This window comes from Oreochromis niloticus, linkage group LG11, assembly GCF_001858045.2.
Source record: "Oreochromis niloticus isolate F11D_XX linkage group LG11, O_niloticus_UMD_NMBU, whole genome shotgun sequence".
NCBI classification, from domain to species: Eukaryota; Metazoa; Chordata; class Actinopteri; order Cichliformes; family Cichlidae; genus Oreochromis; species Oreochromis niloticus.
The window spans coordinates 21,136,072-21,197,019 of record NC_031976.2 but is presented as its reverse complement, the minus strand read 5'-3'; the positions used below and the strand labels follow the sequence as shown (position 1 = coordinate 21,197,019).

Below are 60,948 nucleotides of genomic sequence, written 5' to 3'. Positions count from 1 at the left end.
GCAGTTGGTCACAAAAGACAGAGTATAGGGCTATAAATGTACTCTTACAAAAAAATGAGAGAAAATACGCGCATCTCTAAACATCTACAGCTTAGAAAATGACACAGTTAATTCTGGCATATCGCTGAATGCAATGAGCTAATCTACAGATCAAAACTCTGCAAGTCACAAATCATATCTACCCAGAAATCTGTCTTGCATCCACCATGAATATCAGGTCACCCATGGCTGGTTTCATGTAGGCTTTCCCTGATGCATGCATTCAAAAACAGACCCGCAGGCTTAAGGTGTGCACACGTTTCCATCTGCTGATCCTTTGGAGCACTGCAATAGGCTTTGCAGCTATCAGAAGGCAGATTGGATCAAAACACCACCCTGAGGGAAGGAGTCCCTGCTGTAGAAATTACCATCTTCCTCACACTTGAAATTCTCTTCTCCACTCATTGTTTCTGCATAGGTGTAATCCACAGCTTAGTCACAGATGAAGAGTGAGCAACAAGGGCATTGCAAGTCATTTTTTAGCACTCATAAAACACCTCAACAGCAGCTCTGAGCTGCAAATTTTAAATGCCCTTGTATCATTCAGACACTTCAAACCCCAGGCCTTTCAAGGCCTCCCACAAAGAAATAAGATGAAAAATATGAAAATATGACAGACTGCTACTTTTATTATTTTTAACTTTTTCAAAAGTCATTGTTAAAAAAAAGGAATAAATTTCACTGTCAGTTAATTAAAATATCAGGAAAAATATAGAAAAGAAACTGAGAATGATTTATATACATTAATCCTGCACATATACATACACAGACAGACACACTGTCTATACACCGTTAAACCAAAAAGCCCATTTTATCATAGTGAGGGCCCATGAGTCTGAGTTTCTGAGCTAAGTGATTCACATACATGTAGAGCTCAGTGCAGCGAATATAGATGAGAATTTACCAAGAGTTTAAAAAAAAAAGTACACACGGCTGCATAACTCACTGCTGAAGACAAGAATTCACTGGAGGTGCTGCTCTTGTTTTTACAGAGACAACTTCAAAACCAATGACAAAAAAAGAGAGATTTATTTTCCAGTAAAACAATGGCTCTATACATGCATCAAAGCTACCCCAAACCGTTTGAAGGATCAGAGAGCTGACTTGCATAGCTTTACCTCTGCAGTTATCAGACATTAAGCACAAACATCTGAGAGAGACATCCTGCGTCACATTACATCTCTGACATGCGGCAACGCGTTCAAACTCTTTCCAAAACTCCGAGGTCTGTTTAATGGAAACAGCAGCTCGTTCAAATCTTAAAACTGCTCATCTTTCTATAACTGTATTTCAAATTTTCAAAAAAAACATAAAGACCCAAAACAAAACAGCCACACATTAAAATAAAAGCTTCTGTAACCAGGCTTAAACTTTTGGAACCCACTGTACATCTGTATGTTCATGTATTTGTATATACCATATATATAATATATATCTGTATATATTTATATATTGCATCATTCACCCAAATCAAAGACAAAACTGAAGCCGCAGTTTAGCCAGTTTACCAGAGCTTGAAACCTTTGTGTATTTAGATTTAGATTTTGAAAAATATAAGGTGGCTTTCCCCACAGGCAGGACACGCGAGGCTTCCCAGGACTTAAAAAAAACACCCAGCTACTGATGAACACTTTGACAGAAGAGGGTCGGGGGTTCAGGAGGAAGAGAAATACTCAAAACACAAGGAAAAAAGACAAAAAGCTGCAACAACAGCCAGCAGACGTACGATCAGCATGTTTAACTAAAAAGAAGCCTGACTGAAGACTTTAAAGCATGTACGGGAATTAAAGACTGAAATGTTGAACAATGAACATTAATTAATGATCTTCTTATGTACATTCTTGTAATTTTCCTTTTGACATCAAAATGAAATCAATGCAGTTTCAAACATCCAACCCGAAAGTTCCCGCTGAGAGTGTCCCATTATTTCTCTTCGTCCTAAAAAGCACATTAACGCAATATAAGCATAATGAGTACTTGATGATAGAAGACTTCCACTGCAAAGTAAATTTATCACAATTACAAACACTGCTACATGGCACTGGTCACACCAGGCTGAATTCCAATACGCAGTTTCTCTCCTCTGCAAAGAGAACAAGTGATTTGGGTGCAGACATTTGCAACGGGAACCTGCACATATAAGTGTGCACATCAAGTAGTACAATAGGAAAGCAAGAACCACAAATGCCAAACGGTGACAAAGAAAAACTGAAACTGAGCTTCTGAGCAGTGCCTGCCATGTTGGTTTACTGACTTCAGACTAATTCTTTTGCATGTAGTGTCTACAATATTCTGTACACCCCGCGGAGCTCTGTCTTGTCAGCTGTGGACTCGCTCATCCTTTAGGGTTTGCCCTCCTTGACCTATTCCACTCACTTCTTATGTCCCTTTCTTTCACTCTCTCTTTAGTCTTTCCACAGTTTTGGGCACTAGCGTCGTCGCATTGTTTGATTATCCTTTTGTCTTTAACCCTGTTTGCACTTTGTGCTTTTCTCCCTGCACGCAGTGGTATTATTTTATAAAGCACTCGACCCAACAGTTCTACGCCTCCACTGCTCCTACATTGTTGCTGTTTCCCACAGGTGCCCCATTGTTCCAGTTTCCCTCCCCAGCCTCGAAGCTCTTTTCTTCCAGGGGTTTTCCGATCCAGGCTCCGTAGCCGTGGGCGCTGAGAGCTTGGAAAAACTGTTGCTTGGCTTGCTGGAAGGACACAGCAGACATCTTTGCCTGAGCGTAGGAGGGCAGGGAGAGGAGGTCAGTGTGACCGCTTCGCTGGCACAGGGAGCGGAAAAGATGGAATAGATTGGACTTGGACACACGGGACACAGCCAGTTTGGTCCTGGACAAAAAAGACATTAGCAAAGTATTTAAAAAAAATGCAAAACAAGTGTGACAGGAAAAACATTATGGTTTGTCTGGCAGGCTGGCATGACAAAGTGTTTCCTCAGATCATGCAGTGTTTCTTATTTAGCTTACTTCGCTCCCTGCTGATCTGTTTTGACTCACTTAATTAAAATTAAATGAAGCAAAAAATCTGCAAACAGCTTTCAGTTTATGGTGTTTTGTAAAGAGTTTTTATTACTAATGTGGTATAGGAGGGTGTGAGAAGACGTTATAAAGATAAATAAGGGGAAAAAACTCCACAAACTGAAACTGAATTATCACAACCTGGTTCAGTGTTTCCCCCAGAGTGGGTGTCAGCATCCATTCAAATCCCCTAAAGTTAATTCAGTTCATCTGGATGCAACGTTTTCAGTGGGAGAAACGTTTCATCGCTCATCCAAGTGACAGGAAGTCACTTGGATGAGCGATGTCACAAATGTCCAGTGAGGCTGAAGAAGTCTCACCAGACATTTCCTGAGACTGTAGTGGTTACCTGGATGAGTGATGAAACATTTCTGCCACTGAAAATGTTGGTCCACATGAACCGAATTGACTTTGTTGGATTTTTTTATCTGAATTATTGTGCATGCATCAAGACATGTCTTTTCAAAGCTTTATGTGGCTCACACTGAACAACAACTCAACAAAACATTTTGGGAGCTATGAAGTGATCGAATTTAAAATCAGAATTCCTGACTTCTTTTTCCTGGTTATGCAAAAGTCACACTAGGAAAAGCAGTAGCTGTACACCTCAGTGTTACTGCAAGCATGTGCAACAAAGTTGGAGTCCTTTTGCATTTAAAACTGTTTCTTTACACTCTGATAAATCAGCAAAAACTGCAAATCTTTTGTTTCTATGTACTCAGAAATTGACATTAACTATACTCAGAGTGCAAATCTCACACATATGGAACAGAAATCCAGAAATTCCTCCACAAATAGTGACGTACTGTAGTTGCTGTAGGACGACCATTTAACTGTAAAATGACACAGGTGCTCTGATTGCTTTTATACTGGAATGTAACCTGAACAGTTGCAAAGTGATGCTTTGCAGACAAGTTGACTCAACGCAGTCTGACTCCAATTGATGCGGTGTGTTGGATCAGTTAGACAGCAATAATTTGCATGCTTTCACTAGTCTGTCTGAGACTGACTGCAGTCAGTCCAAGACTGTGACATGCTTCCTCCCATCATACAACCTGTACAAACACCTTGTGAGCAAACTGATCGCCCAGAGGTTGAGTATGCAAAATCCTAAACCACTAGGCATTGAGTTGGTTGGTGCAACTACTTGCATTTTGCCTCCAACAGCATACAAATTTAGTGCAACCACTGAATTTACTAGTTGCAAAGAGGTTGCTGTTCTATCTTTACTCTCGTGAGTCTGCGCTATGTACAAACATAATCTATACTAAATCAAATAAAGATCGAAAAGGATAATACAATAAGTCTTGAAGCTGTTGAATGTAATGTCAACTGTAGATTTAGAATCAACTCACAATCCTTACTATTAATAATAATAATAAAAAAAAATCAGTAAAGATAATACATGTCAGTCCCTACATGCTACATACCCATCTACTTTTCCTTTGGTCCCATCAAGCACTTCAACACTGTGCTGGTCTGGAAAGCTCCAGTTCACACTGGACTCCTTGGTCTTGCCTGTGTGACGTGTGGAGTCATACACACTCACCCTGCCGACCTACAAGTCCACCCAGGTGGTGTGGGAGAAGGGAATTTTGTAAATTAGCAGTTCTTTAATTAGATGAGTAACACGTGCATCACTGATGTGTCAGAGGCGTCATACTGTGTTGATTAGTGTCAAACTAAATGACAAACCAAGAAAATGTTAAGAAAAAAAAAAGGCTAAAAAAAAAAGAAAAAAAAGAAGAAGAAACTGAAAGTGTGCCAGCTGCTATATTTCTTCCTTTTCTCTTGGTGTTACAACAGCGACCTGCTGGCTTTTTGTTAATTGATGGATGAGCTAAATTTAAAATAATATGAGCAATAAAAAAAAAAAAAGCTGTGCAGGCACAAATAGGATTGTTGGCAGCTTGATGGATTTAGTGAGAATAAACTTAATGTTCATGATAAATGTTCCAAGTGTGACCTTGCCAAAAACCTGTGCGGTTACCTCAGGGTGGTTCAGCTTGAAGGGAGCGGGGAGACTCTGCGTGAAAGCCTCGCCGTCTCTGGCCAACCGACAGCAAACGGCGCGTGTCAGGTGACCGTGGCTGTACAAATAGCCTGTTGGATAAGAGACGCAAAGACATGCTGTAAAACTGGTATCCAAGTCCAGAACCAATGCAATGGGAGTCCACCATTTTTCACCGACTCGTATCTGGACAAAGAAATCTTTATATTTTACCAAGTGTGATGGACTTCAGGTAGATGGGATCCAAGAAATGGGTAAGCAGTGCCCCCTGTAGGCCTATCACATTCCAGCGCAGGATCTTATCACTGCAGCTCATTGTCCTCAGCCTTTCACCGTGCTGGATGCCATCCCAGGTGGGTACAATGGCACTTGACTCCACAGGGATGGTGCCCTCACCTGGCAAAGACCAACGGCACACTCTTGCTTACAAACCAGGATGTGGTATCATTTGCTTTCATCTACATTTCACGACAGATCATGTACATAAAACACAATTTCTCTTTTAGTATCGCGCCTCACCATTCTCCACTTTAGTGCGAAGCTTGCCCTGCTTAACATTCTCAAACAGAGGCTGGTGGCCTTGAGCTTCATCCCCCGCCTCACTGCATGACTTATCAAACAGAGCACCATCCCCACACGGTGCCGTACTAAGGATGAGAGAAAAAGGAGAGAGATAAGGTATTGCTATGATGCACAGCAAAGCAACCTGCAGTTTAGGAGATGAGACCTCACAGAGCTAAACAGGAAACACTGATGTGTGAAAGTGAAGGCTTGGGGGGTAGTGAAGAAAGAGAAAGAAAACATCTCATACTCCCACCTAATGTAGAGGTGAAAGGTGATGTCAGATTTGATCCGTAGTTTGTTATTCTCTGCCGGTTCAAATATACTATCGTCTGCACCTTCATAGTGCTTGAACAGCTCACTGTACAGAAACCTGAGAGGAAAGGAGAAGGTGAGCTAGACTTATAATGTCCCACAGATGCCGTTTCAGGGAGAGGGGGGTATTTTTAGAAGTGTAGGAGAAACACTGATAAAGAAGCAAGATATCAATTTCTACCGAATAAATCCTCTCCTGGAGATGATTTCTGCATGGCAGTCATTAACAGTCTCTCCTTTAAGGCTCAGCTCCTCCCCTTTAACACAGCGATTTCCTGACAACAAGAATGAGAGAGAGAGAGAGAGAAAAAAGACAAATTCAATGTCAAAAAACACGACAATGCAGCGCCTCTCGGTTCAGCGGTGACCTAGTTGCTTCAGCTTTGTGACAGTACATACCTCTAAGCGCAGAAATCCACAAAACTAAACATCATGGAAAAATGCAGGGGCAATCCCCCCCCATCCACCCCCACAGTGCTCCACAATTCCTTACATTTTTACCACTTTGGTCATTTCATATGTTATATGCTAAAGGTAATGGACGTACCAGTTCCAAGGCTGACAACAGTCCCCAGGCCCTCCCCCCTCCTCATGATGATCGTGGCCAGAATCTTGCGTCCCAGAAGGCAGTGCTGGATCCGTGTGGTCAGAGCGTTGAAGCGCTGGTGACTCAACATTGCTATCTGATCATGCAGTGTGCTGCCGCTCACTGGTAACTAGGAGAGGGGAGTATAAAAACACGCAAAGGAAAGAAAGACAGGAAGCATTATTTAAAACATTATTATTCAATATTCTGGATTCTCTGAATATGAATTGGACAAAAATGTGAAACTAGAACAGGAGACTATAACAAACTGCATGTTTTAGTATGCTGTCTATACAGACGTGTCACTTCTTACACCCTTGTATGAAGCAGTTTACCTTAGACTGCTTTTGTCTTGAACAATTTCAAATGTACATAAAGACATTTTCTGATATTATTTTCTCAGCAGAGCAAGTGAAGTGGTTAGTTGATTATCCTTCAAGCATTTACTGTAGATTACTTTAAGCTTAATCTTTCAGCACAAGTAATCAAGCTAAGCAGAACCTGTTGCTATGCTCGACTGTTTCATTCCATTATGTTCAGCTGTAATCCCACGCTGAGCCACAGAAAGCTCTTTTAAAGCTGGTGCACTTTTAACTTTTAAGATGAAATGCCTGAATTCATTGAATAGTCAGTACCTCGGCTGGTGTAAGCTCCCCAGTGCGGGCTGCTCTCTCAGCTTCTCCAATCAGAACCCGCAGTGCAGCATCAGCTGCTTCCTGCTTTCCCTGCTTCTTGTTGGACGCACAGACGGGAGGGAACCAGCGTCCGCCGAGCTTGGCCTGGTAGGTGAACCTGAGAAGACGGGGCAGAAAGTAAGATAAGCAGAGGATTTTGGTTGGTTTTCCCCCCTCACATGACTGCATGGAAACCCCAGCTGTTTTTAACAAAGAGATAAAACACAAATATCTATTCTAATAATTCCCTCATAGCATGAGTTACTATTGCAACACACCAAAGATCCTGGAAAGCAAGGCAAAAAGAAAATCTTTAAATTATTCGAAAATCTACATAAAATATTCCTTTTACAAGTACGTGGCAGCCCAGACAGTAATAGAACTCCTTCTGGTCTGTGGGTTTGGTTGCATCATGGTCTAACATACTTAGGGTCATGTGGCGGTCCAGACTGGCCCACAAGGCGGATCTCGGCAGCAAAGCCCCGGGCTCTGGCATACTCCAGAAGACCCGACACTGCATTGTTGTTCAGGTGGTTGATGAGGTCCCCGACCCCTGCCTCGTGGGCTGCTCGCAACTCATCTGCAGTAAGTGGAGGTAAACTGGGGCACGTTGCCCCAGAAAAACTCTCGTCACTGCCACTGGAAGGACCCAAGGGCAACTGAGGCTGGAGAAGACAGACGGGTGAGGCGGTGGTGCAAAAGAAAGATGTGAACATTAAAGAAAAGAGCTTTGTGACAGATGTGACAAAAATAATTTCTTTATGCCCAAGAAATCAATTATTCCTTTAATTTTAGGAATATGCAATTCCCATCTATTCTTGGTTTCTCATTAAACACCTTGTTGAGCTGCAGTTTCCCATCAGCCATTAATTCTTTGACAGCCTCCTCTGCTGCCAGCTGGCGAGCTGCCTTCTTGTTTGGAGCTGAGGCCTCTGCAAACAAGCTCTCTCCCACCTTCACCCTGTACATGAACCTGAGCCCAGAACAGAGAAAGGGAAACAGAAGGGACAGGATTTTATTGGATTGTAACTGAGATCAGATTCATAACTTTACAAAGCCTGAGCAGATGCGCCATGATCACAATGAAACTGGAGCCTATGGGATACTAAGATCATGATCAAGACTAGTGATAACGTTTTCTAGAAAGTGATGGCAAGAAAACACAAGTTTATACTGTTTGTCTGACTCGACCATCGACTGAACAAAGACGTTTTTGTGCCTTTGTCAGATGACTACAGTACTGAAGAGATATTGAACAGCTGCTGCTCTGAGGCAGAAAAGTATGACCACAGAGAGAAACTCAACCTATGAGCACGCAGTGTGGAGAAGAACATCCAAAGGGACAGATTCAAAGGGAGGTGAATGAGTCAGTACCTTGGATCATGCGGTGGACCCGCCTGCCCAGTGTTGATGAACTCGATGGGCTTCCCACTGCGCTGGCTGTACTCCATAAGGACAGACACAGGATTCTTGCCACCAGGCAGAGAGCGGGACAGGGGTTGGCGAGGTCCCTCTGCCGTCCCTTCCACACCGCCAGACCCAAAAATCCCCCCTGTGCTTTCACCAGGCCCCTTGTGGAGAGAGTAAACAAAAATGCCAACTATAATTTACGGCATTTCTCAGACACAGTTTTTAATTGGTCTCCAACATTAGATAACTGCTACGGACACAGTTTTAGCCAGCACAGGTAATTAGACTTCTGTTTACCGTTCATGCACTCTCAATTGACGAAAGTCTGACCAGTCACAGGCAATTAGTTAAAGCGTGCTGTGACTAAATGTGATTTCATTTCTTAAAACGCATAAGGGGTCGTATTTTCACAGATTAGAAAAGAACTTACACTGGTGTCTGGAAGTAGCTCCATCACCTGCTCCACATTGCCAGTATTTTCCTCATCGGCGGTGCACGTCCCCCCCTGCATCTCTTTGACAAGGATTCGCAGTGTGGCTGCAGCAGCATCCTTCTTTGCAACTTTCTTACTAGAAGCTTCCGCGACAGGAAACAGCCTCCCGTTGAGCATCACCTGCATACGAAATCTAACAGAAGCAAAAAAGAAAATATAGATGAGACACAACTATCTGCAAAAATGATTAATTCAAGAAAAATTTACCAAGATTCCTATGCTGACTAACAAGCAAAGTAATTTACATTTTTAGTTTGATTTCACTTCGGCAGATTTATCTCTTATAGACTCTGAATACACAGATCTGTCAACAGGTGTCTTCGCAAGATACGAAACGTGTAGGTGTAAAAACAAAACTATCACATAATGAAAAAAAGGACAGGATTTACCCTCTACATCGGTTAAGTTTTATCCATCTAGAACAATTTCCGTACAAAAGAAAACGAAAGAGAGAGAGCATATTTCTTGTTTCATTTCCTTTTTGATAAAGCATATAGTTTGGGCTGGAGCAGGTGACCTTGAATCCTCCCTTAGTTGCACTGCAATAGGCCTAGGCTTCTTGGGGTTTCCCATGATGCACCGAGTGTTTTTTTGTTCACTCTTCTTTTTTACTCACTAGGTGTTTATACACCTCCCTGCATTTAATCACTAGTTCTTATTAATTAATTATTATTAATTTCTGGCTCTCTTCCACAGCATGTCTTTTGTTCTGTCTTCCTCCCATCACCCCCATGGGGTGTCAGCCAATGACTCCTGGTGGTTGTGCTCTTGAGGTTTCCTCCTGTTAAAAGGGAGTTTATCCTTCCCACTGTCGCCAAGTGCTTGCTCAAAAGGGACGTTTTATTGTTGGGGTTTTCTCTGTATTACTGAAGAGTCTCTAACTTACAATATAAAGTGCCTTGTTGTGACTGTTGTTGTGATTTGGTGCCATATAAACAAAACTGAACCTAACTGAACTCATGAGCTCGTGAAAATGTTGGATAAATCAGGTCGTAACACAGCAGCACTGTCACTATTAACTGTGATATTTTATGAGTTAACCATGATGAAGTAATTATTGTGGTACTAAAACCTGAATCAGTGATTAGCTGTGACGAACCAGCAAGTGCCATAATAGCATTCACAAAGCCTGGTGTATGTGGATCATATCACTAACCTAGGATCGTGGGAGGGTCCCGACTGGTCCAGCAGCAGGAACTCGCAGTTCTGGCCCAGATACTGGGCATACTCCATGAGACCGCTCACAGGGTTCTTCAACCTTACCTCCTGTAATTTAGCCCACAGATTCTGGGGAGGCGGGGCAGCCACTGACACAGCTACAGTCCCCATGGCATTGGCTTTCTCGGCTGCCTTTTTTTCAGCATCTGTCTCTCTGCGAATAGCGTTGAGGAATTCAGGGATGTCATCAGTGGACCACTGTCCTTCATTGGCGTTTTCGCTTTTACCTGAGGCAGAGGAAAGGGGCTGAAACGAGGAACGAGATGGAAAGGGAAAAATTGAGGTAAAAGGGTTAATATAGGCAGGGTAGATCTTCAAGTCTTATCTAAATGCGATTAATAAAAAGTTCACATTTTCAGCAAAGTGTCTCTCAGAGCAATAGTTCAACATTTGGAAGAGAATTAGAAAGAAAGATTGACACTGCTTTTATGTTTGTTGGATAAATCCACAGATGGTTGATTTGGCTTAGCATAAAGGCTGGAAACGGGGAAATGAGCGAATAAGCTTATGTCTCAAAATGTCAAGCTACTATTTTAATCTTTTCAGAATGCATGCTGTGTTATACTGGGGAAATATCTTTAATACCTAGAATTTGTTATCCATTGAGCTTGACCTATTTAGGTGAAAGAGTTTCCAATTTATTATTTTTAAGTTATGGTTTGATTTTCATTTAGCCGCCACATTTCAAGGAATTTTTGCCGCTGTAATAAGGTGCACGAATTGTTATGTTTAGGGTATTGTTCTATATGTAGCAGAGACCTACACTACAGATGGATTCACCTGAGTGCAGGCAAAGCCAGGGACCATGCTGAGCAGCAAACAGACTTTTATTGTCACTTTGCACGGACACATGCAGAATAAATCAAAACTCTGTGCACTCAGGTGGAGCCTGCCCAGCAGGTTGAATCACACTCAACTCCAAACAATAACTCTGGGAAAAAGTCTGGCTCAGTCCACAACCCAGCTGTGGAGTCCTAAGGCTTTTCTGATTTCACTAATTTGTTCCTCCTCGTCTTCTCTGTCCTCTCGACGGTGACCTGGAAATCAATCTATGCTGAAGGGTGTCACAATTCCCAAAATCCAGTTGGAGGACAGAGGAAAGAAGAGGCTTGCCAGAAGAGCTCTAATCGAGGATGCACAGGTTTGGATCAACTGTTTTTACCTTCAGTGTATAAAAGAGGCATAGCTGGAAAACACGAGCAACGTTAGAAGGAGGACTCTTTACACAACTTGTCCTTTTTCTTCACAATTTGTTCCAGTTAGATGATCAAACTTTGTGCTCTTCACTGTTTCTTTGTGTGTGATTAGAAAAGAGTATGGCTTGTCACAGTGCGCCATGCTGTGAATTGAATTAAACGTGGCCCTAAATCTGAGATCATAAAACACAGCAGAGACTCGGGTAGAATAAAACCACTAGTCGAGTCCAACATCAAATTTAACTGATCTTGTTTTGGAAAGAGGCTCTGAGGCAAAGATTTCAAATCTGATTAAACGCCTGTTGCCTTGCCTCCTCCACTCAAATCTCTGGTGTGACAGAGATGCACAAAATAAATAAATAAATAAAATTTTAGGGGAAATAAGAAGGGTGGCTGGTTTGTGCCATCTGGTCACAGCTGGCTGACTGGCAAAATCAAGGCAGGTGTGCTGGTCACTCCACCTCACACTGCCCCCTGAACTACTCTGCCTCACTTCTTCTCCTGTAGCTGAGTGAAAACCCAAAGCCATTTATAATTAAACAAATCAAAATGTATAAAGCAAAAACTCTAACTATACCTACCGCTTCACTAAGAATTTGGTCTGGTATCCAACCCCCCGTAAGTACCTCAAGGCCTGGTAATGGTGGTAGCGGTGATGGGGAAAAGATGGCACTCACTTCCTCCTCTTCTACTTCCATTTTAACCAGGACAGCTGGGTTGCTCTGTGCAGCTTTGAGACTCCTCTCCATTCTCTCTCGGCGGTGGGTGGAGAGCTCCCACGTAGGAGGGTTGACTTCAACATTCCTAACGACTTCACCTTGCTTTTCTAGGGCGTACAGAGTAGAATTGACCTGCTTAGCAGTCTTGAGTCCAATATTTTTCGCTATGTTAAGAGCTGTTGCCTCCCTTGATTGAAGAAGGTATTTAAAAATTTGTTCCTTCTGTTCTGCCATCAGAGCACCTTTAATGTCCTGATCAGGAGAGCTGGAAGTGCTGGGATGTTGCTTCTCGTGGTGTTGACCTTGTGCTGATGACTGGGAATCTTCAGAGTCAGAAAACTCTAAAGAGGAGGAATATGAAGAACTCGATTCTGTGTCAGAGTCCTCTTCTTTGGCCTGGACTTCCTCTTCGGTTTCTGTTTCAACCTTTTCTTCAGGTTTTTGTGGGGGTTCTGAACTGGCTGATGTACAAGGAGGTCGATTTTGTACGTGATACTTTGTGCTTTGGTCTTCCTCGACTCTGAGAGGTTCTCTGTATAGTGTCCACTCAGGAGGGGTTAATCCTTGCTTGGAAGCTTTCTGTAAGTGTTCCAAAGAGTACAGAGCCTTGTTGACTACCTTTTTGGGAAGATGCAGTTTTCTGGCTAACACTTTAGCAGAAATACTTTCACTTGGCTTCAACGCACCCAAAGCCTCATGTACCTCGCCCTGTATTTCAGTTGTGAGAGTGATGTTAGGTTTACAAAAACTTAAATTTCCTGAGCTGCTGGATGAAGGATGTCTGTCAAACCTTTCTCCTTCTCTGTTGGGCCTGTCTTTGAGCAACAAACTCTGAAATTTGTCACAAAGTGAATCTGTTTGGGTGCGCCATTGTCTGCTGGAGTGTTGGTTATAGTTTTTACCTTGGAACTGGTTTTGATTCAAGTGTCGAGGTGCTAGGTTACCTCTTGAAGATCCTGCACCAGGTCGGTATGGTCTCCGGTCTTGGCTATAGCCCCCTCTACCCCTAGGGCTGCTGTTGCTGGGGTTTGGATATCTACAGTATCCTGACTGAGGCTGGTATATAGTACTATGTGACCTGTTGGGTACAAATCCTCCTCCCCCTCCTCCTCTACTCACAGTGGCTCTAAATTGTGGAGCCTCAGAGATCTGTCCTGTCAGGAACTCTCTTTGTTTATCATGAAAGGAATTAGGGCTTGAACCTGCACCGTGATTCTGGCTGTACAAGCTATTATGAGTGACAGAGTTTGGGACCACTTTAATGTGGCTTGGTGTAGGGGGGGTAGAAGGGATGAGAGGAGATGAGGGCTGTATGTGTGCTTCAGGGTGGGCAGGACCGTCGTAGTAACTTGGATGTGGGATCTGCTGTGGCCCAGCTCTGGGATAGAATACACCTGTGCCAGGTCTATGGAAGTTATCCCTTGCCTGCACGTGGGGTGGTGGATGCCTGTAGTAATGTTCTTTGGAAGGCCCTCCTCTACCTCTGCTCATAGCGCAGGGGTTGAGCGTGAAGGGGGCCGATGCTGCCGGCTGTGCAGCTTCTGTATTAGTGTATGTCCTCTAGCGCAAACAGAATACCCTGATCAGGAGTCAGGGCAGGCCAGTTGCATGCTGAGAGACCCTGAAATAAAAACAAAGGGCAAAGTTAGGAGAATACCAATAAATTGAGACAAATAACAGCAAGATAACTCTATTGTAAAAAAAAAAAAAAAAAAAAAAACTTAAAAAAATTAAGGAGCAGTCGGGAGGTTAAGAAAAAACTGTCATTCCAGCCAATACCACAAGTTCAGACTGTGCTGGCAACCCTCCAACCTGCTCAAGTGTCCTTGGATAAGTCAGTAATCTATAACAACTCCAAGGACAAGGTTTTAAGCAACTGTCTATGCCACTGCTTTCTCAAAATACAGCAGCATACAACACAGAGGATCATCAAAAATGTGGTCAATGTAGAAGTTTGGAGGAAATGTGGAGACGACAAGCTGGGAGTGCTGCATATATCATCAGATTATCATAACTATTCAGTCTACAAGGATACTGCAGGGTGACATACTATCTCTTCCAGTCACACTGAAACCAAATCCCAGTTAAAAAGGAAGCTGATAAATAATTCAGACCTTGTTGCAACTATTCTGTATTATTTCTGGCCTTAGAAATTATCGCTGGATCTGAAGCTGAAGCAGAGAGGGAAAGTGAGACTGATGCAGACAAGGAGAACAGACAAGGGCGCAGAGGGACATGGGCTAAAAAGTCATCAGTGACAAACTGCAGACAGGGGAAAAGCCTGCAGCGGTTAGCTAGCAATTCTGGTTATAATGTTATTTTTCACAGAGCTAGCTAGAGAAATTCTTGTAGCATGCATGAAAATAAAACATAAAAAAAAAAATCAGCAATCTGAAACAGAAATTTTGACCTACACTGTCCCAGAACTTTAAAATCCTTCTATGGGAGAAACAAACATTGATTCCTCCTCAAGTGTCATATCTGACAACACTCAATAATGTCTATATCAGGGAGACTGACAACAAGGAGACACCCACTGAGTCAGGTTTCATCACCTCTGGCACAGTCAGCATCAACGGCATGTCGCTGAGAGCTGAGCAGGCCCGAACATACCACATTAACAGAGAACACCATAGTGTTGGTTCATCACAGTAATAAGGGCCGACAGGGCCGGCAGCAGAGGGGCCAAACAGTACTGAAGCTGACTCATCTTGACCCTGATGCAAGGCAACATTTGACAGCCAAAATAACAACTGTGTTTTTCAGAATCTGCTTTCACTACACTCTCCTCTGTTGTTAGCCTAGACAGAGATGAAGACAAGACTGTGCATCTGACAACTGATTGCGAACACTATTTAATACAAAAAACAAACAAACACACACAAAAAAACATTAAAGACAAAACACCTCCAGCGCACAGCCTGACTTTGAGAGTCACCCTCTTCTATCATCACTAACCTTTGTGGCCTCTGTTTCCTGAATATGTCAGAAATGAAGTCTCTAGATTTAGTGCACACGCCTCCACATGTGCACGCAATATGCTATATTTACAAGCAGAAAAGGGCCCGTGGAGTCTTACAGCATCATCAGAGGCATTATAACATACTGATTTTAACAGTTCTCACCTACAGTAGTTCAAATGAAAGTGGCAGCGCTGAAAAAGTAAGTGGAAGTAGTAAAAAGCGCCCTTACTGTTGCAGATTCATAAATGCGAGACTCGACACCATGTAAATAAGGTAATAATAATTATAATAACAAAATAAACGTTACAGATTAATGTAAAAATAAAGACGGAACCCGTGGTAGAATAAGAAAAAAAAAAATCACAAATCTATGTAGTGCTGAAGGTGTTATCCAAAATGCAGGGTCTTCCGGTTTTGGATGATCAGGTCCTGTCCGCAGCACAAAGATAAACACCGGAGAGGTTTGCGCGCTTATAAAGCCTGCTGCGAGATGCGTTGCTACACTGTTACACGGCGATGATGAAGGGAAAATCCACGAGGTTGTTAATGTAATAGAAAGGAAACTGACCTCCACAAAAGGGTTAAGTTTCGATTTCTTTTCTGAAGAAAACTTAGGTTTCTGTCGCGAGTCACGTGACCACGCGGCACACCGGAACTGTTTAAAAGTTAAGCTTCCTCATCTCTGTTCGAAGAGGTCAGATTCAAAAAAAAAAAAGGCATAGCGACGTCCTTGCGGCTCCACAACAAACCAGGGCATAGTCTCATCGGTGCTCGCTGTAGGAGACAACACTCACTCGGATCAATTTCTCGCTTTAAAAATAAAACAAGGAAAACGAAAGAAGCGGCTGAAAGGAATGTAATACATTTTGGGAGACTCAAATATTGTACCAAAGCGTCAACATTTTGCTATGAATTTAGATGACATACTAAATCAAAACTCTGGGCTCCACCTAATTTCAAATTGCCTGAAATATTTTTTAAATAATAAATTATATTGGCAATGTGCTGTTGTGGCTTTTTTTTTTACAAAGAGTTAATGTGGAAAACAGCTGCACAGCATCAAAGGGGGGTTTATAAAAATAAAACAGAAACTTAGAAGGTTACTTAAGGCTTTTTTTGTTATTCAGAGCAAACGAATATTATCTGTCTCTCTTATCACTTTCATGAAGGTTAGCATTAAATTCAGTTACTTTAAAACTGGAGGTTAATAATTAGAGAAACATAAGGCTTAAACGTTAGGAGCTACAGGTTAGACGAACTTGATTTTCATATTTTTGTTCCAGACACAACAGCTCTCACTATTATTAATTAATAAGTCGGTGAAAAGACAGTATCAGGGGATTAAATGACCAGTTGACAGCAGCTAACTGAGCATCGTTCCTCCTCCGGCTAACTGAGGTTAGCCTGCTAGCTCCGCACTGGCACTGCACCATTTCTAACTGTCGCCTGCATCGCAGCAGGCTCGTTGTCTGCTACAGTCAAACAGCGATAAACGCCTCACACGAAGCCTACAAAATGACTTCAGGATAAGCCATAGCCTTTAGCAGTTACCTCACTTCGCCGTGTTTCCGAGTAATGCGTGGTTGCTGGTGTGTGATGTTTTAATGCGGTGAAAGAAACAATCAGAGAACTGATGCGGGGAATAGTGACGCAGACGCTGCGACTGACGATTATACGTCGCAAGCAAATGACGTAGAACCTTGCTAAAGTTTCAATATTGTTCAAAGGAGTCATACATTATATATATTAGCAAGAACCAAAAACAATATAACTGAAAGTAGGTATAACCTAGAACTTAGTTGTACTTTTCATTCATCATTCCATAAAACAGTGGTTCCCAAACTTTTTTTGCCAGGCCCCCCTTTTTTACAAGAAAAATGTCCCCCTCCCCACACACACACACCTAACACCTCCCCCCCCCTCGCACAAACACATCCTCCAAACACACACACCCATATTTTGCTCCATTGCGGTTTATTTCACACCTCAAACATTTAGTAAACAATTAAGCAAATACAAGTAAACGGCTTTAAATTACAGGTAGTAATAAAATATACTACTAACTCTTTTACGCTACGTCCACACCTACACGGGTATTTTTGAAAACGCAGCTGTTTCTATGCGTTTGGGCTTTTCGTCAACACGTAAACGGCGTTGCGATTCACCGAAAACGGAGATTATTTAAAACTCCTTTTTTGCGTTTACGTGTGGACGAGGATTACAGAGTTCGTCACGCAACTTCAAAGGGTTGTGCCTCTTTTCACGTCACGCTGTGCGCCACGTTATTGTTTACATGAGATGAATTGCAGAATGGCAGATAGAAACAAAATACTGTTACTGTTAATCTGACTATCTTCAGGTTTTACATATACACACGCAGTTACTGTCCCTCCATTTAGAAAGGCAGAGGCTTCGTGGTGTATACACCAAGACGCCTCTGCCTACACATAAAATAATTATAATTATTTTATAATTATATTATTTATAATTATAATTATAAAATATAATTATTTATAATTTATAATTATAATTATAAATTATAAATAATTTATAATTATAAAATAATTATAATTATTTTATGTGTAGTTGTTTTTTTTTCCTGTGTAATAATATTCAACATTGCTGTCAATACATTTTTCAAAAAAATGCCTCTCTGTGCAAAATGGGTTTAAACACATAAACAGCTGTGGGATACTATTAGGCAAGGCAAGGCAAATTTATTTATATAGCACAATTCAACAACAAGGTGATTCAAAGTGCTTTACAGAGACATTAAAAACAAAATAGATAAAAAGCATGATTTAAAATTGATTAAGACAAGCAAACAAACAAACAAACAAACAAACAAAACAGTAGATAAAATCAGTAGTTAAAATGTAAGTTTTGGAATTTAAGCTTAAAAGTGTGGATTTGGTGCTTTATTCAAAAGCAGCAGAGAACAGGTGAGTCTTCAACCTGGATTTAAATAAACTGAGTGTTTCAGCTGATCTGAGGCTTTCTGGGAGTTTGTTCCAGATATATGGAGCATAAAAGCTGAATGCAGCTTCTCCGTGTCTGGTTCTGACTCTGGGAACTGATAAAAGACCGGATCCAGATGACCTGAGAGATCTGGAAGGTTCATACTGGGTCAGGAGGTCACTGATGTATTTTGGTCCTAAACCATTCAGAGCTTTATAGACTAGCATCAGAACTTTAAAGTCTATCCTCTGACAGACAGGCAGCCAGTGTAAAGACCTCAGAGCTGGACTGATGTGGTCCACTTTTTTGGTCTTAGTGAGAACTCGAGCAGCAGAGTTCTGAATGAGCTGTAGTTGTCTGACTGATTTTTTAGGTAGACCTGTAAAGATGCTGTTACAGTAATCAAGCCTACTGAAGATGAATGCATGGACTAGTTTTTCCAGGTCCTGTTGAGACATCAGATCTTTTATCCTTGAAATATTCTTGAGGTGATAGTAAGCTGATTTTGTTATTGTCTTAATGTGTTTTTCTAAGTTTAGGTCTGCATCCATCACTACACCCAAATTTCTCGCCTGGTTTGTGGTTTTTAGGTGTATAGATTGAAGTTCTCTGGTGACCTGTAATCGTTTTTCTTTGGCACCAAAGACTATTACTTCAGTTTTGTTTTTGTTTAGCTGGAGAAAATTGTGGCACAGCCAGTCATTAATTTCCTCAATGCATTTACCAAGAGCCTGTACAGGGCCTCGGTCTCCTGGTGACATTGTGATATATATCTGTGTGTCATCTGCATAGCTGTGATAGTTTATTTTGTTGTTCTTTATAATCTGTGCCAGTGGGAGCATGTAAATGTTAAACAGAAGGGGTCCCAGGATGGAACCTTGGGGAACTCCGCATGTGATACTTGTCTGCTCAGATGTGAAGTTACCTATTGATACAAAGTATTTCCTGTTTTCTAAGTATGTTTTGAACCAGTTTAGTGGTTTATTAGTCCGTGATTTGAATAGGGGGAACAAATTACGGCAGGATCAGCCTGATATTATTTGTATCCCACTGTAACTTTACTGCATAAAGAGCTAACATGTCCAAAATGTCAGGAGTAGTTAGTTATTACAAGCAGTGTTTGTGAACTAAAAATCAAGAATGTGGGATCCTGTTTGTCCGTGATTTGGAGAGCCCAGCGCGTGCTCCCGACGCAGGGAAACTAATTTTGCAGGGGAGCCCTACCTTGGCACTTGTGCAGGTGAAGCCAAAGAGAAGATATGCTTCACCATATTTTCCTGTCTTTGGCTTGGAAGGAAGTTGGTTTAGAAACATATTTGGCGATGCTTCATCTCCTGCTTTGCGTTTGTGTGGGAGCCCCGTCAAAAACCTGTCCACAGTGTCCAAGCGCTCTTTTTTTTTCTTTTCATACCGCGCCCCCCCTGCAATGGCCCCCCACACTTTGGGAACCTCTGCCATAAAAGGTGTATGTGAACATAGGTCTTCATCACAAAAACGTATCACAGGACCTTAGAAGAAGCATTGTAGGCCTACAATAAACTGGAAAAGGCAATTCATTCTTTCTCTGATCAGAACAGATAATATCCATAGTAGATTATCTCAAAGCTGAGTCTACAAGTGTGAGTCTTGTGTGAGCATTGTTAAATATATGTTAGAATACAATCATAGTACATAAAACCTAGGTGCAACATAGTTCAATTTATTTGCTTTTAGAGTATTCATCAGTAAAGAGAGTATAGAGAAGGTGAGACAGCGCTTAACTGTGTCTTTGTGGATTTAGACAAAGAATATGATAGGGGGCCAAGAGAGGAACTATAGCACTGTATAAATAAGTGAGGAGTGGCAGAAAAGTATGTGACAGTGGTGCAGGGCATGTATGAAGACATGGGGCAGTGATGAGGAGTGCGGTAGGAGTGCCAGATGGGGGTGGGATTACATCAGGTATCTGCTCCAAGCCCCTTCTTGTTTGCAGTGGTGATGGACAGACTGACAGATGAGGTCATGCAGGAGTCTCTGTGGACTGTGATGTTTACAGATGACATTGTGATCCATGATGAGATTAGGGAGTGGCTGGAAGAGAACCTGCAGAGGTGAAGGTATGCTCTGAGGAGAAGAAGAATGAAAATCTGTGGAAACAAGAAAGAATACATGCATGTGAATGAGAGGGGGGTGCTAGGAGGTGAATGAGTTAAATATGTAGCACTGTCAAAGCTACAGGCTGTGCACAAAAGAAGCAAAGGAGAGACAGGAGTGGATGGAGACAACTGTCTGGGATAATTTGTGAATGAAGGATAGCAGCATGACTGAAAGGAAGGTTTACAAGTTAGTAGTGAGACCTGCTATGATGTACGGTTTGGACACAATAGTACTGACAAAAAGACAGGAGGAAGACTTGAAGATGCTCAGTTTTCACTGGGAGTGACCAGGATGATATAGGCCTGTTCTACAAAGCAGGTTTTCATCTTATTCAGGTAACTGTAAGGTTAAGCCTGTTTTTTCTTTATTAGAAAGGTTGGGTATATCACCATGGTAACTTACTGCAAAATTCCAGAGTAGAGATCAGCAAGTATGAAATCACCATCTACTGACCAATCAATTTTCTGGAAAACATTGTCAGCACTCCTGGAAGATCCAGACAGAAAGAGGATCTAAAGTTTTTAATAGCGTCTGATGTCTTTGTGTTTCCCTGTTGATGATATATTCTTAGACACAATGTTATTCCTTTTTTTTTTCTACTGGCAGCAAACAATTTTTCAGTTTTATTGTTTTGTAAGCTTGAGTATGTGATTTGAAAACAGAGCACCTACTTGCTATATCGAATTTGCATGTAGGCAACGCCTATGTTTGAGTTTTTACATTTATTATTTACTTTCAAAGCATTATTTAACTGAGGCTGCAGCTGAAAGAATAAAAACTAAGACTGTATTTTATATATTAATGAATCAAAAGTGTGGCTATAACCCATGAGATTCTCCCTTCTTTTAATAACAGAGATGTGATATTGATAAATCTGTTCTTTCCTGGCTTGAAATAGGCTCAATATTTTAATTTATTTGCTCATTTCCAGTCTTACTAACCAAAGCGTTTAAAGTGTACATGCCTTTAATACTAAACTATTGTACAGTGCTTTTTCTCTGAGTTTGTCTGCAGCAGCTGCTTAATCTTGTCATATTTTTCCCATAGCATAGTTCCAGCTTCCTTTTCAAAATCAGGCACCCTGCTGCCACTGGATGTATACATAATCAGTCAAATGCTGCCAACACCATTCCTTTCTTGAGAACATAAAAAGGAAAACCTGGGTTAACTCAGCGGCTTGATAGCCAGCTTTGTGTTAGACCAGAAAACAGAAAGATATTTTGGTTATTTTTAGTTGGCTCTTTGGACAGGGCTCATATCTCTTCAGGCAGGCTATTACAAAGCTGAGGGCCCCTGATGGAAAACCTGTGAGCAGGCATAGAGCTACAGTGAGGAGCCCGACTCAGACAAGCTTTAAAAAGTGATGAGTAAAATCTTAAAATCTATTGTAAAATGTTCAGGAAGCCAGTGGAGACAAGCCAAGAGAGGGGTGATGTGATTCTGTCTGCTAAACCCAGTAAGAAGCTGAGCTGCTGAATTCACAACCAGTTGGAAGCAAGACAGTAGTTTTCCATTAGAGAGCAGCCAGAGAGGACGGAGTTACAATAGTCCAGTTGTTTTAATGTGAAGGGTAAAGCTAAGGGCTGGATAGAAATTGATACCTGAATACCAATGGGTTTTTGGCAACAGGCTCAGTGATGTTTAGTGAATAATAGGAATTCTGATTTTGTGGTATTGAGTCACAGAACATTTTTCAATGTTTAACATCACTGAGACTATCCCAAGGTATTTATCATGAGGCATATATCTGTGTGCCACAGGTATCTTGGTGAGTTTTCAAAATATTATCAAGTAGAAGCAAAATCAGACTGAAATTCAAACCTTGCCACACACCACAGATAATGCGATCTGTAAATAAAGAGAAATCACTTGGTGAAAGAAAAGACTCTTTCTAAGGATTAGATTAGAGGACAGACAAGAGGAAGATGCAAAACCGTGCATATATGGATGCTGCATAGGTGATGGTTCTCCACCTGTCACACTGCAAAACACTTTTGGAGGGAAGATGATGATGGACGCACTTCTAAAGTCCACTGCTGTTCTGACAAAGCAACAAAATGTTTTGACCACCTTTGTTTAACAAGGTGGAATTTTTTTAATTTTTTTTTTTGCCATTTTGGTGGAAGCGATTTATTAATTGACACAGAAGGTTTAGACTTTTTTGCAGGCTAACAACAGTGTGTGGCTGCATTTATAAACAGTTTTGGAAAATGCCTCTTTAGAGCTGAAAAATGTGCCAAAAGCAAATGAGATGCACAGAGAGAATAAAGTGGGCCAGAAAGTCTATGTATTTCCCCCTTTGTTTTCACTGTTACAGTAGTAGTGTCTTTTACAGCTAATATTGATCTCTGCCTTATTATTGTCTATTTGCTTTCGAACATTATTTTAAATTGTTTACAATGTCCTTAACAAAGCCGTAAAGAAATCAGGCAGATGCTTTTTAACAGCATTTGCATTTGATAAGAAAAATGTGAGTTTGAATAAACAATCTAAATTTGCTCAGTGTGTTAGTGTGCATATTGCATTTTACTGATATAGCCATTGGGTGTCACCACTACTCTGTGAATACGCTAGTGTCAGATCAGACTAGTTCAAAAGCAAGACAGATTTTAAATATTGCTTCCTGGTATAAATTAGAAAGTGAAAAAAAAAAAAACCAAATACATACATATATATATAAAATATTTCCTGTGATTTTAACTGATTTAATAACTGTTAAAGACAGCTGGATAATAGCTACTAAAAATCCCATCACCCAGACAGCTCTGCGTATTATATCTCCTCCAAAAATAAAGCTGCTCTTTCTGTCCACCAATCCAGAAAAACTGAATGAATCCATCATAAAATGATGGAGGATGACTGACATGTAGTCACAGATAACCGCATATCATAAAGTCTGCAGGGTATATTGAGCAGGGAGGCGTGGATGATGAGTTTTAGCACAGGTCAGGGCATCCCCATGTCTCCAAACCTGACCGACTCCAACAAACAGCTTCTCCGTCTTTAGAGGAGTAGTCATTTCGCTGCATTTCTCACCCACTCTCTCAGTCTCTCTCTTCCTCCCCCTTTCTCCTCCTTTCCCTGCTCTGCCGCTGCTGGTGTTGAGCTCTCTCCACTTGTTTTCTACAGCCTCTCTTTCTCTTCACATCCCCATTTTCCTCACTTTACTTGTTTAATCTTCCTTCATCTTCACCTTCTCCCTCTATTTCTCCTTTTACCACTCTTTCTCTGCCGATACAGAGGAATGCAGAATGAAGCAAACTGTGGCTCTGTGGCTGGTGATACTTGCGACTCTGCTCCGGGGTGAGTGACTTTCACTGCGCTTTGAGCGAGACTGTGCTCGAACAAGTGTGTGTTTCCTGTTCTGTATGTGCTGTTGCATGTAAAGGTAGCGGATCATAGTAACTGGGGACAAAGCAGCTGATTTAGACAAAGAGAGTGGCCACTTGTGCACAGCCGTACAGAAAAATGGATTTATTTTTATGATGAGCCTGCAACACCACGGTGTAATCATCTCCACTGCAGATCCCATAGGTTTGGCTGAGGTTTAGATTTTTTAGATGCTGAGAAAGATAGATAGATAGATAGATAGATAGATAGATAGATAGATAGATAGATAGATAGATAGATAGATAGATAGATAGATAGATAGATAGATAGATAGATAGATAGATAGATGATAGTATGTTTTAGTTGGTGTAAATTTGAGTGCATTAATCTCACACCAATTACTGTAGCACTTTTCATGTGCTTTTCCATTTTAAGCATATAGTAACTGTTTATAAGTTACTCTGTGTGCCTCCTGTATCCACCAGTGATCCAAATCAGGAGTGATTTGAAGCCGTCTCGGAGTTATAGGGTGAACAGACAAAGTTGCTGTGTGTGTCTGTCCAGGGTGTCTCAGTGTTTAATGGCCTCAGTATTTTCCGCATGGAATAAAGCTGACATTTTTACAGCAGTAGAAAACTCTGACAGTATGCTGGCGATCAATCAGCGATGTAAGTGATTAGAAAGAGTAGGCTTCCTTCTCTCTGCTCTTCCACCCGTTTCTCTTTGTCGCCTATGTTATCGTCTTACATCCTCTCTCGTATAGCTTTGTGCTCCATTTCACCTCAATTTGAGCTTGTCATCTGCCCCTCTGTTAGTGCCTCTACTTCGCTTCTGGCCACCTATATAATTTCTACAGCACTCTACTCTAAACTCTATCATTGTAATCGCACCGTTTTTCTAAAGTGCTTGCTCCCTGCCTTCTTTGACACAGCTTTCTTTTTGTCTCTGACTTTTACCTTGTGCTCTTATGTCTTTATTTATCTCTCTTTCAATTTTCTTTCCGCCCTTCTCCCCCCCCCTTACACTCCCTCCCCTCCCATGTTCAGTATCAATGCAGGGTCCTTACCAACGCTTTCTGCTCAAAGAGCTGCTGCGGGACTACAACCCCATGGAGAGACCGGTGGCCAACGACTCCCACAGTCTCACTGTTCAGTTCTCTTTTACACTAATGCAGGTCATGGATGTGGTACGTTTGGCATGAAACATGCATGCATGACATTCAGACAAGAAAAAGTCCCATTTTCCTCATTTTCCATAATGCATTTTCGCTTTTATAATCAAAAGTTTCATTCCTTTTGAGATAGGGGCACAAATCCTCAGTCTTTCATTTATGTAAATTTAATTTCAGACACTTTTATTCTGTTTCTCCTGACAGCATGTTCTTGATTAATTTCAGTGCAGGGACAGTCACAAAAGAGCAAAGTTACTAATGACTTGCATAGTATAAAAATCTCTACTTTGGTAGATATCCACATGATTTTCTATCCCATATGAAAGATTTTAAAAGTACATTTTTACCCTTAAAGAGGATTGTGGACATTTTATGTCACATATATTAGAAAAGCATAAGAAAGCATGGACGTGTGAATTAAAAAAACAGTAATCATTTAAATGTAAAGTCAGTGTACATTGTTTTAAGACCATTTCGACACATGTGAGCTCATTCTTTCAAACACGAAATCATTTATTCTCTCATTTTCTTTCTGCCATGCAAGGATGAAAAGAACCAGCTGCTCACCACAAACGCCTGGCTGCAGATGGTGAGTATAATGGATAACATTAATGTAATATTGATCTGTGTCTACCCAAGCCCATTGCAGATGCACAGTATCAACCTAGATGCAGGTTGGGTTTCAGTTTATATGCTGCTCAGCAGGGGGAACAGCTTCTTCCTTCAACCCCAAACATGACCTTATTATGAGTATCTTGAGAATTGGCTGAATCTGGGACAAATGACTAAGCTGTTTGTCTCATGTCAGCGTTATTTTTTATAACCCATATCAAAATTTTGCCTCAGACGACTTTACCATCTTCTGCTGAAATAAGGAATTCCCTCTTCACCAGGGAGGAACTTTTCAGAACTGTAACTGTAAAACATAAGGCCAGTGGGCCAGAATTGGCCAGGCATGATTTCAATCCGACCCACAGGGTGGCTTTAGAAAATGTAAAAGAAGGTGTAAATTCAGGATTTATAAGAAAGGCAGTCTATACTACATGAAAATAAAGTACCACATAAAGGTCCTCTTCTTTTTTTAATATCTGCTATAAAACAAAATTTCGCTTTTTAAACTGGGTCCACTGTGAAATAAATAAATAAATGAGCTATGAGAACATTTTCATTACACATTTTCTCAAAAGCCCCCAAAAATCTTGCTGGCAGTTTCCTTTCATTTACTACAGCAGCATTTTTTCATGCAGAAAATCACACTTCTTTTTCCTGTATTAAGATGTTTCAAGGACTCGTTCCACTGACAGAAAGGAGAGTTTCACTCACCCGGCCCACTTAAGATCAATGCGAGCTGTATGTGGCCTATGATCTAAAATGAGTTTGACATTACTGCTGTAAAGGATAAGCTGCTTGTATATCTATTACAATATAGAAATCATAATGTGTCTTCCTTCTGTGTTTTATGTATTTGTGGATTTTCCATTCATGCAGTTGTAATTGTGTCTCCCAGCAGTGGTACGATCACTACCTTCAGTGGAACCAGTCAGAATATCCTGGAGTTAAGAACCTTCGTTTTACCCCCGACCAGGTCTGGACGCCTGACATATTGCTGTATAACAGGTATGTGACATACAAATACAGGTGTGTGCAACCAGTGCTGCTGGTTATTGCTGACTGGTCACTGTGCTATTGTCCTTCAGTGCTCATGATAAGTTTGATGCGACTTTTAAGACCTATGTGCTGGTCAACTCCAGTGGTTTCTGTGAGTATTTGCCTCCAGGTAAGTTTTAGCAGAGGTTTATATTTTCCTTCAAACCATTTAGACCTTTACGGTCTTTAATCATTCTGCATAATTGCACTATTATTAATGCTGCAGCATTTCAATTCAAAAAAATGTTTACTGCAATTAAATAACTTCATCTTCCTTTAATTCCACATGGCTGCACCACCGATCAACATTCATTTTATTATCCAGTATTTATTTGCTTTTTCTTGTTATTTATGCATTTCAAGGAATTTTTATCAGCACTTGTAATGTCGATGTGAGATGGTTTCCATTTGACATCCAGCGCTGTGAGCTGAAGTTTGGCTCATGGACATTTGATGGTTGGCTGCTGGACATCCAGATGAAGGAGGCAGATGTATCAGGATACATGCCCAATGGCGAGTGGGACCTACTGGGTAGGATCAGCTGTCAAAAGCATGGATGACAGACTGTGTTGCTTAGTAACTGTGCTTACATTAACACCACACAGTATTGCAATTGTAAAGACTCACATAATGAATACATATTATATATGAGTACATGTCTGATTTGTTGCCATAGAACCTGAAGAACATGAATGCTTTTTGCTATGATGTTTTATATTTCCATACACGTTTACATCGTGATGAAATATCCCATGCAACATGGAATCTTAATTTTATAGCATCAGTCCTTGATTTCTACAGTCTCTTAAGGGCTCTGTTTTTATAATGCTGGTCCTGTGCCAGATTTTTCTTACATTTCTGATTTACAGTATTGTGCAAAAGTCTTGTATTACTCTTTATTTTTTAAATACTTTGATACCATAATATTAATTATATGTGCAGTAATTTACTAAAACCTATGTAAAAAAAACCAAACACCCAGAATATAGTATATATGGCAAAAACCACAGCTTGTGCAATTCTAATGAGCTTCAAAGTCAACCCTTATTCATCAGCATGGCCTGAACTCTTTCTTAGGCAGCTTTCTTTTCATTTCTTTAAGTGTCTCCAGGAGTAATTCTCAAAGCTTCTTGAAGGACATTCAAAGCTCTTCTTTGGATGATGACTGCCTTTTGTTTGCTTTTCTGTCAACGTGATCACACACTGCTTCAATAATGTTGAGGTCCAAGCTCTGGGGAGGCCAATCCATGACTGATAGTGTTCATGTGTGTTTTTCTATCCAGGTATCCTTTTACTGCATTGGCAGTGTGTTTTGAATCATTTTGATGCTGAAAACTGAGGCTGCTGCCTATCAGATGCTTTTTAGATGTGTTGCATTGTGGATCAAAATCTGATAGTACTTTTCTGCATTCATATTTCATTTAGTTTTAACACCACCACTGGCTGAAATGCAGACACAAGCGATGACAGGGCCTCGGCTGTGTTTAACAGATGGCTGTAGAAACTTACTGTTGTACCTCTCTCCTGACCTTGATGATGATTTGAACCAAAAACTTCAAATTTGAAGTCATCCTTCCATCCTGTTGCCACTGATTTTCAGTCCAGTTCTTGTGCAGTTTGGCACACCTCAGCCTTTTTCTCCTTGTCTTGACAGCCTCCCTTCCACTGAGGCTTTCTGATGACAGTAGATGCATCAATGGAATGGCCAGATACAGCTCTCGGGCACTGTGTCAGGTCTTTGCTGGATTTTTTTTTTTTTTACTGTTTTTTAAGGACACGACTTTTAGATACCGTTCATCTTTGGTAGATTGTTTTTTAGACCTCCCACTTGTCCAGTTTCCTCAAATTTATTAAGGACACATTGCCCACCTTGCCCAGATATGCAAAGTTTTCAGCTAATAGTACTTTGGGAATCACCGTGTGGGTGTAAAAACACTATTTTATGCCTGTCAAACTGTGTTATCTTTGGCATGTTTCCTAGATTGAAATAAAGAAATGAGAACAAATTCAATATTTTTGCAATAGGCCGCTAGTGTCTAATAAAGTAATACAATTTAAAATAGTTCTTAGCTAACTTGTCTGCTGTTAAGTGTAGACACAACACTGGTTCATCCCTTGAGATAGGCGCCTTTTTTACATTTGAATGATTCACAGTTCAGTGTTAAGTGGCTTAACAAACAAAAAAATGTGAAAGACCTTCAGAGAGAGGAGAGAACTATTGCTCATGCCGATTTTTTAAAAAGAATTCAAGAAAGTCTGACTTCTCGGAAGCAAAATATAAAGAAATGACTCAAGACTGTTGCACAGTATTATATATACATGCAGCTTTCCCCACACACAGTTACAAATATTCAGTGGATGCACCAAAATACATTTCATTAGTTATATTGATTTTCTGATATTCTTTATTTTTTGCTTCCCTGCTTTCTCATCGCTCACGCAGTTACTATATCTCTATGCTTCCTAATTTTTCTCAGAGGTCCCAGGAGGTCGTAATGAGGTTTTCTATGAATGCTGTGTAGAGCCTTACCCCGACGTTACTTTTGTGGTGACGTTACGTAGAAGAACCCTGTTCTACGCTCTCAACCTCCTCATCCCCTGTGTGCTCCTCTCGTCCATGACCCTGCTGGTCTTCCTGCTGCCTGCCAACTCTGGGGAGAAAATCAGTCTGGGTGAGGAATAATAAGTGACCAGGGGAGCAGGGACAAGGCACAGTCTGACAATAAGCAAGGGAGATAATGAAAAACAAGAGGTGAATCTGCTTCTAAGATAAAAATATGTTCTCTAGCTGCATATTATTCCTCACTCCTCTTGAGAAGGCAATGGCTTATTTCACTCCAGTGTTTTTCCAGCAGTTTTTCTCTGTTAACAATATTGGAAAACCTTCAGTCAGAGCCTTTGTACAGTGTCGGGAGGGATGTCGTGGAAGGGAGGAGAGACAAAGGCAGAAAAGATGAGAGGGAAGATGAAAAACAGTAAAATCGAATAAGTTTTCCTGGGAGTGTCAGTAAGCCAGATGATTATGGCGAGAAGTCAAGTACAGCATACCAAATATACAGTTCTACTAAGTGTACTCATGTATTTTCTTCTCTTAAGGGCTTTTTCTTTTTTCTTTTCTTTTTTTTGCAACCCACGACTCCCCGGTGTCTTGTGTTGGCCTCCAGGCATCACAGTTCTGCTTTCTCTGACTGTCTTCATGCTGATGGTTGCAGAGATTATGCCCGCCACTTCAGATTCTGTACCACTGATAGGTCAGTTTTTGTTTTTTTCGACTGTGTGTGCAATTGCATGTCGGTGTGGGTGATTTTGGAGGGTGATAATCCTGTTTATAGCCAACAGATTAGTAGCAAAGTCTCACATGTGTTTCAGGTCAGTATTTCGCCAGTACCATGGTGATAGTTGGGATGTCAGTGGTAGCCACAGTCATCGTCCTCCAGTTCCATCACCATAACCCCGACAGTGGACACATGCCACGCTGGGTAAGTTGTGACAGTGAGTGAGATATTATACACATTACAATACATATTTATCTGAAGTGTGTTCATGTGTGTGACTCCCTGTCCTTTCATTCGATTTGTACCTGTGTCCGTATCTTTCAGGTGAATTTAGTTCTGCTGCAGTGGGTTCCCTGGTTTCTGCGAATGAAGCGTCCAGGTGAGGGAGTGGAGCCTACTCTTTCCAACAGTCAGGCAGACTCCCAAAGCAAGACCCTGTCCTCTCCAACCACCACCACCACCACCATCCCCACACCAGCGCCCTCCGTCCTCCCACAGGGCCTGAACTCCTTGCAGGCCAGCCTGGCACAGCTCAACCTCCCTTTGCCACACTCACTGCCTCACCGTCCAAACTCTCAGGCTATCATCCTCCCTAATCCCATTCACAGAGATCCCAGCCCCAACCCACAACCCCAGCCTAATGGGCATCTGCCTTACATGGGATTCCAGACCTTCCACACCACAGCAGAGCTGGAACCGATCCAGAGAAACAGAACCACCAGTCATGGTAGGGGTAACAGTGAACTAGGAGAAGGAGAGGGAGCAGCAGCAGGAGGGGGACCAGTCGGAGATATACCACTTCATCACCACCACCACCAATCTTCTAAGTTTGTGAGCCCCACACAAGAGCTTCCAGTGTGCCTGGACCCTGACCAATCAACCACAGCTTCTGGAGTCTGCGGCTTAGAGGCTGGCACCGGGAGATCAGCTGTGATGCATGCCCAAAGTGGGATGATTCGATCTGTGGCAGTGGACAACCAGCTGCAGGCTCTTCTGGCAGAGGTGCAGTTCTTAGTTGAACGTGTTCGTGAGCAGGACCGTCAGTTGAGTTTGGCAGAGCAGTGGCAGTTTGCCGCGGCGGTCATCGACCGGTTGTGCCTGGTTGGATTCAGTGTTTTCAACATTATCTGTACCATCGCTATCCTTATGGCTGCACCCAACTTTGGAATAGCACTCTCAAAAGACTTCCTCTAAGAGGCAAACAAAGACATTTGAGAGACCAAGGAGGTATTAAGAGATGACTCAGATACAAATGTGCTGGAAGCACAATTGCTCTCTAAGACAGTCAGACGTAAACAGCGAGTATTTCATGTTTTGTAATCCGGAGTGGACCGTGACACGTCAGTTTCGTCCTTTATCCTGTATACTGTAGACCTCATCATGCCTCCAACACTGTTACAGTGCTTTGTTTCATTATTTAATGATGGTTTGTGGACTAACTAACATATATTTAGTCTAGAAATAAATGCTTTTTGTGAAATAGACACCCTAAAGATAGTTATCCCACAGCCTGACTTTATTAAATTTGTAAAATAGAATTACAGCTGTCATGAAAAAAACGAAACTAGACATAGAGGTTTTAAAGCAGAACTTATGTAAGAGTTTAAAAGTTCAGGGTTACATTAAGCCTAGCTTTGTGTAATGAGTATCAGTGAAAACTCTTATTTCTTAAATCTGCAGTGCCCATATTTTGTTAACAGTTTCTCTGTGGTGTATGGGTTTCAATTTAATTCATTTTCTTTCAAGGTTTTCTTTTAGAAGGATGTCTAAGCCTGCAAAAAATGTGATGAATAAGAGGCACTACGGATGAACTTCTGCATCTTCTTTAGCAACTGTGTTTGCTTGAGATGGTAGTGAAGTGCTAAAAAACATATCTCGCATACTGTCAAGGGAATATTTTCTGTCTATTGCATTTTAGTTTCTGTAAACCTACACACTGCATCGATGTGACGTTTCAAACATGCCCTCTGTTTATCGTTAAGGAGGATGCTTTTTGATTATCTATAAGAGCTTACTGCACTGAAAAGAAATGTTTCAAAACTCCTTATTTTGTTCATGTTTTGTAATATTATAGTTTATCTGCTCTGGTGTCAGTAAAATTCAGACTGCAAAGGAAGAATTGATGAGTAGTCATGTAAATTTCTCAAGGCTTTTATTTAATTACATGCACATACTCTCGCTCATCTATTGCCACGCTCACGCTGTTGTGTATGCAGAAAAATGCAGTCTCTGTGATTGTGATTTTTAAATGTAATGTATGATCTTGGACACTTTATTACCGGGGCTGTGACAGACTGAGCTGTAAATAATGGCAGCAGAAATAAACAATCTTGTCTTTTGTATTCTCTACACATGCATCAAATTTTCAGTCTTTTCGCTCGTTCGTCTCCTCCCAGTCCAAGTTTTCAAAGCGACATAGGAACAGAGGACAGGGGGAGTGAAGGAGAAGGGGAACAGCCAAAGAGGAAAGGGAAGATAGAGGTAATGAAGCACAGCAATAGAGAGGGCAAAAGGAAAAAAGAGAGGGCGTCGCAGGAAGGGAGGGCTTTGCAGAGAGACACCGACAGAAAGGATGCAGAATGAAAGAGACGACGAATAGAACAAGGTGGTCTCATGACTTGGTTGAGAGAAACAGAGGAGGGAGCAAAAAAATGTGCTGAGAAAGCGGCAAGAGACCAATAAAGTTTTTTAACTGATTGCTCGTTAATGAGACAGGGGAAGGAAGAACGTGGAGAACAAACCTCCCCTCCTCCTCCTCCCTCTCCTCTATGCTGCTGCTGAACTGTACTGTCTAGCATTTATGGGTGACTTGATGTTTATTCAGAAGTGGAAGAGGATGTTCTCACTGGCATTTATGTGATGATCTTGGCAAAAATTCTCGTTTAAAATGATTGACTGTGAAATAATGCAAGCACATTATGATGACTGAATTTGGCAAATTGGTGTCTTGGCACAGCCGGACTCGCACCTTTACCCCGAGGCTATTAATTTGACTTGTCCTCTATGTGCTGTAGGCTAGTTCACTAATGGAGAAATCTCTGTGTATTTCAACGGCCTACTGAACTCCTTTTGTCTGTAAGACTGGGCTGCTGAGAGATGCACTACAGCGCAGGTAATAAATCTGAGATACTCTCCTCCTTCACTGGCTCTTTCCTCCACCTGCTTTGTGTCGACAGCTCATGCAGATCTGTTTATTGGGAGGAGATGCACACTGAGTCATACAAACAGACGAGCACGATGCAGCGGGATGCAGAAGACGCGTCGTGTCTATCAAGGGGCCACTGCAATCTGTGGCTGCAGCTGTCGCGCGTACCTGCGCGCACACACACACACATCCACAGATACCAAGAGCAGCGCAAACACAAACCCACGCACACATCGAGTGGTAAAGTAAGGGCTCTGCTGCAGACCTAATGCAGTAACCACGCATGGTCCTGAAGCTGTCTCTTTCTGTTGCTTCAGATCGCTTCCACACAAACTGTTCGCTTACGGCTGCTTGTGCGGTGCTCTCGCTTCACAATTTTTTTGCTTATGTGGGAAAAATAAGGCAGGGAGACAATCTAAAAGGATGGCGCAATCGCTGAAATACCATTTTGTCTTGTATTTTAATAAAGTTTAATTGATCAAAACGTGAAAAAGCTGCTGAAATCAAATAAGCTGAAACTTATTTTTATAGTTCACTCACTTGCCAATCAGCTTTTGCCACAGTCAGCATGACAAGCAGGAGCTGTCAGGTTGCCAGCCCATAATAGGTTTTCCACAGAAGCTCACTCCTTCTTACTTGGATGTAAACTGAAGGAACCCACAAGTGCAGCGAGAGTATGCAATATGCACACACACACACACGCACGCACGCACGCACACACACACACACACACACACACACACACACACACACACACACAAATACAGACTTAGACAACCGAGACAGTAAGGGCGATCACTTAGCCAGTGTAACAACACTCATCTATTAATATTTTAACTCTAAAGTGTTGAATTTTATATATCAAAATGTATCTATAATTCAGAATGTACCCTAACCCTTTACTGGGTTGGACCTCTTTTATCTTCAGAACTGCATTAATTCTTAGTGGCATAGAATTAACAAGGTGCTGGAAACACTCCCCAGAGACTTTGGTCCATATCGACGTGACAGCATCGCACAGTTGCTGCAGATTTGTCAGCTGTACATGCCTGATGTGAATCACCTGTTCCAACACATCAGAAAGGTGCTCTATTAGATTGAGATCTGGTGACCGTGGAGACAGTGAACTCATTGTTCAACAAACACGAGATGATCTGAGCTTTGTGACATGGTGTGTGAAGCTGCTGGAAGCAGCCATGAGAAGATGGTCATAAAATAACCCCCACATCATTACACCACCAGCAGCACCTAAAACTGTGGATACAAAGTAGGGTGGATTCACGATTTCATGGTATTTACACCAAATTCTTACCCTAAAATCCAAATGAGTGCTGCTGTAGCTCATCTACTTCATGTGGTGCCCTCAGAGATGCTCTTCTGGACACCTTGGTTGCAACAAGTGGTTATTTTAGTTACTGTTGCCTTCCTATCAGCCCAAAGCAGTCTGGCTCTTTTCCTCTGACCTCTGGTATCAACAAGGCATTTTCACTGGATATTTCCATTCCCTGTAAACCCTAGAGTTGGTTGTGTGTGAAAATTCCACTAGATCTGCAGATTCTGAAATACTACCAGCCGTATCATCCTCCAATTTTAAGACGTCATTTAGTTCACTGAAATTTTGACTTAAAAAACTGGACTTAAATTATCACTGAAAATAAGCAATTTAGCTAAATACCTAAGTGACTCTTTCCATTATATGTCACCAGTCATCAGAGCCATCATATTATGTGGGTGGGATGTATCAGGGTTGTGAGATACAAGTGCTTACCCATTAAAAGTAAGTTTTTCAGGCCTGCTGGTGAATAGTGTACAATAGGTGATCAAACCTTCAGAAACAGCTCACCTTTTCATTTTAGGCCAGCCTGTAATCTTTCATGCTGGAGGCCGTTAAAAAGCTCTCTATAACAGAGAACAACACTTGGCACTGCTCCAGCTGTGCAAAAAGCATTTTCAAGCAATCAAAAGAAGCTTCACAACACGTTTGTGGTGTGTTGCAAGCAGGGAGATGCAATTCCTTGGAGGGAAGATGAAGAGAGAAGCGCTTGGGTCTTTTTATGTTTTTATATCAAAATGACAACTAATTTCACATGCAATAAATGCACAGAAGCTGAAAATGAGTTTACACTCCCATCAGCAGTGGATCTACTATTAGAATAGAGCTTAATTCTTTTGTGAAGTGTCTTCCTCAGAAACTAATCAGCACTCAGGTCTGAATACTTCCATGAGGTCTCTCAGGACAGATTTTCAGCCCAAAGATTTTAGCTTTTCAAAATTCACCCATTCCAAGATAATTTTCAGTCACCACCTCACCACCAGCAATCAATACCTATTAATTACTGGGTGCAGACACTTGATGCAGGTCGATATGCAACGGCTATCTCGCTGCCTATTGGGTAATTGTCTCCCAGATCTCATTATAAGATGCTGTAGTTGGGGAAAGAAGAGGAAGCCGGTGAGGAGAGAAGAGGAAAAGAGGAAGAGTGGAATAAAGACACGGGTACAGGTGTAAAATCAACTTTATAGGATAAATCTGGCTCTGCCCACTGTGGGGATTGTCTGTAACTTTGGGATTTCCACACTCCTTGACTCAGCTCCAAACACACAACGTTAGTTGCAAATAAACAAGAACCAACTTTGCATCAATAAATCGGTTTATTTAAAAGAATATGTTACAATTTATTACAGTAAGCGATGTAACCAAACACTTGCTTAAATTTTACATTTCGACATGTCAAAGGCTCTGTAGGTTGTCATTCTCCATCCCCTTCTTAGTGTGACGCTCATCAGCTGAATTTAAAATCGAATCTAACTGTACGTGACATCTAACTTCAGTCAGCATGAGAAAGTGTGCGCACGTGTGTGTAGGGGGAATGGGGCGGATGGGTGAGCCCACGGGCTTGAAGGTGGGCAGATCAGGCGATGCCAGACAATCGACTGTGTCAGACACGGATCAGTAAGCAGACACGAATCCTGGGGAAATGTGTTCAGCCTTTAGGACTGCACATTCAATCTCTCAATTCAAGGCTCAACACATTCAATTAAACCTCCTTTCTACCCTCACAAAGGTGTGCTGAAGCTCATTAATCACCCCAAAATGCTTCTGTGAACAGCGCTATCATGATAACAAGGACTCTTAGGTAGAGTCACTGATGTAAATTTAAAGCTCCCTACTGGCTTGTAGATATCTTTAATATTAATGCTATTAAGCCAGTGGCATCATATTCTGTTTCTACAACCTATAATGTGATTGTTTTATAAAATTGCTATTGACTCAGAAGAAGCTTTAATTTAAACCTAAGAACAAATCTCAGCTTTCAATATATTGATTTTTAAAAATGCTTCTATTAAGATAATGATAACTGAACATGCCACTCTTCTCTTACCTTGTAAAAGCAACTGGTGTAGAAACAACCATGTAATATTTGTCTGACTCATTGGTAACTTTCAAAATGAAAAAAAGTGCAACAAATTAAGATTTCATTAATAAGGACGCAAGATCACAAAATCGCACTAAGCAATAATAAATGTTTAATTTCAGCCATCGCTGCGCCAGGTTCTAATGATGCAATGAATTGTAATTTTTGTTTATTTGTCAGGCTCGGTATTGCATCATAAAATAATTAAGATGTAGCTCATTGCATAATTGTTATGATTACATCTTCTTAATTGGAACTTGAACTGGGCTCATTTAGAGATGGCATTAAAGTGTTGATCTTTACCTTTTTGAATCATCGGCTGGTAGGATTTCTTTACGGGCTGCGCACTGTAATCCCTATTTTATCAAATCGTCGAAGGATAAAGCCATCGCTTTTTTGTTCAGAGACTGGCATCCTGTTTAACCCGAATCTGCAGTGAATAAGTGATTCAACAGCAAAGCACCAGCTACACAGATAAACAGTGCTGCATAGAAATGCCATTTGAATTACAGGCCCATTATAAATCCGGTGGGAGCTCTCAGAAAAAAAGTAATAACTGCATGCTCAAGAGCAGGCAGGAGGACAAGGACCCCTGCTGCCTCTTCTGGGTAAAGCACAATGTTACATGTCTGAGCGGAGCTCCGCATCGCCGCTGCTCCACGATGGCCTTGCATGGAGTGTTCATTAAAAAGATTATAAATACCTAAGAGTTAATGCACAATTCTGCACACTCACACAGTATATAACCCCACTGTAGTCAGTGATAAACGTATACCTGTACTTACTCCATTATAATTCCATCTATTGCCCTTTTACATTATACTATGCACATCTGGAGGTCAATAATACTGCTGGATAAAGTGCAACATATGTCTAAGGATTGATATGCACCCAAATATGAAAAAAACAAACAGCCTATGAAGAAAATCAGCTTTAGTCATCCCTTCTCTCATTTGTCACATTATTAATGCAAATGCAGTTGGCAACACATGGAAATTAATGTATGTGACGTGGTTCAGCTGTAACTTACTTTATCAGGGCTTGACTCTGGTTTGCCCCTTCTCTCTTAGCTGATGGGATTTCCTGCATGTATTAATAACACGCATGGAGACGCAGGACACTGAGGCTCTAATCCATAAACTGAGAAGCTAAATGTCTTCCTGTGGTCAGCCCTCCGAATCAGTGATTAATGTGATCTTGTGGTCCCCTTTCTGAGGGCTAACAACTTTTACTTTCCTTTCTTTGTCCACCAATCTTTTCAGCTCTCTTTTTCATGTAGGACTTGTTCAAACGAGGTTCAAAACCCCGATCGTTTGCACGCCACATTCCACTTCAAGTCCCTGCCAATAAGAGGAAGGCTCGCATGAATCCGTCACTTTGATTCTGTAGGCAGCTCATTTCTTTTCAACAGAGCTCTGCTTAATGCATGGTCGTGATGTGCTGGATTCAAGAGTTCTGGTACACGAGTCTTTAGTTTATTTTTTTTTTATGCGTCTGTTTGTTCAACGTGTTCATCAGCAGATGCTTGTTGGTTTGCATGTAAGGAGGGGCTTCTCATGTTGAAGTTGATGGAGTTTAAATGACGTCCGAGTAGTTAACAGCTGACTTTTGGTGGGTATGGGGGGAAGGTCAGGGCCAAAACTGAGCTGAGGTGGTGACGGCGATGTAGTTAAGAGGTAACAATCTCCCTTCCTAGGTGCCCCCATCCCTTCTGTGCCTCAGCAGCTGGAAAATATTCTGTTACAGAAACAGAAACCAGGGGTAAAAAACACAAGCTTAGACACAGAAGGAAAAGAAACTGAATAAAACACCAAAACAAAAAAGTAAAAGGATTATCACTGGTATCAAACTGGACAGAGGCAGGCAAAGCCTTACCTTGCCACACATACCATCTTTACTGCAGTTCTTATTGTCCTTGTCTGTAGCCTCCTCTTCCACCTGAAGGCACAGATGCATTATTGCCGTAAGTACAGGACAGAAGTAAATGGCTTGTATTAGAGCAGATTATTCTGTAAGGAAGCAGATGGGCATTACCTCCTTCCTCCATTTCAGCTCACAGAAGACTCTCTCAAAGCACTCATGCATGTAGTTAAACTAAACAATGACAAAGAGAAGCACAGATTTAGACTGGCGTTTATACAGTTCTGGTGTCAAACATAAGGCCCAAGGGTCAGAATGGGCCCAGCGAAGAGTAGAATCTGGCTCACTGATCAGCTTTAGAAAAGCTGAAGGAGTGCATAGATTTGAAGTGTTTAACTGTATTTAATAAGTTTTACAGTTTTTCCTATTGATACAAACTGTCCACCTCCATTAACTTTCAGGTTAAATGAAAGTAATTAACAGATACATAATTAAATGACATAAAGGGTCCTGTTTTTCAACTATTAATTAGTCAGCAGTAAATTAACAAAACCATTATATTTTATAATTACAGGACACTCTGTGCAGTGAACTATTATATCTCTAATTTTACACATCTATCGTGTATTTTCACTGGCTCGGCCCACTTGAGATCAAAGTGACTGCATGTCAATCACCATATAAAATGAGCCTAACATCGCTGCTCTAAAACAGTAGTAGAAATGAGAGTGCTTAGTCTTTTTCTTTTCTTTACAAGGAGTTTGATAAGAACTTTGATACCACCTTCTTACCTTACATCCACCAACTGGTTAACTTATCTCAGCATAAACACACTTTACATTCAAAGCAACAGTAACTGGTTTTCAAAGGCTTAGAGTGCTGCTGAAAGAAGATGTGATGCAACACAGTAGTAAACAAGCACCTGTACTAACTTTTTTTTAAACAGACTTAAATTTAAAATGATGATTTTTCAAGAATCGATACAACTTCTCAGTGTCAGCACTGGGTATGTTTTTGTACTATTTCCAATTAAATATGGGCTTCTGTCTATTCTAACATTCTTTTGGTTAATTAGCAGGTGTATCTGGCTGATTTCATTCATACAAACAGGGAAGTTTGCTATGATGTAATGTGTTAAGTGAACTAGGCTCACTACTACTACTACTTTAAAAAAAAATAATTTACTGGCTGCTTGTGTCATCCTCTTATTTACTGTAAAGGCATACAAGTGGTGTCAATCTAATCAATAAAATATCTGCAGAGAGCAGATACCATTTACTATGATCTGTTCCTTCTTAATATAGCAGTAACTCTCCTCATCCTGAACTTTTTCTTTTAGAGTTCTTTAAAATTATTATCATTTGTAGCAGTATTAACAAATAAACATGTATGCAGAGATCTGTGTGTGATCCATACATAAGGAGTAAATATCTTGACCCAGCGTGGCTTCTTCTCTCCTCGTGCATATTCAAAGCAGAAGGCCATGCCCTCTTCATCCGTGTCCCACCTCTGCATCTCCCCCCAGTCAAATGCAATCACCTGATTCTGGAACAACACGAAGGCTTCAGTACACTCACCCTGTTACACAAGAGGTATAGAAAAGGCAGAAACATACACACACACACACACACACAGCAAAGAGCAGGCCTTGCCTCAAGCGTCCCCTCCTCTGTGCAGGCGTGCAGCTTGAAGTGGTGAATACTGATGGCCGTGATCACGTGGCCTTTACGTCGAGAGTCACAGGAACAGTGGGGGAATATGATCTCGTTGTAGCCTTCGCAAGTTCGCAATAAACTCAGGTACTGTGGAAAAAAAAAGAGAGAAGAGGCAATGCGAGCTAAATATTTTCCATAAACTGAATAACAAGAGGATGCTCTGCAGCTGAATGAAGTTTAGATGCAGGGTGCATTTTTTAACTGTGAAAAAACACTTAAGGTTATAAAGCAGAGTGCAGTTATTCTCTGTAGCCTGACTGATTTAGAAACAGGATGTGATTATTTACCTGCTGGAGCAGCTTTAATCTCTTCAAATTGGCGGTAATTCACTGTTGCTCACTCACTTATTCACTTTCAGCGAGCACATTTTGCTGGCAAGAATGTGTGTCTGTGACACTCCAGTTAGAGCTAACACTCGCTCTTAGACTACTACTTCCTTTTTACACTGTGGTATACCACTCAGTGAAATAAGAATGAAGCAGTGCGACAAAGTAGATGACATACTCAGATATAGTGAGAATACAGTCTCTCTGTATGTGCATGTTACTCTCAAACAGTAGTGTGCTGTATATAAAAGGCTGACCATGGACATCTTCTTCTGCTCGGCCAGCTTTTGCAGCTGATAAGACTTCTGCTCAACTTTAATGAAGCCTTTCTTCACATCATCCAGAGCCTGCAAAGAGGTCAGACAGGAGACACAATTAAACACAAAATCCACTAAGCATACCAAACAGACCAGACAAATACACAGTGTGTACACACCTGGTGAAAGAAATAGTTGACAGCGAGCTGGTTGTCATTAAGCAAAATCTCCTCTTCTGTGGTGAAGAGCCACTTGTGTAGAGTGAGACAGGTTCCTGGGATCGCTGAGGTATAGTTCTGTACATACAGTTTGTGGGGGAACTCATTGGGGGCAAGCTTACGTACTAAAGAAGAAAGGAGACATGAAAGAAAGAATAAAAAATGCAAAGCTTTCATTTGTAGTACATTTAACAGCACAAATCCTACCTCCTAAGACTTAACTGTATTTCTTCCACACAGATGGATATCATGTATCAACCAAAAATCAATAGGGTTTCATCTAAGTTTATACAATTTCATTTTATTGGATATATCAATAAAGTCACATAACCTGTGCTGTATTTTTTGTGAGGCTAGCTGCACAGGAAGCTCAGTTTCTTGGTCAGTGTGTCAGTCTGTTTGATAGACATTAAGTACAGCAATAACTCAAGTGATCCGTTAGCATTACCACAAGCCTGACAAGTGTGGTTTGTTCAGCAACTGCCAGAATGATCGCCATGAAATTTTGGCGATCCATTAGAAATGTTCTTAATAAAATAACGATAATTTGCATGAAAAACAAACAAACAAAATTCTTCACAGTAGGTTTAATTTATAAAGTTTCAAGAGCTGCTAATGTGGTTGGAGGCTTGTTACTTTCTGCTTTGTGATAAAATGCTGTAACAGTAACCAAGCCATACAAAACAATGCAACACACATAAGGAAGAAAGAAAGGCAAAGCAAGGTCAAAAAAAAGACCGAGATGTTACTGTGAAACCGAAGCTAAGGATTGTTTCAAGAAACAGATGACACTTCTGAGCCTTCTGAGACAGAATAAAACTCCGACAGTTTAAAAAAAAGGCCAGAGTTATCTACGTCTACAGCATAAGGAGTGTAACTTTACATTATACTCCAAGATTCTAAAGCAAACACTGAAGTAAATGTAACTGACGTTAAAACTGTGAGACAAATGCTTCTTTTTACTTGTGGAAGATTCCTTCGTGCTGCTAAACAATTTCCTTCCTAGAGTTTGGAGAAAAAAAAGTGTTGTGTGGGTGTAGAAGGGGTGGGGAAGAACAGCACAAATGCATACACTTGTAATTATCAGCTCTTCAGCTGATTAAAAATAAAACGGGGATGGCTTTCTTCACATCACTGGGAACAGAATTTGCTGATTTATTCCTTGCAAGAAAGAAACAAATTGAAACTTTAGTGGATACACACAAAACTTTAATTCTCATCAAATAAGACTGTTTACTGCTAATGTTGTGGTGCATTTGTCCTTGCTGTAATAGACACTGGTCATAGAGAACTTTGTGCATTAAACAGAAATGCTACTACTGTAGTTTTATCTCCTTTTTTAAATTAGGCACAAACAACACACTAACCTTTGTCTAACGACATCACTGACAAACCATATTATGAGCATGATTATTCATGTATAAGGTATTTGCTTCTAGATGATTATTAAAAATGTGGCTGCATGCAAATATTCTCTTTTCTGCCACTTGTTAGTGATCACTGATAGCAACTACAGCAACATTTGTGCTATGCTTTAGCAAAAATGCAACCTGTGTTTGAGTTACCTGTCCTTACTCACCAAAGGTGTGGTTGATGACCTCAAACAGAGCAAAGTAGCTGGCTGTTACACTGTCCATCTCTAGCTTCATAACAACAGCCTGAAAGCGAGAGATTGCGACAGAATGAGAGCGAGAGACTGAAATAATGTTGTGATTATAGTGGGGACAGGACTGTGTTTGTGTGAGTTTACCTGATAGACCTGGTCTGTAGTTGAATTTTTGCGAACTCTGACAGTGAGTGTGGTTTTATCTGGCATCGCTATTCTCAACTCCACATCCGACACACCGTTATAATTCTAGGTCACAGCAAAGACAGCCAGAAAGACAGACACAGCGTAGTGAGTCACAGGCGGGGAACGGGCAAAAAGACACGTTTCATTTTATTTTTTATTTTTTTACCTCATCTGATTCAGACAGGAACTCTTGCATGATGTCACTTTCTCCAATGACTCGGACAGAGCACACTGCAGATGAAACACACATTATATTAGATCCAGTTTTTTGTGTGTGTAAGAGAAATAAAAGTCATTATACAATGACACCTGCGACTTCACCACCTGGGCCACACCTGGCCATAAAACTGCTTAGCAGTCAATTGTCACATTAATTCTGAGCCTCTGAAAATGGTATCCTGTTTATAAAAATGTGTTTAATTCTTAAACAGGTCATGCAAATGTTTTGGAAAACCCCTGCCGATTGTTTGATTTACAATCAACTGTGGTGGTGTTCAGAAGCAAAACTACAAAGCTGTATCTTTGTTCCAAACAATATGGAAGGCAACTGTAAGTGAGTGAACTGTTTGTGAGCTGGCCTGATTCTCCTTCTCTCTTCCCCACCTTTCTCTAGATATTCCTCCAGGCCTCTGCGTCTTGCGTCCAGCTGTTGCTCTGACAGGGAAAAAGGCCATTTTCCAGGCAGCTTGGGAAAAGTAAAGTTAGCAAACTCCCTCTTCAGGTTTTGGTGTAGAATCACAAACTCCCGGTAACGCTTGGAGCACAGCTGTCTGCCTGCCATGTACACATTATACACCTGGAAGAGTTAAAGTGGAAAAATGAAAATGAAAAGACAGTGATCTTTGGTCGACAGGATGGTATTTATAATATCCAGAACATTAGGTTGCTCACAGACCTGACTATAAATATCTCATGAATGTAACAATCGCATAAGCCTTGAGTTGTGACTGGCTCCATCCAACTACAAAAACATTTTCATCCATCCAAGTGTTTTTGCACGAGTGTACCCACCACAAACTTTTCATGGTTGAGTTCAGTGTGTTTGTAGCTGGGAACAGAGATGGGCACTGCCTGCTTGTCGGAGTAGTCGTAACAGGACTGGGCCGATCCGTCGTCTCCGGGATCCAGGCAGTCGGCCTCCTGGGGAGGAACGGACAGCACGGCCAGCACCAGCTCTCGCTCACCGGCCCGGATCAGATCAACCACCTGCTTGTGTGTTGCTCCTTCTACGTTCACCCCATTGCTGTCGAATCAAGAGATTTATATATTAGAGTGGCAAGCACTTTCTTTTTTTAATATTCTTAGTTTTAACTTTTTATTTTTCATAAGCATAAAAGAGTACATTTCGAAGCTGTAGCTTTTGTTTCACTGAATTAGGAAATACAATAGTGAAAATGCAATTATAAATTAATGCAATCAAATAATCTAAACAGCAGCCTTTAATTACCAGAGACTTGAATCAACACATAGACGGCATGCTGTTAACACCAATGAGAAATGACTAAGTGCTTCATGACTGCAGGGTTGTTATATTCAGACACAATTTATCAGTGCCTTGTACTTTGCTTCTTTTCTCTCAGGGTAGAAGTGTAACACATGAAATTATAAGGTTCACAAATTGTAAGAATTATTTGAACTGCTAAACAATATACAAATATTGAAGGAAATGGGAAACAGCAATAAATAGGCTTCAAATAAGAAATACTGGTGCGCACATTGTAGAACTTTTGCATCATCTCTTTCAGAAATGAGACCTTTGGTTATGTCATGAGCACAGCTGAAAGTGAGCGACACTGGCTGTGTGCACTTTGGCAGTTGTGTCAAACAGAGTGAATGACAGAGCTGTAGCAGCCTAACCCATAGTTAACTTTGCTCCAAAACAACCATGTCGCCTCGTCTAAAAGCTCTCAGCGACACCGCTGGATATTTCTCACACTTTTAAAACAAGCTCCAGCGCAGGCTGGCAGATAAAGGCGGTATTTGAATGAGGCCTGAATGACATTCAATAAATAATTCTGTGTTTTACATTCCAGGACTTAAACAACAGCTTGGAAATATTACAATGAATGAGGAATCAGGCCAAACTTCGTTTGAACATTTTCCAAAGACTACAGAAGCCAGCAGTGCTGTAAATGATATTTGCATAACCTAAATGTAACACATTTAGGTTGGGGGGAAATTTTCACATTAAGTAGACATAGATGAGCTCTGATCATCTAATGTGAAAACACATGCTGTGATAAATACAGGATAAAGTGTGTTAATATGCTGTTAAAATACACTTTGAGCTTTGAGCAAAAAATAAAACCAATTCTAGGGTTTAGTTGACTTAAAAAAATACACTCAACGCAAACACATCACCACAGGGTGACATCTTTTAGGCAACGTGATAGTATGCAAAAGGTTTGAGTGTCCTAATTCACATTTTATAAACAAGCATGTTGTGAGAAGCCCACAAACGTTTCACTAACTTATATTAAAGACAACCACTGAGATGGTAACAAGCCAGGACAGGAAATGCAGGAAATGCTTCAACTGAATGAATACATATCTGTTATGTTTGCCATGCTGGCATTTAGATGGAGGGTTGAAGCCCGATGAACATAAGCTCTATTATACCTACAGTGGAACAAAATAGCTACACACATGTAATCAACATAAAGAAGGCATTCTGAGCCAGTGCACACATAGCAAAGTTGGGAATGATGATTATGTAGGTAAAAGTAAGAAAAGACTAATATGGGGGACACAAATATAACAATCTTGCAGGTGGAGTGGGAGAAAGCGCAAACGTGTCCTACAAGGAAAAATGCAGACTAAGCATTTTGGCAGCGCTTTCCTTCCTGCAGCTTTATGATGATATAATAAGGACCTGACACAGAGGCCTTTGCACCGCCACTATCAGCACTTTTGACTATGATAAACACTTTACAGGAGACACCCTTCCCCATGTGACAGATTTCCAGTTCTGCTTTTATAATTTATATTGGGTTCATTTTGTTTTTTGCTGCAGCTTAAGGATTTAAGTGATATTATGTACTATGCAGTGTTCTGTACTCTATGTATGAACATTCAACCCCTCACACATAGTTTAAAGGCCGACTTAAAATGCATCTGACACCTTGAAAAGTGTTTAAACAATATACATAACGCTAAAATAATTATGCTAAATAACACAAACTGAATTTAAGTCTGAGAGGAGGAGCTGTTTATAAAAGTGCTAATAAATAAAAATACTCGAGATGCTGCAGCTAGTACGCAGCCACTCCAGTGTGAGTGTGAGTACTTAGACTCACTTTACTACTTACTTGTGTTAAACTAGCAAATGTTTAACCAGCCAATCACATGTTAATTCAGCACGATGAAGAGGACCTGGTGAAAATCAAGTCACTAATGTTGCATAGCTACTGGCGCCAGACTGGCTGTTTTGAGTTACTCAGAAACTGTAGCTCTTTCGGGATTTCAGGCAGAAGCATCTCAAAACAGACATCCAGTAACTGAAATGCTTTGTTGAGAGCAGAGGTCAGAGAAAAAAGAAAGTCAACGTTAAACTAACATTTAAGTGGCCACCCGAGGATTTTCAATGACCACGTGGTGATTACAGTTTTACTGTTTTTTCTAATGGTTAGTTTCAGCATCATAATGTGCCACCTAACAACCTTCGTATAACCTCAGACTGCCATGGTCCCAGTTTCCTTTTTCTTTTTTTGTGTGATTTTTCAAGGTTAGGATTCGTAGTGAATATATTTGTGTTTGGGTTGCTGTTTGCTTTTATTATTCTAGTCTTCTTGACTCCTGTTTTGATTTCTTTGTTATTCTAAACCTGAGTCTGATTTATTCTGTTCCTGTTGAGTCTTTGATTTCTGAGCTCACTTCATGTTTTTCTAAGTAGTAATTTTACATTTTGTGATCCTGCATTTTGATTCATGTTTTCATTATTGTCCCACACTGTTAAAGTTTAGTGTTTTAATGTACTATGTACACTCTGGTCTTGAAGGATACTATGTGGCGAGTAAATTTAGTTGGTGTACTGTCGCTTTACATTACCACTATATACCATGCTAATAATACTAGCAGAGGGTATCTTGTATATGATAACGAAATGATCATGCACACATCCACATGCTTGCACACAGAAATAATGGGGTCAACAAACTGCCAGGTTACTGCAGGCCATCCATTGACACAGCAGTGTGCAAAAGCCAGCCAATCAGAAAGTGACTTTTAGAGGACAAAGCCAATCAGAACTGAACTCAAGGCATCCCTCCCTCTCTGCATCATGTTATTCCATGCACACAGACACACTGAAGCATGAGTACTGATGCTGATGCTGTGTGTTACTCCTCACAACAACAGTTCAACACACACTTGAACACTTCAATGCCAAATGAACCAGGTGCAATAATCCTCAGTGCTAAGCAACATCTAATTCGGTGATGCTGATGTTAAAGATGTGAGCTGGTTTACCATTCATGATTCGTGTAAACAAAGTGTTTCATTGATAAATGACCCACAGTGCATCTGCTTAGGATGATGTGAATGTGCACAGGAGTGAGTTGGAAATATCTGGCATGCAGTGGATGAGAGGAATAGATTTCAGTGTGACGTGAATTTCTAATGATCCCCGGATCGTTTCTCTCTGACACACACAGACACTCCTTTCATTGGGATGAACGGCTCTTCTGCAGGACCGGTGTCACAGTGCATGCACACACTGGCACCTTGGTGTTCCCAGTTCGACTGAATGATGCTATAAAGTCACGTTTGCCTTGAGCTCACTGCGTGATCGTCCGGAAAGTGAAACAGGTCATTTTCATCACTTACGTTATAAGCAGCTTGGAGAGAAGCTAAAAAACAGTACTTACACCTCAAGAATCCGGTCCCCTTTCGAAATGCCGGCTCTGTCGGCGGCACCCCCCGGAAGGACCGCACTAACATGCTGCAGTGGGGCGTACAATTCCCCGTTGATGCTCCGTAATTGCCCTCCTTCACTAACTTGCCCCCGAACGTTGAACCCATAGCCGGAGTCAGACTTCACTATCCGAACCAGCCGCGGGCCTGAAGTAACGGTGGTTGCGGTCTGGCAGCTGCCGCCGGTGCCCGGTGTAACGTTACCGCTGCCGGAGCCGTTACGGGAGGAAGGGTGAGGTGACGGAGGGACCGGGGAACAAATTTCTTGCCCCGCTACGTCCGCCATTTTTCTGCACTCACTGTATCATCCAATCAGATTCGGCTACAACATTAAATATCATACAAACATTAGCTTGTAGTAGCAGGCTAATCAGCTTGGCTAGCTAACTGAATGAGGTAAGCCGGAAAAAGCCGAAATCTTACGATGATTCGCGAGACCGTAGCAGGATGCGCGGGAGGCGTTCCATGTCGACCATCAGAGACGCTTTTTTTAGACTGACCGTTAAGTTACTTGAGTAGTGCACGTAATTGTGTCGAGAGCAAACGAAAGTCTGCAATTCTTCAACTAAATCAGTGAAGAAACAGATCAGACCGTAACTTTGAGTCTCCTAAAATATGATTCCCAGACTTAACACGGACCCCACAAGAAATCTCATCACTCCTAAGTTCGCTCGTTTAATATTTCACTGATAAATCCCTGATTGAGATCTTGAGAACACATGTCACTGCTTAAATCATGGTCTAAACTATTAATCCTTGTAGTTACAGTGTTTTTTCTTTCTTTTTGTAGAACAGAAAGAGCACTTTTTGTAAACGTGTGCATTTTCTGGCATATTTACAAAAGGCAAGTCTATTTATATAGCGCCTTTCAAACACTACACAGGGGCGGATCTAGAGAAATATATTTAGGGTTTCATGAGATTAGGATGGAAACTGGGGTGGCAAAATCAACAACAATCAATTACACATATGCACGTGATACATTCTGTAACATCTGTATTACATATGGTTGAAATACATCAAATGTAGTAAGTATTCTTTTTATGAAAAAGAATAATCAAATTGTTACATGCTTAAATTGACAGATCTGCACTGTCATGAACAAATTTGAACAAACACTATATTCAGTTTTAGAATGTATATTCAATGTTAATGGTAGCTAGGCTAAAATGCTAGCTTATTTTAATAAATAACATTGTCATATACAAAACTAGTGTGGCAGTAGGGGTGCCAACCCATGCCACCACAGATCATCCCCTGACACTTCAGTCATTCAAAGTGTTTTGAAGATAAAATGCAAACAAAAAATGTCTCCTGGGCACCTTCTGGGTCAGGAGATTAAGTCATGTTTTACAAGTCTTTTGTCAAAAAGTAGTCATCCGCCAAAAAGTCATTGTCTGTATTTAAATGGTTGAAAATTACTTGATGGCTTATTATCTGTGCAACGTATGTCAAACATATCTCTTGTAAATGATATCAAGCCATTTTACACCAAAAAGATAATTTCTGTAATAAGTTGCAATCAGTCTTTGGCCAAACCGATTTTTATATTTTTATATATACTTCATTTATAACTGTAAAACTCTCATTGACATTAAAAATGGGTTTTTCAAGAGAGATCTGGACAAGAGGGCAGCAGAAATTGCAAAAGATTTTTTAAAGATTTTTTCAGTGGCCAAAAAAGACTGGATTGATTATAATGTAGAACATAGAGTATGTACAATAATACAATCATAAAGATACTTGCAAAACAGGTCATTTCTTGAATTTAAATATAAATACTTATTAAATTGTGTTGTCTGCAAAGGATTAATCAAAATAGACACACATAGAAATACCAGAAAGCACTTTTTGGCATACGATCACCTTTTGGCACAACACTTATAATATGGTTACCAATACTTATAAGATTATTAAACAAACCCAATATGTTGCCACACAGATACCAAATGTGCCCAGATTTTTCCTCAGTGTAGGGCATTTTTAATTGACAGTCTATCAGGTTTAAAGCCACGGTTTATTTCTAAGGAGAGTACCATTTACATGCATAAAATACCAGAGGTGTCCACACCATGACTGTTTGCATGAGTTTTTGTTTGTTTGTTTGTTTTATCACATTTTTTCTTATGAATTGTTAGGTTATCTTCTTACGGTTTAATAAAGTATTCTGATTCTGATAAAAATGCATTTCTCAAAACAGCTAATATTTGCAACAAATATAATAGATAACCAGCAAAGGGATGTAAGATTAAAAACATTTAATTATTTTGTCAAAATGAATTTTTTGTGTCAGGGAATAAGTCAGCAGAACTAAAATGAAAAGTGTCTTTGACATTGTGTAACCCTGACACACACACACACACACACACACACACACACACACACACAGAATTGCTCAAGTACCAGAATAACATTTTTTGAGGATAAGTGAATACCATTATGTTCCAAAGTGAATACTCTTTAGATGCTGTTTTTAAGAGCTGAAGGTTTTAAATTTTTCTTTGAAAAGAAAAAGAGTGCTTACATTTTCACGTATTGTGCGGGGAAAAATACGTTTCCTCCAGAGGTCACACAATACGGTAAACCACAGTTAAAGCAATGGGGAAAAGAAAACTGTGGCTGTGCACAGCACTGCAAGGGTCAAACATGTAGACTTTCAAAACCAAAGAACCTGCATTCTGAAAGTGAAACATAAGCTTAATGTATGCAATAGTATATTATTTACATCTTATATTATCCAGAAAATTTGGGGATCTTACTACATTCATTCACAAAATCTGTTCTTAGTGACGATGCCAAGGGTTCGCGCTGAGTTGGGGAAAAAAGGCTTCCAGTACTTTTTCCCTTATGTATGAAATCAGCAGCAGAATGAGCTACATTTGATGGATTTGTTTCTCTGAGTGTGTTTAAACAAATACTTCACATTTTACATAGCCAAATATCCATCCATCCATTCGCTTCCGCTTATCCTTTTCAGGGTCACGGGGGGCGCTGGAGCCTATCCCAGCTGTCATGGGGCGAGAGGCGGGGTACACCCTGGACAGGTCGCCAGTCTGCCGCAGGGCTAACAACCAGAGACAGACAATCTTTCGCACTCACATTCACACCTATGGGCAATTTAGACTAATCAATTAACCTATCCCCACTAACTGCATGTCTTTGGACGGTGGGAGGAAGCCGGAGTACCCGGAGGGAACCCACACAAACACGGGGAGAACATGCAAACTCCACACAGAAAGACCCCGGCCTGATGGTGGAATTGAATTTAGGACCTTCTTGTTGTGCGGTAACAGTGCTAACCACCGTGCCACCGTGCTATAGCCAAGTATAATAAATATAATATCATTTGTAAAATCTTATGTGTATTTTAGTGCTGTTTTGTCCAGGATACCCTTGTAAATAAGTTTTTTAATCTCATTAGATCTTTTCTGGTTAAATAAAGCAATAATAAACTATAATAAAAAAAGGGATCATGGGGAATCAGTGCTCCTGTCCTGTCACTCCTTTTTCTTTGACCTTCCTTTGAACCAGTTTATATGCTGCATCATCCATCACCTGCACCCTTTTGCATCATCTATTCTCCTTTCTCCTCCTTACTCCACAGCACATACTCCTCTTTCACAGCCAGGCCACTACCTGCTAAGATGTTTATTTGTACTCAGTTTGTTGTAATTCTGTCAACCTTCAACTGTTTAAATAGGTCTTACGATATATTAGTGTATTTCACCTGTAAAAAACTGAATATGCTTCAATAAAAAGCTCACTAACTAGATACTACAATAAAAGTGAAAATAAATTAATAGTACATAAAGTGAAACAGCTGAATGTAATACAATAAGTGGCTTCATGTATTAAAATAGCTCTATAAAGCAAACTGTACCAGAATAGAAATAGCTGACTAAATTTAGTAAAAAGACAAGCACAGTAAATGTCAGAAGCCATTAAAGGGACTCAGTGTGACAGCGTGTAAAGTGTAGTGACAGAACACGACAGAACAGATCATCCTCTGCTAGACAGATGTGCTTCTTTTTTAAAGAGGTATTACACAAGGTATCAAAGATTTCCTCTGTGTGTCCTGAAGGAAGCAGAAAGCAGACTGTTAGAGAAATGTTTAAATGCAGCTTCACAGAAGAATGTGTCCATCACACCAATCTAACATTTTGAACAAATCATCCAAGTGTAGCTGAGGCAGGTTGGTTCCTCAAGGCTAAGTTCAGTGCTTATGCTCCAGTCTGCTGCAGACAAAAACACTTTAACCAATCTAGAAATGACTGAAATGCTCTACAGTGCTACAAAAAGCTGTGAATGGCACAAAAAAAAAAAAATCTGATGTTTAACAATATAACCTTTTCTTTCTGTAATTGGGGCACGACAGTGAAAGGCAGATGGCCTTTTAACACGCTGGATCAAAATTCTGATATTGTGTTTGAATTCACAAAGTTTATGATTTATGCTCTGTGAGATAAACACTTCAGCTGTACATATGCAATCTGTACAATGAGAAAGTGAGTGCTTCACAACAGCTAAGCCAGGTCTGTCAAATATTTTATGCTTTTAACTGGAACATTTGGGTCTAATACACAACGATTAATCACACGTTTATTTAACATTTTACCTTATTATTTATTTCCCCTTCATTTAACAAGGAATGTACGACTCTTGAGATTAAACATAATATTATGTATGCGCCGTGTTTGAGTATAACTGATGTTCGTTGTCTGAAGTGACAATTAACAAATCAAAATAAATGCTGTTACATTTACTCTCTTGTTTTATCTCTACACAAAGAACAAATCATGAAAGAACCTGATTTGTACAACAGCTTATGTAATGCATAAAATCGCTTTTGGAAACACGGTCTGGCTTTTCAACACGTGGACTGCAGGGGGTAATTTCTTAGCTCATCAATCAGGGAGCCATCCAGTGGTTATATTTTAAATATCATGTTAGTGTTTGGATGCCTTTACATAGAACAGCAAATAACAGTGAGATATATGTAAGCTTATAACTGTAACCTTAACCTCTTAACTTCCACCAAACCTACAGTGAGCTGTTTAAGATTAGGCTTGAATTATATGGAAGTTTCCCCTCTTTGGCAAATTCAATATAAATTTTGCAACAGATGAACTGTAAGGCCAGAATACATGCGAGCGAGTTCATAGTTTAGTTATTTTACAGTGAACCGTGGTGGTGTGACTGGACTCAAACACAGAGGAGTGACATACTGTAGAACGCATTCCTGCTGATATGATAATTTGACTGCATTCTCCTTACTGTCTTCCAGGTGGAGCAAGTGTACTGTGTATATCTGATTGATTTAAACTTCTGCCAGCAGCCAGCTATATTGACTGCCTGCAGATATTACTTTATGCATGCAATCTCTTTACTTCTTCCAGGTGGAACAAGTGCACCTTATATCTTGGATGGATATGAGCTTCTGCCAGCACTTTGGGTGATATTAGCGGCAGTACTTTATGCATGCATGCATGCATAACCTATTGTCAAAAACATTTTCCTCTGTTCCCTGTATTACTGATCTCAGAATCAAGGGGGAATCTGATGTATATATTGCTGTGATTGCATATAATTAAAAAAAATAATAGTAATATTAGGCAAAGATGTCCCGAGAAAACACAAAATGCAATTTTTAAATGATTATTTAATTTATTAAGGGAAAATAGCTAACCCACCCTACCAGGCTCTGTGTGAAACCTGATGATGACTGCAATCAAGGATTTGTGATAACTGACAATGTGTCTTTTACATCACTGTGGAGGCATTTTGGCCCACTTTACTTTGGGGAAATGTTCATTTCAGCCACATTGGAAGGTTTTCAAGCGTGAGTGGCCTGTTCAAGGTCATACCAACGCTTCTCATTCAGATTTAATTTTGGACTTTGATTAGGTAGCTTCAGAACCTTCCTTTTATCTTTTTCAGGGATTCAGAGGTGGACCTCCTAGTGTGTTTCAGATTTTTTCCCTGCTGTATGATGCAAGTGAGCTTGCATTTCAGGGCATGAATTGATGGCTGGACATTCACCTTCAGGATTTTTTGGTAGAGAGCAGTGGCCCCTCGGATGGTCCTCCCTGAGCTCTCACACTCTGGGGGCCTCTGGATGTCTGGGGCCTGGATCTCCTCTATGCCTGCTTCATCCCCTGGGGGACGGGGCTATGGCTCCCCACACCCTCTAGCAGATCGTTACATGGAGACACCTTTTGAATACAAGCGTGCTCATCCACACAGATGTGCACACGGGTGTTCACAGACACAAACTACACCTCTCTTGGCTGCTACCTCAAAGCACATTGTGCGCTGTCGGTCTTGTGTGCTGCACAATAACATTCAATATTTAGTATTTACTGTTATTTACACTTAGCTAAATTATCGCAGTGGTGTTGTGTTTATTATGTTGCTCTCTTTTTTGCTTGTTTTCTCCTCTTTTCTTTTTTCTTCTCTCAACAGGTGATCCAGGTGAAAGTGCCCTTTCTCACTGTCCCTCTTCCCCTCTGTTTTTCTTTCCCTCCCTCGCTTTCTTCCTTTCTTCCTTTCCTATCCCCCAGTCATGTCTGTCGCGTTTGTAACAACTGAAATAAAAAATTTTAAAAAAGAATCATAAACTTTGATCCTAAATGAGGTGAGTGAGGCCTACAGTTCTTCGGTTCTTTTGTGACCTTCTGGATAAGTCGCTCATCTGCTCTTGGAATCATTTCATGAGATGGGCCGATCCTGGGAAGGTCTGCCACTGTTCCGAGTTTTCTCAAGGAGATAATGGATCTCACCATCGTTCACTGGAGTCTCAGAGCCTCAGAAATGGCTTCATAACCCTTTCCTGACTGATCAATGTCCGTCTTTGTTTCCCATCTGTGCTTTAGTTTCTTTAGATTATTGCATGCTTTGTTGCTTTTTGAGATCTTTTAACCTAATTCACTTCATCAAGCAGATTCTGTTTAAGTGATTTCTTAACAGCTCTGGCAGTAAACAGGCCTGGGTGTTGCAAGTGAAATTGAGCTCATCTTTCCAAAAAATTTGGTTAATCACAGTTAAGTCATCATTTAACTGGGGGTTTAGGGAGGTAATTAATTTTATAAATGAAATCTTCACTTAAAAACTACTTGGGTTGTCTTTAGATAGATAGATAGCAGGATGTGCAGGATGTTAAGGTTTGCTCTAGACAAGTTTTGTGCCAATTAATTACATTCAGACATGAAATCTGCATGAAATTTATATTCTCTGGCTAACATCTTTCATTTTAATGCCTTTGGGCCAAAAGTATGATGTCCATGCCTTGATGCGTAAGACCGCATGCGGGCAATCATAATTTTAGGCAAAGTTTATATTTCAAACAAGTATATGCAAATAGAGTACTTATTGATTATCTGAGCCAGGATCTCAAAGTCCACATAAGGATGCAACTTTCTCTGCTCAGAAACCTGTGTTTAGTTTTATTCAACCTCGTAGAAAATAGTTTAAAAAAACACTGTTCTGAAACATAAATTCAACAAATTTGTGCAGACTCTCAGAGCTTACGTCTTTGTAGCTCACCCTGATTTTATTTCTGAAATGTTTTGGATTAGGGATGTTTTTTCTTGCACAACTTATAGTTATGCAGCAGTTACAGCCAGGTGTCTGGGATCACTTATACAGTAAACTGGATAATCCATGGATTTGTTACGTATTCAATATCTGGAGGCTTAAATCGATCCAGAAATTATTGCACGTTTTAACTTTGTTGTTGCTTGCATGACTAAAAGTGGCGGATGCTTGTATCTATCAAACATATGCAGTACACTTGCTCCACCTGGCAGCAAACACGGGGAATGCATAGATTAAATAAACATTATTTCAGTGACTGAAATATTTCTGCTTACCGTGGATGTTTGATATCCTACTCCTGTTGTCAGTTATACTGCGTGAGGCTTCTGAACACAGCAGTCCTGTTCAACCTGTTCTCACTGTGCAGCTTTCTCATGAGAGGCGTTTAAATTAGTGACTGTATGTATGGCAGGGTAAAAGAGAAGCAGCTCTGTCAAATACTTTACTGATTGAGATTGATTACAGATTGAGAAATAGTATAAAAATAGTATAATATACTACTATACCGTTATAATATAGTAAATACTAGTTTTAAGAAAGTTTTTTGCTTTTTTAAGTAGATTTTTTTCAGCAAGATGAAGGTAACAATGTGGGATTTAAATTCTGATCATTCTTGGCGATGTCTGATGTCATGAGAAATTCATGTAAATGTCCTGGTAAATGTCCTGTATTTGTATAGCGCTTTACTTAGTCCCTATGAACCCCAAAGCACTTTACACTACATTCAGTCATCCACCCATTCACACACACATTCACACACTGGTGATGGCAAGCTACATTGTAGCCACAGCTGCCCATTCATGGTTTAAAACAACTGTTTTGAAACAAATACGTAAAAAATAAGAAAAATACAGACATAAATTTTCATTTTCCTCATTTATGGCGTAGAAATCATATATTAGATGAAGCTTTAACTCTGAATTAATAAGACTTCCTCTGTAGGAGGACTGACAGTGACATGTGCACTGAAGAACAAAGCGAGTGATATCTGTTTAAAGTGTGATGAGCCAATGCTTTCCTGCAATGACACTGAACACCCAGACACTACACATGAGGTAATTGCATGCATAGATGAATAAGGCCAGTTCAGACTTAATAGGTTTTATTTATTTTCAGTATGCGATGGAAATTTTTTGAAATCAAGTTTATACAGATGAAGATGACAAATTTGGAAATGATGCACACTTAAAACACAGAGAAAGCACAAATGGTCAAATCCCAGTAGCCTGCAGATATGCATGTACTGTATGCATCACATGTACCAGACATTTTTAAACATATTAATATTTGTAGCTGCCTCAGTCTTCTTGATCGCACTCGTCTTTGTCATCTTTCCCCTTGCCTCTCTTCCCACCCCTGCCTCTCTTTTTCTGGTAGTAGCATTTGGCAAGGACACAAATACACCGGCAAAATTCACGGAAGTTGACCTCGCCATCATGGTTTTTGTCCAGCAACTGCATGGCTTCCTCAATATCATCTGCATTAATTTTATCCTGTAGAATACATTCGTACAGTTAACACAATGAAGCTCATGAACAAAAAGCTTTGTATTTCTCTATGAATAGATGTCTCACACAAATGAAGTTCAGTTGTTTACCTTCAGCTCGGGGCTTTGAATTTGTTCCTCCAACATTTTCTGGAGCTCTTCTTTGTTTAGCTGGCATTTTTTGCCTTCACCATCATCAGCATACTGCATAAATATATCCACAATGTTTGGAATGACCTGGTCGAGACGTGCCATGGTTGAAACTACACATAAAAAAAGAATGGCATTAAAAATTGCATGCAGTATAAGTTTCATGTTTGCACAGACACAAGAAACGTCAACTGTGTCACTGTTAAAAAATCCTCAGAGCTACTTACTAAAGTTGTAGCAAATACTTTTCCCATATTAGATCAACCTTAATGGTGCGTTTTCCAATCTGTCTTTTTCGTTGTATCATTCAGGATGTCTCCTGTTTATAATGCTCTGTATCTAGACTGAATGCTACAATTTCCTTTTATTTCCTTCCTTAAAATTCACTCCCTCCCACCCTGCTTCCCATCAGTACTCACCTTAGAGCCCTAGTTGAAGAGAGATCGCGTCTGTGTCACCAGCTTGGTCCTAGGAGAGACTGTTGTCAAACTGAGAGGGAAAGCCTCCTCTTAAAGGGTAGACCCACACTGTATGACTCACACATGCACACAAACACACACACTGGCATGTAGGCAACCACACAAACACAAACCAGCAGTGATTCATGCTTCTGACATGTGCCTGACTCCACCCATTAGAGCTGTACCGGATCTGTCTCTGCTACGCAGTGCTGTAAAAAAAGAAGGACATTTATGTTTATGTGCAGAAAAAGTAGCTGGACTTGTTGACATTCCCTTCATTAGTGTTATGTGCAGATCTGGTACACAAATTGTTCCGCTACAGGTGGAACACATCGAGTAAAGCAGGAATATTTTCACCAAAACGCAGCTCGGCTGGAGCTGACCCTCTGGAAAAAAAAAGAAAGGAAGAAAGCCAGACTAAATGGAAAGTTACAGCCAGTTGGTGCAATCTCTACACTGCATGTGTGTGTATGTGGTTGCTAATGGCCTACACTCAAAGGCTTGTATTTAGTTTCTTTTTCTTTTTTTTACCATGTTCAGGAAGTTTTGCAAATAAATGCAGTGACGTGACCATAAAACCAATGCTTCACACTGCCCAGTCTCACTAAAGGTATCTGTGATCGTCCTACTTTAATACTCTTACTACTTATTCAGACTAAATAAAAGCAGCTGCAGTTAAAACTCAGATAAAACTCAGGTTATGCCAGAGTGAGCGGCTTCCCTGTGTGCTTGAACATGTTTGTTCCTGACGAAAGTCACCTCAGTTCATCCGTTATGTAACTCGCTCTTCATTTTCCACTCCTCTGTCCCAAGGCATCAGAAAGGCGGCATTTTCTTCTTCTCTCTTGCCCCCCTGCCAAGTCGCCTTTATAGGTCAGTTCACTCTCTCCACTTAGGTCATATTACTTTCACTTATTGAATACTATCAGTTTCCCGTCGCAGGGGAGGAAAAGAGAATGGAGATGAAGTATCATGTGGTGTTAATTACAAAAAAACTTTATCTTTCCACACTCTGCTGGCAGGCATATGCATTACAGTTTCACTGCTAGAGAGGCCGTGAACCCTTTCGGTGGTGAATTCGTACCATGAGCATGAAGACTCTGTTTCTTTTGAAAGGTTTCTTATTAAATATACATAACTTTACATTTTTTTTTTCATGTTTGTTTAACCATACTGTGATGGAAGTTAATGCTTTATGGTGGCTGTATAAAATACCCTTTGTGTAACATTCAGACTGATTCGTTTTATGTGTGATTTTTTATAGATTTAATATAAAAATCTGCATTTTCACATCAGTCCACATTTAATGACCCAAAATGATAAAGTGAAACTATGTAAGCGAGTAAAAGAGAAATAGGATGCAGACCTTTTTCAATAACCAAGTCAGAAGGTACAGAGTACTCTTTATAGACCCCTGCAGTTAAAATGATTACAGCAAAGGCATTAAATCATTTCTAATGCTTTTTTCAGAAAACACACTGGCCTCAGTGATTCTGACCTGCAGACCTCTTAAAGTATTGTGCAAAGGTTTGAGCCACCCCTCAGTTTTAAAAAATACTTTGCTATAAAAATGTAAAATAGGTGCAGCAATTTATTGAAACTTGCAAACATACATGGAATTATAGTGTACAAGGCAAAAAGGGAGAAGTTTTGAGCTTGAAAGTGAATATTTGATATGACCACCTTTATTCTTCAACAGTCTGAACTCCCATAGGCAAGCTTTCTTGTAATGTCTGTAAGTAGTCTTCAGGAATATTTCTCCAGGCTTCTTAAAGGACATTCAAAGCTCTTCTTTGGATCTTGGCTGCCTTTTGTTCTGTTCTCTGTCAGGAGGATCCCACACTGCTTCAACAATGGTGAAGCAGTGTGGCGGCAATTTGAACCAAAAACTTCAATTTCCATTAACCACCCTATAAGACTTGTTGCTGCTGATTTTCAGTCCAGTGCCTGTGTAATTTGGCACACCTCAGTCTTTTTTTCTGTTTCCCTTTTTTAATAATGACTTCTTGACACCTGCTCTTCTACTTAGACCATTTCTTATACGGCTTCAGTGAACAATAGATGGCTCGACTCAAGGTCCAGGTGTATTTTTCTTGGCTCCTGTGTCAGTTCTTTGCAAGATTTTTTTCCTGTTTCTTAACAACATGACCTTCTCATATATTCATGAACTCTTCTTTTTTTTTTTTAGGCCTGACACGTCTTCTTTTGGTCCTTGATTACAATAATTTAGATTTTGTTGTTGTGTTCTGTTATGTGTAGACACAACACTGGTTAGTTTTTTTATGCTTGAATGATTCAACGGTCAATGTTAAGTGACTTAACAAACATACAAACAGGAAACAAAGGTGTGAAAATGCTCAGGTACAAGGACCGGACTGAAAATGATTGAAAAATCAAGAGTTTTGCACAGCACTGTACAGGGAGTGCAGAATTATTAGGCAAGTTGTATTTTTGAGGAACAATTTTATTATTGAACAACAACCATGTTCTCAATGAACCCAAAAAACTCATTAATATCAAAGCTGAATGTTTTTGTAGTTTTTAGTTTGTTTTTAGTTTTAGCTATTTTAGGGGGATATCTGTGTGTGCAGGTGACTATTACTGTGCATAATTATTAGGCAACTTAACAAAAAACAAATATATACCCATTTCAATTATTTATTTTTACCAGTGAAACCAATATAACATCTCCACATTCACAAATATACATTTCTGACATTCAAAAACAAAACAAAAACAAATCAGCGACCAATATAGCCACCTTTCTTTGCAAGGACACTCAAAAGCCTGCCATCCATGGATTCTGTCAGTGTTTTGATCTGTTCACCATCAACATTGCGTGCAGCAGCAACCACAGCCTCCCAGACACTGTTCAGAGAGGTGTACTGTTTTCCCTCCTTGTAAATCTCACATTTGATGATGGACCACAGGTTCTCAATGGGGTTCAGATCAGGTGAACAAGGAGGCCATGTCATTAGTTTTTCTTCTTTTATACCCTTTCTTGCCAGCCACGCTGTGGAGTACTTGGACGCGTGTGATGGAGCATTGTCCTGCATGAAAATCATGTTTTTCTTGAAGGATGCAGACTTCTTCCTGTACCACTGCTTGAAGAAGGTGTCTTCCAGAAACTGGCAGTAGGACTGGGAGTTGAGCTTGACTCCATCCTCAACCCGAAAAGGCCCCACAAGCTCATCTTTGATGATACCAGCCCAAACCAGTACTCCACCTCCACCTTGCTGGCGTCTGAGTCGGACTGGAGCTCTCTGTCCTTTACCAATCCAGCCACGGGCCCATCCATCTGGCCCATCAAGACTCACTCTCATTTCATCAGTCCATAAAACCTTAGAAAAATCAGTCTTGAGATATTTCTTGGCCCAGTCTTGACGTTTCAGCTTGTGTGTCTTGTTCAGTGGTGGTCGTCTTTCAGCCTTTCTTACCTTGGCCATGTCTCTGAGTATTGCACACCTTCTGCTTTTGGGCACTCCAGTGATGTTGCAGCTCTGAAATATGGCCAAACTGGTGGCAAGTGGCATCTTGGCAGCTGCACGCTTGACTTTTCTCAGTTCATGGGCAGTTATTTTGCACCTTGGTTTTTCCACACGCTTCTTGCGACCCTGTTGACTATTTTGAATGAAACGCTTGATTGTTCGATGATCACGCTTCAGAAGCTTTGCAGTTTTAAGACTGCTGCATCCCTCTGCAAGATATCTCACTATTTTTTACTTTTCTGAGCCTGTCAAGTCCTTCTTTTGACCCATTTTGCCAAAGGAAAGGAAGTTGCCTAATAATTATGCACACCTGATGTAGGGTGTTGATGTCATTAGACCACACCTCTTCTCATTACAGAGATGCACATCACCTAATATGCTTAATTGGTAGTAGGCTTTCG

The 60,948-nt window shown here is 40.5% G+C and overlaps 4 protein-coding genes across 11 annotated transcripts; 1 reads left to right on the top strand and 3 right to left on the bottom strand.

Annotated features, from left to right (window-relative positions):
• Positions 1-648: 648 nt before the first annotated feature.
• Positions 649-16,906, bottom strand: adar (adenosine deaminase RNA specific). 6 transcript variants are annotated; one of them, XM_013274814.3, is made up of 16 exons: positions 16,764-16,906; positions 12,112-13,870; positions 10,273-10,580; positions 9,054-9,249; positions 8,588-8,784; positions 8,051-8,186; positions 7,640-7,878; positions 7,175-7,331; positions 6,501-6,669; positions 6,135-6,228; positions 5,895-6,011; positions 5,597-5,724; positions 5,291-5,473; positions 5,057-5,169; positions 4,497-4,624; positions 649-2,878 (listed from the first exon to the last, which is right to left on the bottom strand). In XM_013274814.3, the coding sequence occupies exons 2-16, from the start codon at positions 13,738-13,740 to the stop codon at positions 2,581-2,583; spliced, it is 4,092 nt and encodes a 1,363-aa protein (XP_013130268.1). In that variant the 5' UTR covers positions 13,741-13,870; positions 16,764-16,906; the 3' UTR covers positions 649-2,580. The 6 variants fall into 6 exon arrangements, with proteins under 6 accessions (XP_013130268.1, XP_013130272.1, XP_019220367.1 ...); XM_013274818.3 differs by having other exon boundaries at positions 12,157-13,870; XM_019364822.2 differs by having other exon boundaries at positions 12,208-13,870.
• Positions 16,907-23,335: 6,429 nt separating this feature from the next.
• LOC100705513 (neuronal acetylcholine receptor subunit alpha-7) lies at positions 23,336-32,078 on the top strand. Of its 2 annotated transcripts, none has more exons than XM_005472652.4 (10): positions 23,336-23,609; positions 24,683-24,822; positions 25,352-25,396; positions 26,318-26,424; positions 26,505-26,584; positions 26,818-26,985; positions 28,932-29,126; positions 29,619-29,705; positions 29,824-29,933; positions 30,054-32,078. In XM_005472652.4, exons 1-10 carry the CDS (start codon positions 23,558-23,560, stop codon positions 30,921-30,923), a joined length of 1,854 nt encoding a protein of 617 aa, XP_005472709.1. In that variant the 5' UTR covers positions 23,336-23,557; the 3' UTR covers positions 30,924-32,078. The 2 variants fall into 2 exon arrangements, with proteins under 2 accessions (XP_005472709.1, XP_005472708.1); XM_005472651.4 differs by having other exon boundaries at positions 23,337-23,609; positions 26,315-26,424.
• A 3,428-nt stretch (positions 32,079-35,506) lies between these two features.
• snx27b (sorting nexin 27b) lies at positions 35,507-47,938 on the bottom strand. 2 transcript variants are annotated; one of them, XM_005472653.4, is made up of 13 exons: positions 47,324-47,938; positions 43,470-43,701; positions 43,062-43,254; positions 42,625-42,689; positions 42,417-42,521; positions 42,246-42,324; positions 40,628-40,791; positions 40,449-40,538; positions 39,803-39,952; positions 39,567-39,695; positions 38,325-38,384; positions 38,166-38,228; positions 35,507-38,027 (listed from the first exon to the last, which is right to left on the bottom strand). In XM_005472653.4, exons 1-13 carry the CDS (start codon positions 47,653-47,655, stop codon positions 37,983-37,985), a joined length of 1,707 nt encoding a protein of 568 aa, XP_005472710.1. In that variant the 5' UTR covers positions 47,656-47,938; the 3' UTR covers positions 35,507-37,982. The 2 variants fall into 2 exon arrangements, with proteins under 2 accessions (XP_005472710.1, XP_003451025.1); XM_003450977.5 differs by having other exon boundaries at positions 38,180-38,228; positions 47,324-47,933.
• Positions 47,939-56,047: 8,109 nt separating this feature from the next.
• On the bottom strand, positions 56,048-57,207 carry s100w (S100 calcium binding protein W). Its single transcript, XM_003450890.5, has 3 exons — positions 57,018-57,207; positions 56,560-56,711; positions 56,048-56,455 (listed from the first exon to the last, which is right to left on the bottom strand). The coding sequence occupies exons 2-3, from the start codon at positions 56,701-56,703 to the stop codon at positions 56,261-56,263; spliced, it is 339 nt and encodes a 112-aa protein (XP_003450938.1). The 5' UTR covers positions 56,704-56,711; positions 57,018-57,207; the 3' UTR covers positions 56,048-56,260.
• Between the last annotated feature and the right edge of the window lie 3,741 nt (positions 57,208-60,948).

Excerpts from the sequence above, each read along its gene's own strand:
- adar (XM_013274814.3), bottom strand. The coding sequence starts at position 13,740 with ATGAGCAGAGGTAGAGGAGGGCCTTCCAAAGAACATTACTACAGGCAT. Across the intron at positions 8,187-8,587 it reads GGTCCACCGCATGATCCAAG|GTTCATGTACAGGGTGAAGG; the intron begins GTACTGACTCAT and ends TTCTGGGCTCAG. Across the intron at positions 6,012-6,134 it reads TCCAGGAGAGGATTTATTCG|GTTTCTGTACAGTGAGCTGT; the intron begins GTAGAAATTGAT and ends CTTTCCTCTCAG.
- s100w (XM_003450890.5), bottom strand. The coding sequence starts at position 56,703 with ATGGCACGTCTCGACCAGGTCATTCCAAACATTGTGGATATATTTATG. Across the intron at positions 56,456-56,559 it reads TTCAAAGCCCCGAGCTGAAG|GATAAAATTAATGCAGATGA; the intron begins GTAAACAACTGA and ends TGTATTCTACAG.
- LOC100705513 (XM_005472651.4), top strand. The coding sequence starts at position 23,558 with ATGAAGCAAACTGTGGCTCTGTGGCTGGTGATACTTGCGACTCTGCTC. Across the intron at positions 26,425-26,504 it reads GACATATTGCTGTATAACAG|TGCTCATGATAAGTTTGATG; the intron begins GTATGTGACATA and ends ATTGTCCTTCAG. Across the intron at positions 26,986-28,931 it reads TGGCGAGTGGGACCTACTGG|AGGTCCCAGGAGGTCGTAAT; the intron begins GTAGGATCAGCT and ends AATTTTTCTCAG.
- snx27b (XM_003450977.5), bottom strand. The coding sequence starts at position 47,655 with ATGGCGGACGTAGCGGGGCAAGAAATTTGTTCCCCGGTCCCTCCGTCA. Across the intron at positions 39,696-39,802 it reads CAGAGGAGGGGACGCTTGAG|AATCAGGTGATTGCATTTGA; the intron begins GCAAGGCCTGCT and ends GTGTTGTTCCAG. Across the intron at positions 38,385-39,566 it reads TCAAGATATTTACTCCTTAT|TTTAACTACATGCATGAGTG; the intron begins GTATGGATCACA and ends GTCATTGTTTAG.